General features: G+C 35.5%; 1 protein-coding gene across 1 annotated transcript; it reads right to left on the bottom strand.

The window, feature by feature from the left end:
- Positions 1-14,242: 14,242 nt before the first annotated feature.
- Positions 14,243-19,787, bottom strand: LOC149194561 (putative serine carboxypeptidase-like 23). The gene is made up of 10 exons (XM_089407716.1): positions 19,403-19,787; positions 19,203-19,310; positions 17,815-17,910; positions 16,312-16,404; positions 15,919-16,004; positions 15,455-15,698; positions 15,073-15,202; positions 14,870-14,959; positions 14,555-14,660; positions 14,243-14,455 (listed from the first exon to the last, which is right to left on the bottom strand). The coding sequence occupies exons 1-10, from the start codon at positions 19,785-19,787 to the stop codon at positions 14,243-14,245; spliced, it is 1,551 nt and encodes a 516-aa protein (XP_089263842.1).
- Positions 19,788-72,089: the final 52,302 nt, after the last annotated feature.

Consider the following 72,089-nt stretch of genomic DNA (forward strand, 5'->3'; position numbering starts at 1 on the left):
TCTTGTCTTCTAGAACAGAAAACTTCTTCTTCCTTCATTTGACTGCTCAACTGAGTCAAATGTTCTGCAACAATACCTACATTCACAAAACACTTGTTAGAATAAAAATCAGAAGGCATCAGTGCCTTGTCCTCCTTTGCCAGCACTTCAATATGCTGTCCTGAATTTTCCATCTCAACCAGCACATCAGTACGCTGATTCTCTCTACTCAAAGAATCCTCTGAAGAATTCTCAAGACTGTCAACCAGTCTTCCTCTCACATCATCTGCTTCCATGATATCTTTTTGCACTCGTTCACTGTACTGAACTCTCTCTTCTACCATCTCCCTGTCATACTCCGAATTCTCCAACAAATATTCTAGCAATGCAATTTCTCTGTGACATTGCTGAAGCATAACGTCACCATCACTTACAGTCCCTGCATTCATACACAACTTGTCAGTTTGAAAACTAAAAGTCTCAACAGCTTTAATCGTCGGTTCATATACCAACTCTTCCAGCTGATCATCTTCTTTATTCACATGAACTTCCTCTTCAACAAAACCTGTAATCACATCACAATTGTCAGCTATAAAAACACAAGAGTTCACATTATCTAGCTAATGTGGATCTGCCCAATAGTTCAAGAAATCGTCAATGATCTCCTCCTCTATTTGATCAATCGAAACCTCCTCTTCCAACTCAGCTGCTATGAGTTGCGTACACTTCAACTGTACATCCATCATCTGCTCGAGTTTCTTGAGCTCTTCCATTAACTGCATGTTTAACTATCGATCTCTTTTCTGTTGTAGCTTCTGCCACTTCACTTTCTTTCCCTTTAGTGGAAAGATCCATCCTCTATTCTGGTTTTCCTGCTCTTGCAGCCATTCCTCTAGTACCTGCAATTGCACTTTCATTACTGCAATCTCTCTTTCTCTGACTTCTGCAGTCATCTCATCGTTGCGGCATTCCTCTGAACCTCTTCTTTGATCCTCCATGATCATCTTCTCCATGAGTTTCTCACTCCCCATGAGTTGTACTAGCCTTTACGACAGCAATCTCTTCTGCTGTCACTTACCTCACCAAGCTCTCCTCACTCAGTCTTTTGGTAAGTACTTGGTTCACTGCCTCTGGAACCTTTTGAGCACTTTCCTCTGCTCTCTTTCTGGGCTATCTCTTCAACTCACCTTCTTCTTCAGGACACTGCAATTGTCCTCCTTATTCAGCCTTTAGCTGAATGCCAGGTTCAATGCCATCGTCTTCTCTGCAACCATAAACCTCAATCATAAATTTCAAATCAGAAAATCATCTCACCTGCCTGATCTCATCCTTCATTCGCCTCTGTAATTTCCTTCACTGTAATCTTGTTCACTTGCAATTATGCATGCTGCATATCAGATTTAAAACTCTGATCTTCCTTTCATCATTCATCATACAGTCAAAAATACCCTTCAGTTCTCATTCAGAAAATAAATATTTCAACAGAGTATTCTGGCTCTGATACCAAAAATTGACGCAGGCAAGGCCTGCAAATACCAGGATCCTCCGACAACCATGCATATAAAACATACACCTCAATCATACGCCAGATGTTTACACTTAAACTTGCGGAAGCTTGTTTCATGATGTTGTTATCTTACGATTGGAATTAAACCCAATTCATATAAGGAATAATCTCAAATGTAATGCAAATTCGTAAGTTTTGGAGCTTTCCATTTTAAATCATTAGTTTAGATATGACTAGATTCAACCAAGAAAATGAACTTATGCCTTTCAACCTCAAGTGAACATGGCAAACAACACCCATATCATTCGAATGCACAAAGCTACATGTTTCAACTAATCAAAGCACCAAATATATGTGCGCCCTCTTCCCTTTCATCAGTGGTGTACCCAGCGGTCTCAGTTCAGTTTCAATATTTACAGTTGACTTACCAAGCAATTCAATTTGTCTCCATACAATCTTAATGTATTTATTTAATTCAGAGACCTGTTCATACCTGTACACGCTGTCTCATACCTGTACACGCTGTCTCATAACGTGATACTCTGTTGCTGACATCCATACAATTATTATTTACACCTTGAATTCAAATAAGATCATGGCACCAGCGCCCAAATATGACTTTAAATTGAATCTCTTTATTCAATTCTCATTCAATCAAAACACAACTTCCAATCAAACAATCGAACCTTTCGACTTATGGCAATAGCAATTTATATAAACTGAGAGTTGGCTAAAATCGAATGCCGATATCGCATACCTGTTCCTCATCAACGATGCTCAAACTGTAGCGATCCGCCTCTATAGATATCGGCGATCACTGATACAAATCTCCGCTGCTCCAATACTGATATTGATACAAATCACCATATTGATAGTACGGTGATACTGATCATCCGCGGGTAAGTAGAGAACGATTGATATTTGTTCCATCTCTGCGCGGAAACATCGGCAATAACCTTCAAATTTACAGTTACGGACCAGCAGAAAGAAACCTCGAATCTACAATTGCGATTACCCAGATGGCGCCTTCAATTTTGCGCTTAGGGATCAGCCGAAGAAAACCTTGACTCTACACTTGCGATTTACCAAATGGCACTTCTTAAGGCAAATTCTCGGATCTGTCACTTAAAGGAGGCGGCGGCAACCTTATTGTAAGCTTCTGAAATCATAGTTCTAATAAAATTAACTTTGTAGAATACGCACAGCTCTGTAAGCTTATAAAGAGGGATTCTCCAGCCATTGGAGAATCGGTCCAAAGCAATTCATAATATTGCGCTGGCCATACAAATTAATACACACAGTCCTGAAACTTAACAATACCACAATATATATATACAGGTGGCCGCTCAGCAAATTGAATACGTACAATAATTCTCAACGAACCAGAGTGTTTTCAATTAATGGATGGCGCATGCAACACTCATAGTCATAACCCAGCCTTCAAACATGTTTATGGTGCGCGCTCCATACACTTATACACAGGGTTAAGCCCACGTTTCAATGAATCCGCGGGTATTATCAATGCAATTCCACAGATACAGTTCCGCTGTCCATTCAATAAAAAAAACCCACAGCGATTCTACCAATTACAGTTGAACCACGATTAAATACAATCTGTATTGAATAAGAATTACATTAATTTTCCGCCCATACACAGAACAACAATCATCATTTTAAGGAACCTTTCTCAGTCGTGGAAAAGCGGATTAACAAAACAAGTTCAGTGATTATCCAATCTATATATATATGATTTAAAATAAAACAATCACTTACAGACTTGGCCAGATACTTTGAATAGATGGCCCTTTACAAACAGCCCGAAGGCATCCAATCAGAAAACTTTCTCACTCTCTCCTCTCCTTGACTCACAATCTCCATCCTATTTATACAATTTTAAAAGAAATCTAATTTAATGCTTTATCCCTTCAATTTCTCAACAAACCCTTAAATCTCTCAACATCCCTAAAAGATAGATTTTCATCCCTAAAACTTAGAAACTAATTCCACTTAGGCTCCCTCATTAAATCTCACATTTACAATTTCTCACAAATAATTAATGAATCACTCAAAATAATATTAATATTTACATGAAATTTTAATATTTCTTCAAAACATGAAACCCCTAAATTAGGTAAAATACAAGGTGTTTTTTTTCGGAGATGACGCTCCCGCATCACATACGCAAAGCATGGGCTCTGATACCACATATTTCACACTAGTATATGAAGAATTGGGCTTGGTGGATGTTTACATTCAAGATCATGCATTTTCTACCTCCTATGTGAAACTATGGCAAGCTCTTTTACTAGGCCTATGGCACTGGTGTTGGAAAATTCTTGGGATTCGATGGTAGTTCTGGGCTTCTTTGTCTCTTTCAACATTGGATTTTTGGCACCAGTGTTAGAGGTAAGTCTGGAACTGGAACAGGGCACCCGAAATTTCAATGGGTATTGTGGTTAACAAGCACAGTGAGCTTTATGATGCAGGTGCATTGGAGGCCATGGGAGTAAAAGTTATCACGGGTGTAATCACTCTTACAGAGGAGTGAAACCATCTTCTGGGTTGAAGGCAAGGCCGGCTGGCCTTAGCCTTGCCTTTCGAATGACACAAATAATGATCTGGATGGGCTTTGATTTGGTTTGCGAATGTGTCTGCAGCTCTTCGTCGAATGGCTCAGCTAACAGCATGGACTGTAACCGAGCATGTCCCACTGATGCAAATCATGGACCCAGGTCCTTTTAATCTTGTTTTTTTGAAAGACAATATGCTTAGTCGTTATGATATATGGTAAATGCTAGATAGTTTTTCTGATTTTGGCAAGCTGAAGCCAAGTAATGGGCCTCTCATGTACACATAGCAGAAATAGCCAAGGTTTTTTTTTATCAAACTATCTTATAAGGCATCAAACTTATAATTTCTATGTCTTAAGACATTAAAGACTATATTGTAGGTCTAGTTTCCCATGTATACCAGTATGGTCAAGCACAGCCTGTAAAATCTTTTTACAGTAATTGAATACCAAAACTTACGAAAGAAAGAAAGAAAAAAAAAAAAAAAACCATTATCTTCACAAATTTAATAGGTTAATTTTATATATATATATATATATATATATATAAATTTATATTAAATTTTTATCTATATATTTAAACTATATAAAATAAAATTATAAATTTATGTATTTATCAAAGGCTATAATAGAATTTATAAAATATAAAAATTAAATATTCATATCTCTATATATTTAAATTGTTTATTTAAACCATACACATTTAAATTATATATAAAAATATAATATTTTAAAAATACATAAATATTCATATCTCTATATATTTTAATTTTTTATTTAAATCATACGCATTTAAATTATATATAAAAAATATATTTTAAAAAAATACATAAAAGTTGCAAATATAATATTTTAAAAATACATAGAAGTTAAATATATAAAATTTTAAAGACTTATAAGAGGAATGTAATATCATAACAAAATATAAAAATAAAATTTAAAAACACAAGTAAATTTAAAAGATATTTTAATTTTTTTTAATTTTGTTGTGATTTATACATTTCAGGGATAGATCGATTGGGAACGGAGGAAGAGGAAGTCCGTTGACAATCCGGAAGAAAAAAAGTTCCGAAATGTGACGTATACAGAGTGAGGGCATTAAAAAATATGATTGCCACATTCTTTCTGGTTTTACCAGAAAGATTGAATATTAAATATATTTTAACAACGGAGTCGTTTACTGAGAGGAATTGCTTGGACGGCTAAAAGTGGTCGGAATCTGGGCAAAAAAATTACAAAAAATCTTGTAGAGACAGTGTTTGAATCGTGTCTGATGATGGAAACTGATTCAGCACCATCAAAAATGTCTAGGACATCTAAAATTTTAAAGTTTAATAACTATAACTTGAATTTATAAAAATCCTTGCTAGTTAAAAGACGGCTTTAACAACGTTTTAACAACATGGTAGAAGTGGCGCTATTTACAAGAAAGATTGAATATTAATTACTTTTTAACATCATGGTAGAAGTGGCGATATTTACCAATCATGATATTGGCAAATGCCAGGTTGACATGGAAACATCGTAGTATTCTAATGCGCTGACTCTTTGGTTTTTGGGGATTTTATTTTAAGTAAGAAATTAAGTAAATTATAGTTTTAAATAAAATATTAGATTTAAATTATTTTTCTATTTAAAAAATAAACTCCAAATTACAGCGGAAAATAAATCAAATTAATGTGGGAAACGCCTTTGATTTCTCTGGTTCAACTTATGGACGCTTTCACTCCGTTTCAGAAACAATATTGAAATGACTGTAGAGCAGTGAAAAAGGAAGGGGTTTTCACGTACACGTATTTTGATAGGTTCATACAATAATTAATGCAATCAAATAATGGTAAGTATTAATTTATAATATGTATGAAATCATTTATTTCAATCAATATTTTAATGGGTGAAAATTAAAAAATCAAATCATAACAGAAATATGAGAATTTTTTAAATCGTTATATATCTTTTAATATTAAATTTATATATTTATAAATTGTTATATATCTAGAAGGGTATTAAAGAAATATTTTTATTTGTAAATTTTGCCGTCATTTATTGTTTTTAATATATATATATTAACTTTTTATTATATCTTATATACTTAAATTATAAAGTTATATATTTATAAATAGTTAAAATAGAAGTATAATGTTTCTTTGGCATATTTAACTAATGACTTGAATAACTTTGTGATATAGGTATATTTCAATTTTCAAGTTACTTTAGAAAAATGAAGTTTTTAGAAGGCAAAGTTCCAAATAGGGAGTTTTGACATTTGATAAGGAATCCCTAATTTCTTATTGTAAATCATTTTAGTTTCTATATTTATTATAAAAAGTATGAGTCGCCTTTCTAAAAGAACAATGGATAGGGATGAGATGTTGGGATAGGAGAGATCTTAGATATCTTAGAAATTGATGGAGTGATTTTAGAATCTAGAAAAATATGCTTTGTTTCTAAATTATGGTTATCATTGTAAACCTATGGATATTAGAATTGAAAAAAAATGTGAAATCATGTCGTAGAGAGGAATGAAAGGTTCTGAGTATATGTATGTACATTTTTGTTAATCAATGAAATTTTTATTATGTAATTGTCTATGTGATGAGTTGTGTGACTCAAATCTGAATATGCCAATTTAGAATAAATGATAGTGTTGGTATTGTTGTGTTGGCATTTGACATTGTTTTGTTGGAATTAATGTCAACCTTTGTGCAATGATTTCAAACTCAGTGATTGGGTGAGATGATTGTGTCAAGGGAAGTGTTGGCATGGTTATGTGGCATTTATTAATTACGTTGGCTTCTTTGGTTGAGTGATGAAGTGTGTTTTCTATCCAATTGGAGTTGGAGCATTAGTCAAAGCATTGAAGGGAGGTTATATATTTGATGCAATTTCTACCTTAGGATATTATCTCAAATATTTGTGTTTAAAATGACACAATTAGATATGTCTTGGAAAGTCGTTTCTAATGGTATATGGCAACTATGAAATCTCCCAAGGGATTAAATGTTATGGCCAGATGAATTTTAAACATGGTTTCGGGCGGCAAGGTTCCACATGACCCTATGTTAAAAAAAAAATCCAAACCTTAGGAGGGTTAGCACAAAACACAATGTAAAACGTAAAATTCCGACACCTTGGCCCTTTTCTAATATTTGTGGTCCCAAGGTTCCGAGTTGAATAAAACCCAAGAGAAAACCTCCTTCCACTTATTTTTTGTGAACATTTCACATCTTTCCTTATCCCTTTTCCTATTGGAACGACAAGTCCCATGGCCCTTAGGTCTTGAAGTTAACAATCCTGAGAGTCACACTTTTCCCAGCAATGCTGATGAGAATTCACGTCTCACCTTGGGACGAGTGGAGTTAAGTGTGCCAAGGGTACCGAGGTCTTGAGATCAAGAGATGGAGGGCAAGATATAACTATTTCAAGGATAATTTCATGAAGAGTGGCACTTAACATATAAATATCACATCAAGCCATTTTTAACACAAGATTTGGTCATAAATCTCAAGCCCTTCTCAAGCCCTGAGACATTTTTTTCTTTTGTATAGATGACATGTGGCATGCTGCCATTAGTATGATGTTATAAAATGTCTTGGAAATTCATTTGAAGGACACATGGCATGCAGATTTGGAGTTTTCAGGTCGCTAAGTGGGCCATTTCTAGTTGACACATGTCACCACCTAGGAGGCACCACGTGGTTAACATGACATTAGCATGACATAATCTCATGAGGTGGTACTATTTGGGACTCAATCCAAGGGGTTTCATTTTCTTAGGTTTTCCTTTGTTAAAGTTTTTAGACTATCCCCGCTATTTGGGAAGAAAATAGAAGGGTGCGACAAAAATGGCCCAAACCCCCAAACTAGTGTGGGACCCAGTTTAGGCATCCAACTATTTGGGAATAAAATAGAAGAATGAAATAGAAATTCCCTAAACTCCCAAACCATCAAACTCGTTTTGGACCCATTTGAAGCCCATCTCGCTACTCGGGCCATTCGGGAAGATAGATGGTATGTGGTGACTAGCTGATAAGGATGGCATGTGTCACCACTTGGAGACAACCATCTGGCACCACTTGGAGACAACCAATTAAATTATAATTTGAAGGAAAACTAATAACTTATAAGGGGATACTTCTAATCCATGTATTATGATTTCTATACAGTCCCCATACACAAACCATTATCCTATTGTAGTGTAAGGACCTAGTTGCAAGATTTGTTTGATAGGTGGGAAAATCCTTGGTGGGCGCTCATAAAAAATCATTGAAAAGGATATATACATAAAGTGATTAAGATATTATGAAAACTCCATATTTTTACTCCTTTTTTTCATGATACTGGTCTGATAAATCACTGATTGTTGTTCCTTTAGAACTCTAAACTTGCAATTCCAAATTTGCAATCTTGGTTACCCATGAGAATAGTATGAGATACACTAAAAAGGACGGGTACCTAAAATATCTTGTTTCTCTAAAATTGGACAATTGGAAGTTAATAATATGAAAGATATACAATTGGGGAAAAACTCACTTTCATTTTTTTATAGCATAAATGGTAATGAAAAACCCTAAAACACTTCCATTAATAACATATGCATCATCAACCCCCAAGAGACATACAATAACAAACAAGGATCCTTGAATGGCCTCAGAAAATATGTTTAAAGGGAAAATTAAATCCAATTCAGGAACAATGGTACCACGAGGAAGCATAGACTCAAGCCTGACCTTCTTTTAATTCTCTAGTAGCTTTGTATCATTTAATTACATTTTATTCAAAAAGATTTTAAGTTTTTTCAGTAGATGGTAAACACAACATGTTATGAATAGACTCCAATGAAATTTTGGTAATGGCATTACCCTCTCTAGATATAACATCCTAGCTACTTGACACATATAACATTTCACGTTAGGCAATAAAATCACAGAAGTGATATATATGGGGAATGGTAGTAAACCCAAAAACAAACTCCCATATTTCTAATGAATCAATAAGGTGGACGATTTTACCAAAGGTCTCTTCTCTAACTTGGAATAAGTAAAATTTACAACATCATATATATTAGGTTTCCTATCCACTAATGTTATATTATTAAAAATCACATAATCATGCGGTGTAGGGTTCGAGCTCCTAGGCTTGGTCATTGCTTTAAAAGGAATGAGAAATGTGAAAGAGGCTATTGCGGATTTTATTTTAGAGGCTTATTGACATGGAAATGGATCTACTGTGAGAGGGACATCATGCTAGATGAGATGATGGTTTAGGATGCTAGCTATTCTATATACTTCGTTTATAGTAAAATGATTGCCTTTCTCCCTCATTTTCCTTATCAAGGCTACCTTATTTTTGTTGGGAACAAATTTCAAACATCTTACTAAGGTCAGTGATGATGTCATCATGATTTCACTCTAACCTGGAATGCCACAATCTCTATACCTTAAACGCCATGTCAATGTGCTTACTTCTTCCATGCACATGTGTTTGCATTATGGATTTATTGTGGCTACTTATCTGTCTTTGTAATTCCTTTGTATATTATGTCGTCTAGTAAAAAAACAAAACCACCTATGGTAATCCAATGGTATTGTGCTCCCCCACCCGCACCACAACCCCTCGACAATTTTGGACTTCAAGGAAGTGGGGCCCCAAAATTGATCTGAACTATTGATCTCTAAGGAGAGTGTTGGCACCACTATTATGCACACTCTGACCCTTCTAGTAATGTTTACCTGGGGGTGTCCACACTCACTCTACATCATTAGATTGGGTCACTTGAATACTGACCTTATAAATAAAGGAGTATTAGGGAAATTGCTTCATTTAAGTAATAATTGGTGTGTGTTAGTTTCCACCTAAACATTTCTAAGATGGGAAGTTGGACTCTCACAAATCTAAGGTAGCACCGGAATTCAAGCTTTACTCTCTGATCCTTCATTAAATGTATTTAACATTTCTAATGTTAAATCATCAATCAATTATAATATGGCCTCATACCCATGAACTTTTAATATTAAAAACATACACATATATTATTTCTTATTTCTTATTTTCCATATTTATTTAAAGAAACTAAAAATTCTCCTACTACTAGTCATATATATTTTTGACTTACCTTTATAATCCATATGAGAAATATACATATTTTGTTCCTTGAGGGACTATTCATTTTCAACAAAATGGCTGAAATCCATTACAATAAATCTCATCATGTCAATTATGAGAATTTAGTTTGAGCAGAGATCATGCCAATAATTCCACCTAAGCGATACACCCAAATAACTCTAATTTATTAAAAATATTTCAATTTTATGAATATTAAAATTACTTTAATGGTTAGATATATATATATATATATATATATATATATATATATATATATATATATATATATATATATATATATAGCTAATTTCTACTCTCAAAATTATATTTTTATTAAACTAATTTATTAACATAATTTTATTGTTTTAATGAAGAAAACACTTCATGATAATTATTGATCATTTTTCTTTACACTATAATTATTACTTTTTAAAGCTAGTCCATGGGATTTTATATTAAATAGAGAAAAATTATAAATAGACTCAATTGTATGTTTGTCACTTGAGAAACAAGATGAGTAGAAGAAAATAATGTCTTAGTTTTGATATTTTAAATAATGCTCTAGTCCATATGTTAAACCTAAAAATACTATGTTAATGACACAATCCTCCTAGGGATGACTTCCCAGCAAAGATAAGGCAATAGAACTACTAGCACTAAGGTGAGAAAACAAAAAAGACTATTGACCATAACATATTGAAATTCAAATAGGAAAGATAGTAACAAAATCATTAGAGAGATACTTATTGATGGTAATCCATGTGCTCCTACAATGCAAACCAATAGTATTTTTAGTGAACAATGAGGCTTTGCGATTGACCTCTTTATCCTAAAGTTGTATGGCATCTAGATGAATTAGGATATCATGGTATGCTTAATTTCTTTCACCAAAACAGTACCTACTATGTTATTTTTATTTTCCACGAGAGATCCATTATTATGTTGTACTTCACATATCTGCTTTTGTAGATATCAATATTAGGGAACCATGGGACATTTGTTGCATATACTTAAGCATGAATGAGAAACCCTCAATCTAGTTGTGCCTCCATCTATAGATCCATCTAAACCCAAATCCATACCTTCAATAGCTCCATCTGAATCCAAACTTTAGGTGGAATTTGAGTCCAAAAGACCTCCACAAACTCCTTAGTACCATCCTAAGCTCGAATGATAGGTTAACTCCTTCTGCCCTTATTTCCTTTACAATTGATGTACCTCTAGCCATACTCACAAGTTTTAGTAGTAACAAATTCTAAGGGAACCTAATGCAACTAGAGACACATAGACCAATCATCCTCACCAATAACAAACCCATTCACTGGAAATAGAAAAGCATCTTAGGGAGTCTAATTGACCGACAAAGCATCTTAGGGAGTCTAATTGACCGACAAATCTATAGAATTGGGCATGTGACCATGACAAAAACATGAATATACTAGAATACCAATAACCAACCTAAAAGAAAAAATAAAATAAAAAATTCCTAATATTTACCTTGTTGTCTCTATGAAAATATTCATTCACCCAATAAAAGCCTACAATGGCTTTATAGATAAAAAATAATATATTGTCTTTGTAGACCACTAAATCCTAGCATAGTCATAGTAAAGAGTTAAGTCCCAAGAAATTTTGAGTTGAAACCTAATGAGTCAGCAAACAACAAATATATTAAAAATTCATCAAAAAACATTGACCTGGTGATTAAACTAACTTGTGATGTGTATCTTAATAAAACTAAAGTTTCCCGTGACACTGACCCATTGAGCCATCTTATTATAACTCTATTATTTCTAACCCCTGTAATTACTAATGCTTTGAACCATCCTATTATAACTCTATTATTTCTAGCCACCTGTAATGGCTAATACCGTTTACTTTTTCTAGAAATTAAAAAAACAACAAAAAAAAATTAATTTATTTTGAGTGTTGGTCTCTTTACCTATTTTTAAATATGGGTCTAGCCATTAACACCATTTATTTTTTCTAGAAATTAAAAAAAGCCAAAAAAAAAACTAATTTATTTTGAGGGTTGGTTTTTTCGTTTATTTTTAAATATGGGTGTAATCTTATTTATAGACGAAATAAATTTTTTCAACAAAGAATGTGATTTTTTTATGTTTAAAATGCATTTTTGAATGTATTGATAAATAGATTTATTGTGAGTGTTGGTTCCATTAAGTATTCTTAAATATGGGCATAGTCGAGGTGAAATAGACTTTTTCATGAAAGAACGTGTTTTTTTTATGTTTGGAATGCATTTTTGAAAAACATTTATGACACTTGAATTCTTCAGATTAAATACTGGATTTTGGTTAAAATTAACTAGAAAATTTATCATGAAAAAATCATTTCATCTATAAATTAGACTAATGTGTATTACATTTTTTAATAATTAGTAATAAAAAAGATAAAAATAAATATTAATTTTAGTAAATTTTAAAGATATTTTAAAAACAATATATAATAAAAAACTTAAAATATGATTTATGTATTGTTTTTTTTTAATAATTAAAAATAAAAACAATAAAAGAGAAATAATAACTTTAGTGAATTTTAAAGAAATTTTAAAGACTACGTGTAATAATAAAAATTGATTTATGCACGGAGTCAATACTTTAGGTTGTACATTAATATTTCTCACATGTAAAATTAATTTTTGATTTGATCTAAAGGTATATTTTTTGATTTGATCTAAAGGTATTAATTTTATAGAAACGTTAAAAATTAAAAAGTTTTATTAGATATTAATTTTATAGAAACGTTAAAAAGTTTTATTATTATTATAATAAGAAATAAAAATATATGATTTGTGAAGATGGTTATTTGTGTGGGTGATTTTTATATTTTTATTAATTTTATGATTTTTTTTATAAAAATTAGTTTAAATTATATGTATAATTTAAATATTATAAAGAATTTTTAGAATATTAAATTTATTTATAAATATAAATATATTTTAAATAAGGAAAAATTATGATTTCAAAAAAGAATATTATTCAAATTTAATTAAAAACATGAACAATTAAAAATCTTTATAAATATATGACAAACTGCATTTTCACCTATATAATTTAATTTAAAAGCAAATAGATGCAATTGCTAAGGTAAAGTTAATTAAAAATCTTGAGACCATGTGGTTTGGTATCAGTCTAGGCAACTAAATCATATTGGAACTGACCAAAAGCATCTCATTCGACGAACTTGTTATAAGAAAATATATGAAAGTGCTCCTTCATATGATTAAATTAATTAAAAATCTTGAAACCATGTGGGTAGATGTCAAATGCCCGTGCCCACAGTTGCGGCTCTGGCTTTCATGTCACAACTCCAACTAAACAAATCAAAACTACAAAGGCAACCAAGACGAAGGAAGACGAAAGCACCTCATGTGAAGTACAACAATGTGTCTTATAACTAGAAAAAATTAACGCACTAATAATATATCTATGTGAAGTACAACAATGTGTTTTATAACTAGAAAGAATTAGCACACTAATAATATAACTATGTGAACTACAACATAGAAAAAATTAACACACTAATAATATAACTATGTGACTACAACAATGTGTCTTATAACTCGGAAAAAATTAACACACACTAATAATATATAATTTTATTAAATATTTGATATATACTTTAAGTCTTTTTGAGAATTATTCATATTCTTGATAATAAATTAAAAGGATCATATTTACCCATAATAATCATTAATTATTTAAAAAATTAATAATATAGAATAATCATTTTTCCCAAATTAATATGACTATTTTTTTCTTGAAAATATGTTAGTAAAGCCCATAAATAAAAATATGCATTTTACTCCATGTTAATTATATACATAAATCCATAATCCCAGCCATCATAGTATTACAATTATAGAAATGGCATTCCAATAAATCTCAAAATCACTTCCCCTGACATTTAAACCTAGGTGAAAACTAAACTCTACCCAAACCATTTACTATGATAAGTGAAAATATTAAAATCATTAACGAAGTGTCCCAGCGATTATGTTGCCCGCAGGCTCAACTGCAATCAATTTCATTAAAATCTGTTTATTTCGGTAAAGCCTCCCCCTAATTTGATGCAATTTCGATAAAGTCTGGCGACGCCTTTCCCTTTCTGATAACCATTTCAATCAAATTTGATCTTTTTGGTAAGGCTTCTTCTTTCACAAAATATGTGAACAAGGTTAAACCCCTGGATGGTTGAAATTCCGGAACTTCATGCCCCGCCCCCCTAACGGTGGCAAATGTCAAACCCTTGTAAATTACAGCATATCCACCGACCTGCACCATCCACGAAAACGCATGCACTCAATGACATAAAATCAATGTTAACATCTGGATTTTATCTGTGAAATCAATGAAACTGATTTCATTACGCACCTCGTCGTCATTAACCCAGGCGTACCATGGAGTCTCAATTGGAAGCTTCAGCTCATTGATGGCGAGTCTCGTCGCGGTCACAGGAACTCTGGCATCCGTGTCTCCGCTGAAAACCAGATAAGAAAAAACAATTGATAAATACTTCATTGATCAGAGTATTTGGTTATGGCATAGGAATTAATTGAAGTAGTTGTTCGGAAATTAATGTAATTCAAATTTTCATTAAAAATCAGCCAGGTGCCAACTAATTTTATTTTCAGACAACACAATTTAATAATACACTCCACCTGACACTGAAATTGTTTTATATTATACCTGAAAACAAGTATTCGCAACCCACTTCCAATTAATTGATGATAAATGGGTAAGACAGTTGAAACAGAATCCGCCCAAGACAGAACATCACTGGTACGGAGTCACGTAAAACCATATTTTAGCACACCAAGTCGTGAGTATGAGAAGATTGGAAAAATAAATTATCACAAAAAAAATGATATTAGCAACCCAAAGAATGATACCTGCAGTGGCTCCAGCTATAAGTTATGTTTGTTACATTTGCATGTATGGCTTTCTGAACTTCCGGCCTATTAAAATACGCTTCTACATAGTTATCGATGCAAGGATCATATCCTCGCATTTCTGCTTGTTCTTGCTATTTACACAACAATCATAAGTGCAGTCAATCTTTAGCAAAATGATTTCATGCATATAATATATGGTTTAGAGGGAACTTGAAACTTTGAAAGTGGAGTTGTGACGAATAGCTAGGTACTTGTAATGGTTCAGGGTTCGCTGATTATGTAGCTAGCTACATCCATAACTACTACAATTCTATAGATAACTATAGAAAAAGGAATATATATATATATATATATATATATATATAAAAAAGTGTTTCACTTACCCTCGCCGTTCGGGATGAATTCTCTATACATGTGGGAGAATAGATACTGTAAATATCGATATCTCCCATTTCTGCATAAGCTTTCTCTTCCAATTCATTGCACAACGCCACATCGAATTTTGAAGCATTGCAGCTGCCAATTACTTGCTCGTAAAGTTGATCCGATATTAATGCATGATTCCATGCGTACTGAAATGTACCAATAAAATCTGTATCACTATTCATTACCCCATTTCCCACCTGCAGAAATTGAATGTTCGCGCTTCAGATTGATTGTGTACATAAGTTTCCGCATTTCAGAATTTAGCACGATGGCTTTATATAGTGTTTGCAACTTTTATACCCGAAATCTTCACATAGATGTTGATAAAAAAAATATTCTTATATAGGTTTCTCTATATGCATTTGAATTTGAGACCAATGAAGTTTTATATAAATCGCAAACGTGAGTTCAACTCACCATTATTCCTCTGAAATTAATAAACGACGCCTGCGACAATTTTTTTTGCTGTAAAATTTTTGAAGCCAACTCGGGAATGTAATATCCTACAATCAACAATCATCGTTAACACCTTCACTGAAAAATAAACATTTCCGTCTAGATCAAATCAGCTCTGGAATTATTTCTTGTAGCGCTGAAATAGTTCGTCTTACAATCACAAGAGTAACAAAGTTATTAACCAGTTTCAGTACACTTTCTGTCAAAAGCATCGTATCTCTAAAAGATGAGACTCATGCATTATTTTTAGTGTAGCAGCATCGTATTTCAATGACTCTCATCAAAGTTTTAATCATAACTAAATTGAAAATAACAAAACGGTAGATGCACTACAGGGACTGCAAACAGTATTACCTGCATAACTTTCCCCTGCAATGTGCAACCTTCGGAATTTAAATTGTGGAAACCTGTTGAACCAGTTTAATAGGAATGCATACGATTGTTCGGCTGGAATAAAACAAAAAGGCCATTAAAAACTTCAGATTTCCTAGCATCGCTTAAACCCTCTATCCTCTCGAGAACCGAACAAATCCACTGTTGGATATTTTTGCAATAGGAAAATATCAAAACCAAACAAACAAACACCACAGAGCCAATGCTCTGTTTCCACTGTTCCAGGATCTTTTGTGCACAGGGAAGCATTAAAAACAAAATGACTCAACAGTCTATTACACAGCCATAAAAATATTTCTATTGATTTAAATACATGCCTGATACATATGTCTTCCTCTTTGCTGAGAGGGATTCACCAAAATTACTTTCACCCATCAAAAAAAACTCTGTCTTTTCTCTCCACCTGAGAGGAGTTCACTGTGCTGGGTTTACTGCTGTAAAACCCATTTTTACATTTGCTGGTGTAAAATTATTTTTACACATACTGCTGTAAAAATATTTTACACATACAGTAAACTTTTCATTACATTCACAATCTCAAAAAATACCTGAGCGCTCTTTTCTCCTGCATTTCAATGCATACCCAATACATTAAAAAAAGATCTATGCACTGCTGTGCAATATCTTCCCCTGCTTCACATGCTGGTCTTCATTCTGAGCACTCCCTGCTCTTTCGCTGCTGCGCGTTACACCACTCTCATGTGCAACAATAACTTTACGCTATTTCCCTCATGCACTGCTGTGCACTCTCTCTTTTTTTTTAAAACGCTCCCCCCAGCTCTCATAAAAAAAAATGCTCAACACAAATTACAACCCACGAGCACTATTTTAATCATTCCATGTGTTAATAAAAAAAACACAACCACACACCCTTTTTCATTCGATATGTTTTGTTATTTCATAATGGTCAACGCTTCTTTAAGAAATATGACACATATGATATGTGTCCGAAATATGACACATATGATATGTGTCCCCATACCATCGTGCATATATATATAAAAATCATTAACGTGCCCATAACCATTTAAAAGGGCCTCCACCAAACAATACGAACAACATTAAAAACCATAAGTTCATCCATCCGGCGGTCAACACAAAAGTCGTTTACTCCACGCAAAATTAAATTGACGCAGGCCCGTGCACCTTCAAGGATCGACGGCTGACAACACGCAACCAGATCGGACGATGGAGATTGATATCGGAAGGCAGTTTAATGCTGAGCTTTACCTCCCGATATGTCAGAGATGCTGATGTCAGGTGAGAGCCACGCGTCTTCACCAAATCGCATCGGAGCCAAACATACGGAAACCGCTTTTCCCTGGATGGCGGTGCGATATGGTCTGGGCAGTTTTGTGGTTTCAATGCCGTGGTTTTGGGGTTATATACGGCTGCTGAGTCGGCTGCCATCGCTGACCCTGTCCGCCTGCAGTTGGAATTAACATTCCAACATCCACAAGTTACCGGTAAGTTTATCGCCAGTTTGCGTATAATCAGAGGTTGTGTTCGTGTAGGAGAATCCGACGCCTGCCGGAGACTCCAAAAACAGTACGTTCGCCGCTGTGGGAAGCATGGACCCTTTAGTAATTTAGCCTACAACTCGTTAAAAATGTAATTTATCCTAAGATCATTATCGAGAAAGAGTTTGTAGTAATATCGAGTTTGTAGTATTTCAGTACAGGTTATCTGTATTTATTGTTGGTTGAGTATATCTATTTTATTTAAAAAAAAAAATAGAAACCAGAGACCAGAGCTTCTCTGAGAAAAAGGAGAGAAAGTTGACGAAGGGGCAGTTAGAGAAGTGGGATATTTTTTTGTTGAATCCTAGGAAATTGGGTGAACTAACAGATTACTTCCCTCAAACCCTTTCCCTTACCCAATGAAAATGCTCTCATAGAACATTCGGGGCTTGAATAGTAAATGCAAGCTCTGCTCTCCAAATATTGTATTATTGCAAGAGACAAAGATGGTAGCAGAGAAATTCCAGGAGGTGAGCCAAATGGTATCTCGCTAAGGAAATAATAAAAAAATATGTATCAATTGAAAATATAATTGTTCATTGAAAATATAATTGTTCCATATTATGTAAAACATGAGATTCAAATCCAGTGAGTGAAACCAAAAAAACAAAAAGATTGAAATCATAATTAAAAATGAAAATTATATAAACTACATAAAATTTAACAATTTTTTATATATTTATATTAAATAATATAAAATAATTCAATATCATGTTTCATTATAATTCAATATCATGTTTCATTTGGGGTGCTTTGGTACTATTATTTATTTGAGTATGTTGATTATGTAATTCTTTTTTGATTCTAGGAATAAAAGGAAAGAAAAAGTAATACTTACAATAAAACAAAAATAAATCATTGTTATTAATTGGTGTTGCCATGAGTGATTACACAGAATGGTTATTATTTTCCCCACCCAAATTTAATTTATGATTGATAAGAAATATTGTATAATTGTCTTAACCTTCACTTTTCCATTTCTTTAAAAAAAAAATCAATATAATATTTAAAAATTAACCATATTATTTTTACCTTTTTAATAGGACTTAGTATCAATATACAAGGATATTGTTTTCTCAATTTAATGTATTTCAATCCTTATCTAAATTGAAATGTAAAAGAAAGAAGCTTTCTAGTAAATGTAAGCTAATACCATCTTAATTCCTATCATGAAAGCTATTTCAGATCGGTAAGGTTAGACCTATTCCAGATGGAATTTATTTACGTTGCAAAAATGTTAACCTAATCCATTAGAGCAATCTACAGATGTGAAAGAATAAACATGTATGTATATCTCTACAATTTCCGGATATAAACGAGGACAGTACTGGCCTTGGTTCCATGCGTACGGGTTGTCCCTCAGTGTTCTCCCATCTGGGTTAACGCGGAAAGGCCCTAGTTCCGCCATTGCTCCAAATCCTAACGAAGAACATCCAGGCCCTGCGACAACATTCTTTTGTGAGAACCAGGAGAACTGAGAGATACAATTATTCTAGGAAACCTGTGAAAAGCGAATATTCAAGAGAATTTACCGCCGTTAAGCCAGAGGACCAGCGGCTTATTGGAGGAATTTTGAGTGGCCTCGGCGAAATAGTAGAATAGCGCTCTGCCTGCCTCGGCATCGATTGTTACATAACCAGAGTGCTGCCGGAATTTGAAACTAGCCGGTTGCCCGGGGAGGCCTTGTGGCAGATAATCGGCTTCTTGCGAGGGCCCCTCTGTCAAATATTCCGAATCATTCTTGAAGCTGGTCGTCGCGCTCTCATTCTCCCAGTTGGTAATTTTTATGGTACGGCTTCTGCTTCTTATAGCTCTGCGCCATGACTGCAGTTTGTCACCTTGAGAGGTTAGCTGATGAGTCTGAGCAACTGCTGCGACCAAAAGGATTGACAGAAGAAAAAACTGTATTCTCTGCATCTTGACAACCAACAAACGAAGGAAATCCGAGGTTGTCTTCTTGATTAGGGTTACAAATTACGGACTAATCTTGATAATCAACCAACGAAGGAGAATCCCAGGACGTAGTGTCGATTAGCGTTATCGATTAGATGACTAACGATTAATCTAAATAGAGGTCTCGATGGTCACCAAAATAGCTCAGGACCATGAGTAAAGTTAAATATATTTGATTTCACTTCTCTGTTAAACTGTTGAAATATTCCAAAATTCACAAAAGATAAGCCACCTTCGTTAAATTGTTGAAATATTTGATAATTTACCCCCAAAACTAAGGATAAACGGAGAAAGGCCGGGTACATTACTTACAGCTGGTGAAACAGGTTACATCTTGGACAGTGGTGGATTGGAAACAAAGGGAGAGGAAGTCCGTTGACAATCAGGAAACAAATGGTGTTCCAACATGTCACGTATACCAAGTCAAGGCATCAACAAATATAATTAGGATTCCGTTTTGTTTTTAATAAACATCAAACAATTCATTTCATTATATATTTTAACAATAAGTTTAAGAAATTATAAAAAAATAATTAAATTATAATTTTATTTAAAATAATAATAATTAATATAATTAAATAATAAATTTAAAAATTAATTAGGAAAATCATAATTTTATTTAAAATTATTATTATTATTATTATTATTATTTCTGAACAAGGCTACTTCCATATTAATACAAAAATATTTTACACGAGGCCATGACCTCGTAGAGCTAGCCCAAAATTGTGGCATGATTACAGGCAGAGTGAATCTGTGTGCCAAAATCCAGTAGAGTATTGCCCTCCAGTGCTGAAGAGAACCTGTTCCTGAGTAAAGCAAAAATACAGATAGCCCCATAGTTGTACTTGGAATTGAGAGTTGAACCTGAGCTATACGACAACCAAAACTTGGAATTAGGAATTAAACCGGATCTATACGACAACCCAGAAATAAGGCTAGACTAGGTAGCTGTGACCAGCAACACGACAACCCATAGCTGAAAATAGAGGTAACTGTGACTGCGACCAAAACTGGAATCTGGAGGTTGACAGAGTACCCTTTGCATATAAAAAACTGGCAGTATGAGCTAATGCGTTTGTAATCATAATTAGGACAGAGATAAGTGAACCTTCTCAAGCTGTCAGAAATCCAACAGAACCAAAAAGAACCAACCTGCTTAAGCATCAGGAGAGGGATTAGGTGGCTCCTCGGTGATGCAGCATCCATATTTGTAATCATCTTTGTCATCAGAGGAGCTCGCTGGATTCTCCATGCTCTGTGAAGCCTTGCCTTTACTAGAGCCTGAAGCTTTGCTCTGATCGAGGTTTGCCTAGATGGGACATGGATTTTCTACCACCGGCCTGTTCGAAGTCGCCCTGAGGGTGCCAGCTCCATGACTCGAATTGAGCTCGCTAAGCTCAATGGTGACCGTGGCCATGAAGGTGGAAGAGCCATGACTGCAGGGGAAACGTAACCGAGTGGCATTGGTCATTGAATGGAAGGAGCTTGGTACTGGTATCTGTAAACCTCTGCCCCTACCCCGTCCACTCCGAGTGGTAGGATATCTATCCGAGCGCAGGTCCGGACCAGAAGTTGAAGAGTCTGTCATGGAGGAGGTGGCCTGGCGCCCAGTTTGCCCGCGAGAGCTGCCTCTTCTGCAGCTCATCCACTTTCACAATTTCGGCGTGGCTGGAGGGGCGGGATGAACGTGGCTTCTTGGAGGACGAAGGAAGCTGTGAAAGGAGAAAACTAACTTGGTTACAGAGCTCAGGCCAGCAAGTGGGTGCTGAGCATAAGAGCAGGGGGAACAGAGGATGGTTTGAAGGCAGAGCCAGAAGCTCCTCCAGCCATCCAAAGCCTGGTTTGCTCCTGAGAGAGGTCGAAGACAAGCCGCTGCAATTGCAATGGAGGAGGAGCCAGAGCGGAGAGGATAAACGCGATTATGGCGGGTTAGTAGCGCCATGATCAAGAAATTAGCTGGAGTAAATGGCTGTCCTAGCGTCATTAAAGACGCATTAAGTTGGAGCAGATGGGGAGTGATGACCAGAGCCTCGAGAGGATATGTGGCTATACAGAGTAACCACGCGCCCATCCATACCACTGGCCATGCGCCTTTAGTGCCGTCAGACACCCGGATCCGGGATTTATTATAATTATGATGATGGTGGTGGTTATAAATTAACTTTTAATTTCTTTAATATTATTATTATTATTATTATTATAAATTAAATTAATATATAAGTTAAAGATATATTTAAGATTATTAGCCATATATATTATTTTTCTTGACAAGTAAGAGACGAACCTTCTATTAATCTGAATAAATTACATAATTTACATAGAGCCCCAGACAGAAGGGGCGACACAGTCAATAAAAATGGCTAATAGCTGTCAGACAAGTCAAGACCATAAACTGACCCTCCTGCAACAAAAGTAGATCCTAAACAAAATGGGGACAAAGCCCTTAGATAACCGGCAAGAACCACATAGCGTCGATTAGTACAAGCCTCGACCTATTCGCCAATAAGCAATAAGGCCGATCAATCCGAGTTGTTGAAATTAGAGTCCCGATTTGACAACCATTCTGGATATCGCGCGGACAAGAAGCAAAGGAGTTAATTGCGCGATGAGAGCGGTTTTCCACCACCTCTCCTTGCCACTTGTTGCCTTTTGTATGGAATCGCGTGTAATTGCTCCAAAACCTGATACCACTTGTGCCCCTCGTGAAAAACCACTTGTGGTTTTTGGGTTTTGTGGAACCCACCTTGGTGTTGCTCAGAAACCCATTAGGCATATATGATCTGTGAACATGGTCTTGTGGTGTGCCGAGCCCCCAGATGGTCCCACCAAGGGCCATGTGGCTCCTGGTGGACCTGCCCATAATCTTATCAAGATGGGGTCCACCTAAATAAGTCGGGTCCTGAACCTTTAAGTGAATAGCATGATTGATCTCAATCGTTGAAAGAAATGCCCCTATCCAACTCCCCACAGAGATATCGTGCAACCGAGATGCACAGAGGTTAACCACACGATGAGAGTGGTTTCCTCTCTCATCTCTGCGCCACGCATCATCTCTTGAATGGAATCGCACTATTCTTCCACTAAGCCGAAAACCAGCCAAAGCCTGCGCGATATACCACTTATGGTTTTACATCCGTGGTATCGCTGGGTGGAGACCGTCCATCTGATCCTGCCAATCTGTCTGCCTCCCTCTTTTTCGAGCTAGCCCTCAGGAGTTGCCAACAAAAACCCGCTGAGCCAAGAGAGTCTTAGCCATCCAGTCTGTGTTATCGCTCACCTTGAAACCTTCCTCTATCATTCTAATGTCCACGAAAAAGAGACAAGAGTTTATGAACAGAGACCGATGAAAAATTGGGCACTGTCCTACCCATCTCTGTTTCTAGTATCAGCACTGTTCAACCATGAATCCTATTCTACATTTGCTAGAGTGGAACAGTCCTCCTGTAGCTGCCCAGAAAGAAGAAACTCCCATGGATGCCAAGAATCTCTATCCTTGTTGACCACCTCTTCATTAGCCAGCCTGTCTGCAAGCATGTTTGCCTTTCTTCTAGCGTGCACAAATCTTATTGTTTTAAGGATTTGTAAGTGTAATTGGACACGGTGAAACACCTGTAGCAGCCTCTAGTGCTTTGACACTTTGTCTGGCGAGGTTCCATTTTGAATCTTCTTGGTAGCTTTGATGACCAATTACAAGTCAGCTTCGATTATGACATTCTGTAAGTTTGCCTTGGCTAGGATCTCCATACATTGATCTAATGCCAGAAGTTCTGCCATGTTGTTGGTGCCCTTTTCCAGGTGTCCATGGAAGATGTAATTTATATGTCCCTTAGGATCCCTGATGGCTCCACCAAAGCCAACTTCCCTGGGATTTCCCTTGGAGGCTCCATCAATATTGAATTTGAAAAAGCCCTGAGGAGGGGACTGCCAACCCCTCTCCCCTGTGTTTAAGGTTCTCAGATCCTTCTTCACACCTTGAGGGTTGATGGCTTGAAGATCCAGATTGATAAGAATTTGTAGCTCCTGAGGTAGAGGAAGATTCGTCGGTTTCATTCTTAGAATGCTTCTCAATGTTTCCTTGAGCTGTTTCAAAATCTGATGGATGATAAGCTAGGGTTCTCTAGCTTTGTTTTTGAAGATTCTTCTATTTCTTTCTTTCCAAATATTCCAGATGACAAAGCCTGGAGTTAGCATCCAGGATTTGTTGATGATTTCATTTTCTAAGAAGTTTTTCCTCCATTTTGATAATGTATTGGATATGCTAAGCCTGTCCCTATCAATCTGGCTAAAGATTGAGGCCACCCAATCCCAAATTTTGGCAGAAAAGGAACACAGATTAAGCAAGTGTTCAATCGTTTCCTCCTGCAAGCCGCAAAGCTGACATTTAGAGGGGCCAATGAAACCTTTCTTCATAAGGTTTTCCCAAGTTAGGATTTTCCTTTGATGAACAAGCCAGATAAATAATTTTATTTTCATCCATTGAGAGGTCTGCCATAGCTCCTGCCAGACTTTCTCAGCTTTTACCAAGTTAAATCCAATGATTGCCTATTTAGCCTCTTTGAGATTGTAGTTACCTTCATTGTTCTTGCCCCATCTTAATTGGTCAGGAGAAGAGGAGACCAGAATCCTTCTTTGCTCTACATCCTTAGCAAGAGCCTTTGCCATGCCCTTCAAAGGGATTTCTTCATTGTAACTTAGATTCTTCCATTTCCTCCATTTATCCTTGTTCCTCCCTTGATCCCAAAAGTCTTTTACTAATAAGAGACCTTAGTTGTTTGTGTCCCTTTTGAGGTCTACCAGTTCATTCCTATACAGGATGGTTTCTTATTACCAATTGTCCTCCCAGAAGCGAGCTCAGTCCCCAGCTCTAATTTCCCAAAAATAGTGCTTCTAGACAATGCTTTTGTTCTCCCATGTAATGTTCCAGATGTATGAGCCCCTGATTTGTCCTATCATTCTAATATGATCCTGTTCCTGCCAGTGCTTAGCATACTTTTGAGTCCAACGCTTGGCCCATGGTGCTCTCGACTTCTTGATCCATCACCACCACATCTTGGCTCCCGAACCCTAACTCAACATCTCCAGATCTTCCAGACCCAAACCACCATGGCTTTTGGGTTTGTAGAGCTTGTCCCAGGCAATGAGAGCCCACTTATTTTTCCTTTCCCCTCTGTCCCACAGAATATTGCTTTGAATGTTTCTTATTTGTTGCTTTATTCCCTAAGGAGCTAGTATAGCTACAAACATAAAAATGGGAATGGGGTGCAATACCACCTTGGTGAGCACCAGACGCCCTACAAAGTTTAAAGATTTGTATGTCCAATTGTTGATTTTGTCCTGAAGCCTGTTTGAAATTGGTTCCCATATATGTTTACATAGGGGTTTGTCAGCAAGAGGAACGCCTATATATTTGGAAGGTAAATGTTTCCTTTGAAAACCCAGAATCCTGGTGATATTTCTCTGTATTATAATATTAGTGTTAAAGAAAAAAACCTTGGACTTGCTTTGGCTTACCTCTGTGCCTATTGCCATAGTGAAATCATTTAAGATATCTTTGATTGCTTTTTCCTCCCTAACTCTAGGTACACCCTGTAGCATCGTGTCATCTACAAATTGTTGATGAGTGTTGGCCTCTCCATCTGGGGTGAGATTGATTCCCTGAATTCTACCTTCAGCATTTGCCATTTTGATTGCTCTACCAAGACCTTCCATCATGAGTACAAAGAGGAAGGGAGAGAGCAAATCACCTTGTCTAAGTCCCCTGGAAGGTGTAAAAGTATTGGAGCGAGCTCCATTAAGCAGAATAGAGAAACAGGTCGAGGTGACTAAAGCCACAACCCATCTTATCCAGTCTTGGTTAAAGCCATAAGCTTTAAGAATGGCTCTAATGTAAGACTAGCTGAGTTTGTCATAGGCCTTCACTAGGTCTAAACGGATGATCATACCTGCTTTCTTTCTGTGTTTGAGAGAGTGTACCACCTCATGGGCTTGGATAATGCTGTTAAGAATCTGCCTTCCCTCCACATAGCTTGTTTTCTCCTTAGATATGAGCAAAGGTAGCAGTGGCTTGAGTCTGTTGGCTATCACTTTGGAGATGATTTTATAAACCACATTACATAAGTCTATGGGTCTAAACCCATCCGGGTGATAGCGTTTTCCTTTTTGGGGATTAAAGCTATAAAGGTTGTGTTTAGTGCTTTTAGAACCTTTTTGTGTTAGCTTGAGTCTTCAACTACCTCTAGTATGTCCTGTTTGACTGTATCCCAACAGGCTTTGAAGAAATCGACATTGAATCCATTTGGTCCTGGTGCTTTTCCATTTTGCATTTCCTTGATCACCTCACTAACCTCTTCTTCCAAGACTGGCCTATTGAGATTGTGGTTGTTCTCATTGGTGACCAACCTGGGAATGTACTGAGTGATCTTCGCAATGAACATGGATTTGTCTTCCATTGGCTCCTTTGCAATGTCTGAGAAGTGTTGTACTAGGGTCGACTCCATGTCCTTGTGAGTGACAAGTTCAGAACCTTGAGAGTCCTTTAGATTGTTGATTATGTTATGTGCCCTGTGAGCCATAGTAGATTTGTGAAAGAACTTAGTGTTCCTTTCTCCCTCTTTGATCCACTAGATACGAGATTTCTATCCCCAAAAGTTTTCCTCTTGTAGACATCGTTTCTCCGATTCTTCCTACAGAGAATCAATCAGTTTCTGTCTTTCCTCATTGAAGCCGTCTGTGATATTGATCATATTGACATCTTGGAGCTTCTATTCTGTACTCATTATGGTCTTGATGATATCACCAAATCCTTTTTTTTTCCAATCCTTGAGTTTGGATTTAATGTATTTTAGTCACTACTAGAGCATGTACATCTTAGTACCCTGGATGTTCAAATCCTCCTTCCACCAATTGGCAATGTTTCTGGTGAAGTTGGGGTTAGAGAGCCAAGCATTTTCGAATCTAAAAGGCCATTCCTCAGTGTGCCCATAAAGGAAGCTTCTAGTTATACAGGCCAATGATTCGAGCCACCAAAGGGCAAAATGGACACTGATATGGCTGCTCCTATGAGGATGAGATCCTAAGAGATGATAAACCTATCCAGTTTTGATTCCACTTGGGAAACTCCACCTCTTTTGTTATTCCAAGTGAATGTCCCATTTCTAGTTTTGGTGTCCGCTAGTCCCATGTTCATGAGGAAATCTTAAAAGGCTTCAAGGTCTCCACCGCTATAGGCTGGCACACCAGAGAAACATAGTTCCTGGATGCTTCAACATCCAGTATTCCTAGCTTCCATGGATCCCATTGCGTGGGAATCCCTCCTTCAGAGTTAATGGCTTTCACCTCTAAATAATCATAATTAATTAACCATTTATTATGGATTTCTCTTATTTTTTCCATTAAGAATTTTGTTTCATGAATAAAGACCATGTCTGGCTTTTCCTCTTTTAATCTATTGCTAAGATTTCTTTGTTTTCTTCTACTCCCTAACCCTCTAATATTCCAAGTTGTGATGTTATGAAACCAGCTCAAGAAAAGATAGAAAAGAAAGATCAACGCCTTAGAATTCAGCCTCTTCGAGGGGGCAACCTCCTTTACATTACATAAATGAACAATTCTTTGATGATACAAATGACAAAACCTCCTTTCTATATATAGGAGTCTAAAGAGTCACAATATAATCCAGCTGACCTAACAATAATAATATAAAGCCACAAAAATAACAATAGAGGGATTCTATGGGGCACAGAAATAACAATATGGGGGTAATAGGGGCACAACAATATAAATAAGGGGTATAACTACAATAGTAATGGGGTAATCACTAGTATTATAGGGACCCAACATGCCCCTCTCCTTCAAAAAAGTGTTGTCCTCAACGCTTGAGTAGTTCTGGATACTTCTGCATAAAATTCTCATCCTCCCATGTGGAATCTTCAGCGGATAAGTTCTTCCACTTGATAAGATACTCTGAAATTGATCGATTTCGTAGCTGTCGAGTTCTTGTTTCTGTGACTGCTTCCGGTTCCAATATAATTTTTCCTTCCTCGTCAAGTTCTGGCAATATTGTTTGAACTGGGAGCTTGTCGCCTATAACCTTCTTTAAACATGAAACATGGAAAACTGGGTGCAATCGAGAAGCTGCAGGAAGCTCCAATTTGTATGCCATAGTACCAATCTTTTGCAACACCTTGTACGGACCATAATACTTTGGTGATAATTTATTATCCTTCTTAGCTTGCTTTAGGGACATTTGCTTATATGGTTGTAGCCGTAGGAATACCCAATCACCTACATCAAAACTTCTTTCACTGCGATGTTGATCTGCCTGTTGTTTCATTCTATTTTGTGCCAACACGAGGTTATCCTTTAAGAGTTGGAGGACTTGTTGTTGATGTTCGATGTGATGTTCCACTGCCTGAACCTTAGAATTTTCTCTTAAATATGATGTGATGGATGGTGGTTGATACCCATAAAGTGCCATAAATGGGGTCATTTTTGTTGCTGTATGGAAGGAAGTGTTATACCACCATTCAGCCAGAGGCAACCATTTGACCCATTGTGTCTGTTTATCAGATACAAAGCAACGAAGATATCCTTCCAAACATTTGTTTACTATCTCAGTTTGCCCATCAGATTGAGGATGATAAGATGAGCTATGAGCTAACTGAGTACCAAGACAAGAAAATAATTCTGTCCAAAAATTTCCAGTGAAAATGGGATCTCTGTCACTTACAATAATCTTTGGGTTTCCATGTAGCTTTTGAACTGTTTCCATAAATGCAGTAGAAACTGTACTGGCTTTAAATGGATGTGATAATGCACAAAAGTGTGCATACTTGGTAAGTCTGTCAACTACCACCATGATGACACTCTTTCCCTCAGACTTGGGTAAACCTGTGATAAAATCCATTGAAACCTCCTCCCAACGTTGGCTTGGAATGGATAAAGGTTGTAATAGACCCGGTGTCTTAATTGTTTCAACTTTATTTTGTTGGCAAACCAAACATTCCGCCACAAACTTTTGAATATCTGATTTAAGGCCATCCCAAAAAAATTCCTTCTTAACCCTGTGGTAAGTTTTTAAAAATCCTGAGTGCCCTCCTAAGGGAGAAGTGTGCAATTCCATAAGAATCTTTTGTTTTAGCTGGGAATTCTTACAGAGGTATAAGCGATCTTTGTACCATAACGAATCATTTTGCCAGCTAAATGTATCAGAAGTACTGGAATCTTGTTGTAGCTTTCGAATAAGTGCCCACACTTCTTCGTCATTCTTCCATTCCTCCCTTGCTTCGTTTATCCAATCTGGTTGGATAATAGAAATGGCACACAACAATGCTTCCACATCCTCATCCTTTCTTGAGAGTGCATCTGCCACCACATTTTGCTTCCCTTTTTTGTAGATGATTTCAAAGTCATAACCCAACATCTTTGTGACCCACTTTTGTTGCTCTTCAGAGGATAATCTTTGTTCTAAAAAGTATTTAAGGCTATCATGATCCGTTTTTACCTTGAAGTGTCTTCCCATTAGGTAGGGTCGCCATTTCTTAAGTGCATGGAGTATTGCCAACATTTCCTTCTCATAAATAGCTTTGCTTAAAAACTTTCCCTTGATTGGACGACTTTCAAAAGCAATGGGTCTTTCATCTTGCATTAGAACAACACCAATTCCATTTCCTGAAGCATCACATTCCACAATAAAGGTTTTTGTGAAGTCCGGTGTAGCTAAGACCGGTGCTTGGCACATTGCCTCTTTAAGATGTTCAAAGGCCTTTGTTGCTTCCGGAGTCCATGAAAATGAATCTTTCTTCAATAATGTTGTTAGAGGTGCTGCTATTCTCCCATAATTCTTAACAAACTTGCGATAATACCCTGTCAACCCAAGAAATCCTCGCAGATGCTTTATGGATGTGGGGATTTTCCATTCCTTAATGGCTTTAATTTTGCTAGGGTCTACCTTAACTCCTTCATGAGATACAATATGACCCAAATATTCCACCTCCTGGACTCCAAAGAAACATTTGGATCTTTTTGCATATAATTGTTTCTCCTCCAATAGTTGTAGCACCCTGTCAACATGTTCAACATGATCCTTCCAAGACTTGCTGTAGATTAGTATATCATCAAAAAATACTAACACAAATTTTCTAAGGAATGGTTTGAAAATTGAATTCATCAAACCTTGAAATGTTGAAGGTGCATTGGTAAGGCCAAAAGGCATGACCAAAAATTCATAATGACCCTCATGAGTTCTAAATGTCGTTTTCGGAATGTCTTCAATCTTCATTCTGATTTGATGATATCCCGAACGAAGATCCAACTTGGTGAAGTAAATTGATCCATGCAATTCATCCAGTAATTCATCAATGACAGGAATGGGGAACTTATCTTTAATAGTGAGCTTGTTGAGCTCCCTATAATCTGGACACATGCGCCATGATCCATCCTTCTTGTGCACCAATACTACTGGAGCTGAGAAAGAACTTTGACTCGGTTGAATTATACCAGCCTCTAGCATTTCTGCAACCATACGTTCAATTTCACTTTTTTGGACATAGGGATATCTGTACGGCCTGATGTTTGGAGGAACACTTCCTGGAATCAGATGAATAGCATGATCATGATCACGCATAGGTGGGAGACCTTTGGGAGTCTCAAATACCTTGGAATGATTGTCCAGGACTTTTTGGAGATCTGGAGAAATAGATGATTCCAATGTGGAAACATCTAGCGAACATAATTGTGCAATTACACCTCTTTGCTCCTTTTTTAGAAGCTTTGTCATGCCATTAGAGCTGATTATCTTTCCTGGTTTCCCTGCAATACCCCTTAATTCAACTTCCTTTCCTTCCACAGAAAATTTCATGAAAAGTTCTTGAAAATTAAAAGCTATTGTACCCAAGGATTGTAGCCATTGGACTCCTAGTACAACATCAGCACCTCCCATTGGAATGGAAAGCATTGGGCTAGTCAATACATATTCTCCCATGGATAGCTTGATATTATGGCACTTTCCAGAGCAATTTATTGTTCCTCCATTTGCAATCATCACTTGACACTCTGGTGCTGGATATAGGAAGCAATTCAATTCTTTTGCTACCCTACAATGAATAAAATTGTGGGTGCTTCCTGAATCAATCAACACTATTACCTTTTTCTTCTTGATTTGTCCTTCTATCTTGATGGTTTGAGGAGTGGTAATTCCCGCCAATGCATTACAAGATATGGTCGGATTTATTTGTTCTTCATCTAGGCTTTGTTCCTGGAATATATCCTCTTCTTTTGACCTTTCTTGCTCCTTTTCTTCTTCCTCTTCACAATCTATGTAGAATAATTTCTTCTCAGCACACTTATGACCTTTTGTGTATTTGCTATCACAATTGTAACAAAGCCCTTTTGCTCTTTTTTCTTCCAATTGTTGTGGTGTCAACCTTGTAGGTTGTGGAAGACTATGGGCAACAACACTTCCGTCTTTATAGTTGTGAGTGGTATGCTTCCTGGTTGCCATAATTTTGCTTTCCATTTTTCTTGCTAACCTGAATGCCTTCTCTAATGAATCAGGTTCCCAAAGGCGAACATCATGTTGGATATTATCCTTTAAAGACCCTATGAACACATCAATCCTATGCTCCTCTGGAATATCTTTTACCCTTATGTTCAATTTTTGGAACTCCTCAATGTGCTCCATTATTGAACCCTTTTGTTTGAGACTTATCAATTGGCTAAAAAAAGTGTTGCTTTTTGTATCCTCATAATGTGCTATCAATTCTTCCGTAAAAATTGCCCAAGTGATAAATTGTTTACGAGAACAAAGCCATTGATACCATACAAACTGATTTGGTTCCAAATATAAAGTTGCCATACGTACCTTTTGTGTGTTTTGCACATTATTGAGATCGAAGAATTGCTCCATCTGTAATATCCATGTGGCGGGATCCTTGCCATCAAACTTCCTCATATCGATTTTTGGAATATGGTGATTCTTCGATCCAACATTAGAGTCTATGGAATCATGATTAACATTTCTTTTGTTCTCATCATGAGTTTCCTTTACTACCCTTTCACCATTAGTGACCATTTCTTGTAGCAACTTATTCATATTTATCTTCAATTCGTCCATGTCTGTCTTCAAATCTATTTTCAAATCATCCATCTTAGCTTCTACACCTTTCTTTAGACCATCCATCTTAGCTTCTACATCTTTCTTTAAACCATCCATCTTAGATTCTGTTCCTTTTTGTGCAAGGGACAGTTGTTGCACTTGGTCTTGTAATTTTGATATATCATGTTGCATTTCTTCCTCTTCTTCATGAGTCATGCTAGAGCTTTCAGGTTCCTTACTAGGTGTTTGCATTTTCTTTCCTCGGGGCATCAGTTACCAATAATAATGCTCTACTATGCCCTTTGAATTCCTTCAAAATAATTTTCAAACCAAGCTTAAGCAAAAATTTAAAAAATCTACACCTTTTTTCACTTTGTAGGAGCTCGATATTGCATCTGATGTATCTCTGTACTTTCCAGTCATCTGTTCTGAATTTCTGACCTGTAGTAGCCCTCTGTGTCCTCTTTCCAATGCCACAAGTCTGACCCAAATTGGATTCTCCAAGGAAGAGTTATGTGAAATCTCCCACAGTGACTTGCTTTTAGACTAGTTCAGTAGAGCGAACTTGTACGACGTGCCACGAGTCACTGTTTCAACCTTTGGATCTGAAACTCGCATACAAGAAACTACAGTCCGTCCTCTTTCTGTACCTTCTTACGAAATTTCAATCCGATCCCCAGAGAGAAAGTTATGACGATTTTCCCCAGGTCACCTGTTTTGAATGTAATTCAGGAGTCTGCAAAAAGACCAACTTCCTCAGATCATATCTCCGCAAATATAGCGCGAAAAGCTCTGAAATTTGGACCCAAGGTTCAGCGCGATTTCTTCTCAAATGGGTTTTTTTTGCGACTTCTGAAACATCACAGAAAAAAAGTTATAGCGAAAATTCCACGATGACCTGTTTGGAGCAGCGAAACCCTAGAATCCAAAGCTCTGATACCAAATGTTATGAAACCAGCTCAAGAAAAGATAGAAAAGATAGATCAACGCCTTAGAATTCAGCCTCTTCGAGGGGGAAACCTCCTTTACATTACATAAATGAACAATTCTTGGATGATACAAATGACAAAACCTCCTTTCTATATATAGGAGTCTAAGGAGTCACAATATAATCCAGCCGACCTAACAATAATAATATAAAGCCACAAAAATAACAATAGAGGGATTCTATGGGGCACAGAAATAACAATATGGGGGTAATAGGGGCACAACAATATAAATAAGGGGTATAACTACAATAGTAATGGGGTAATCACTAGTATTATAGGGACCCAACATGTGAGCTTCATTAAGAAAGGTTAGTAAAAGAGTAGTTGGCAAGATCTTTCATCTTACCTGAGTTAATCATCAGTTTCCCACATTTTGTTAGTAGCTCATTCTATCTTTTCCTTCCTTTTTTCCTTCCTGAATTTTTTGGAGATGATGTCTGGGGGTTCTCCATCACTTTGACCCCACTCTGTTCCTAGTTTTCGTGGTTTCTTTTGATTCTAGTTCCCTTTGATTGCGCCCTCCATAGATAGAGTTGTTGGACTCGATCATAATCTTCTTTAGGTAGTGTGTCCACACCTTTGTTCTTCCCCTGTTCCAAAAATTGCTCTAGATCTAGATTTTCTCTGTCTAGTAACTCCTGTAATTCATGATCCTTCATACCTGCCTCACTTGGGGTCATTTCTTGGTCGTTGCTAATCTCCATGCAGCTTTGTAGTCCCTCTATTTGCTGATCGTTTACTGAGATATCCTCCATTTTAGCTTCCATGTCCCGCTCCTTAAGGATGTTATCCTTGGCTGGGTCTGTTTTCATGTTCATCTCCACTTATTCGAGGATTTTGAAGCTATTGTGTCTTGTCTGTTTGTCTTCGCTTGTCTTCTTATGTGATATTTTCCCCCCTTTCCCTTTGCCTCCAACCTTGGTAAAAACCTCATGATCTTTGTCCATAGGGGTCTTCCCACTATTTTCCATATAGTTTGTGGGGCAATGTCTGAATAGATGGCCATGTTCATGACATTTCCGGCATCTAAAAGGTATGTGCTCATAGTCTACCATTTGCATCCATTCCTAATCATATACCTCTAAGATTATTGCATCTGGGAGGGCTCCAGATATATCCAATATTCTAGTGAAGGAGGTATATTTACCTTTAAGAGTTGCTTCTAATATTTTTACAAAATGCCCCAGCTTGTTGCCTATGGTTTTCAGTGACTATGGTTGCCAGTAGTCCAGAGGTAGTGAGTATAGTTTGATCCAAACCGATACAGATGTGAATGTTTCCCGTTCCGAGACAAAGTTCATTGTCCATGGCTACATGTAAAGTCCTGCTGCAGCATAGAAGTATGGTCCCCATTCAAACACTCTATCCTTGTCCTCCAGGCTCGCAAACCCTACCGTGAAGAAGCCCTTTGAACCCAGATGCAAATGTATCTCTCCTTTGGGCTTCCAGTGGCTCCTAATCCAGATGTGTAAAGCTCTCTCCGTTGGCCATATTCCCATAAACTTGTAGATGATCGCATGTTCTCTCATATGGTCCCTATACGCTTGAATCGCTAGATCACTTAATATGACCTTGGGGACAATGCTCGATTTGGGCTTGCATGCTCCTGTAGTTTTCATTTGAGGCCTTTTCTTGCTACTGCCTCCCTTCTCCCTTTCTAGACTTGAGTCTTGTTGCGCTTCTTCCTAATTCAAGATCTCATTACGTCCCTACCTCCCTATGTGACGACTTGACTGTAGGAGGGAGCAGCGCTCCCTCCTGCGCGACCCGCCATGAAACCCTAAAACCAAAACTGGTGCCAACTTCGAATTTTTCTCAAGTTGCAAAGCGTTGATCCCTTTCTTCCGAAAAAGGTCACGTGCACACTTCGGAATTTTAGTTAAACAGAATCCAACAGTCCAATTTTATTAAGTTTAGTCCCATTAGCCATATATATTCATTTTAACTTATATCATGGAGATTTTAAATTTTGTAAATAAATTTCATTAAAATACTATATCCAATATTATTAATCATCAATACCACATTTCAAAAAATTGTAACTCATTTCATAGGAAACTTGATCATATCGCAATTTTTTTAATTAATGAGTTTAATTGAAATGGAGAAAAAGGCATAACTACTTTGGAATGAAATTTACACCTATGGATTGCCTATACTACTAAGAATATTTTAGAATATCATATGGATATTAAATCCCTACTATCCACCTAATAATTTTTTATAATTGAGTTAAAATTTTGGAAGCTCTATTCCAAAATAGACATGTACATTGTCATGACTAGCTCAACCTTATAAATTAGTGTAGCCTTGTGAATAAAATAATTAGTAAATATAGATAAGCATCAATCAATAATAAGTTTTAAAGAACTTACTTCACCATACATCTGGAGTTGCTCAAATTGACAAAAATTAATGAGAATTAACTAAATTTTAAGCTAAGTTACTCGGTTTGGTGAACAAAATTGATTAAATTCGAAGTTGGCCAAATTTTATTCCCAAGAAACTTTATTTTATTTAACGTTCCCAAATCTCAATCCGAACACAAACACTAATAAGTTCAGGAAATTCATCTAACATTTTACTGAAATATGTTTCAAGTTCATGATGAAATCACAAAAAGTTTAAAAAGTTAAGTTATCTTTGGAAGTATGATAGGAACCATTTTGTTAATTTACATAGAATAATTTTTTCTTAATAATATTTTTCATTTCTATTTTAATAATATACATAGAATACAATTTTTTAATAATATTTTTCATTTTTATTTTAATAATATTTCTCATTTCTTTTTATTTATCTTTATTTTCAAAATTTTGATATGTTAATTTTTATTTATCCAATGTACACTTAAATTATATAAATTAATAAAAGTGTAATATTTTAATAGAATATAAAAACTAGATATTAAAAAAATTCATATAAATTAAAAAATATGTTTATCTTTTTAAAAAAAATCCACATATATATAATTACAATATTTCAATAAAATATATAAAATAAATATACATATAAAAAAAATGTAAATTTTTTATTTATACTATACACAATTTAAATTATATATATTTTTAAAGAAATATAATATTTCAAGAAAATATAAAAGTTAAATATATTAAATAAATTTATGTTCATTATATATATATATATATATATATATATATATATATATATATATATAAATTTTGTTGTTATTTTTTGTATGTCATTTTGTAAAGTCAAGGTATCAACAATATGATTACCATAGTTTTTTTGGTTTTACAAAGAAGCTTGAAAAAGTATCAAATTATTTATTTCATTATACATTTCAATTTATTAAAATTATAAAAATTAACTAAATTATAACTTTATATATATATATATATATATAACTATAGAGATTCATCTCCACAATATTATGGATATTCTTAATTTATAAATAGACTTCATTACAGTGGCATGGGTCAGTGCCTATCACTTATAAATACCACATGCCCAAAATAGCATGCTCATGTAAGACACTAGTTCATATCACAAATTTTTTTAATTAATGAAATTAATTAGAATGACAAAAAAGATAATTAATTTGGAAGTAAATCTAAATATTTGGTTTGTATATGTCACTCAGAATATTCTAGAATATCATACGGATATTGAATCTCTAGTATCCACCTATTTATTAATAATTAAATAAAAATTATAGAATCATTATTCCAAAATAGGCATTCCCATTGGCATAACTTGCTATACCATATAAACTAGCGCAACCATATAAATTAGATGGTTGGTAAATGTGAATAGGTATCAATTCATAATAAGCATCAAAGCACACACTTCATCATACATCTCAAGTTGTTAAAATTGAGAAAAAAAACATAATAATTAGCTAAATTATAACCAAAGTCACTGCCAAAATTGATTAAATTTGATGTTGACCAAATTCCATTACTAGACAAATTCATTAACAAGGTTCAGAAATCTGAAGCCAAACACAAACATGAATAATTTCTAGAAATTCATCTAAAAATCTATAGAAATTAATTTCAAATTCATTATGAAATTACTTGAAATTTAAAAAAAGGGTAAATAAATAAATTAATTAATTAATTAAATTAGTCTTGAGAGTATATTGGGAGCCATATTGTTAATTTACATGATTTTTTAAATAATATTTTTCATTTCTATTTTAATGTTTCTCATTTCTATTAGTTTATCTTTAACTTCACACAATTTCAATATCTAACTTTTTATTTATACCATATACATTTAAATTTAAATTATATAAATTTATGTATTTATAAACCATTATAATAAAAATATAATACTTTTATAAAATATAAAAGTTAAATATATATATATATATATATATATATATATATTTCAATAAAATATAAAAATTAAATATATAAAAGAAACATATCTATATATATATAAAGAGTTCTTTATTTATAAAGAGTTATAATAGAAATGTAATATTTCAAAAATTAATATAAAAATTCAATATATAAAATAAACTTATGCATATTAAAAAAATATTGTAATCTTTAAATGATGTGTAAGTGTTAGATATTAGAAGTTATATATAAACTTTAAAATTCAATTTTTTGGTAATTTGGTTTTTATTAATAAATTATAAACAATTTTTTAAATGAAGATAAAACATAACACCCATATCACATTAAATTATATAAGATATAAATAATGATTTTATAATAATATTTAAATTTATGGATAAGCACATAAAAATTTGATACTTAACTATGAACCATGAATATTCACCTTATTTTACCATGGATATTATTAACTTCTAAATAGTTTGTGTCACAATATTATGGCTTACTATACCACATGACCAAAAACCATAACTCATTTCAAAATTTAAATGTATTATAAATATTTTAATTTTATTTAATTTTATAACATTTTTAAAATTAAAACTTAATACTTACAATATAATAATATTCTTACTCATGTATATTCACCCCCATTTTTCCATGGATCTTTCTAATCAATTTCAAAATCAAAATATTTTATTTTAATTTTATTTTATAACATCTTTTAAGTTGCATCTATAAGCAAAAATGTATGGGGATATGTTGTAGTTAAAATTAAAAAATAAAATAATTAATAATCATAATTATCATTAAAAATATTTTGACTTGAACAAATTACATAAAACTAAAAAAAAACAATTATAATTATAATTATAATTAACAATACAACTACACTCTCAATTCTTACTAGCACAAATGGTTGAGGATGGGTCTCCTTAGCAAGGTGACCTAGGATCAAACTTCACAGGGGGTGGTTGTGCCCTTTGCTAAAGAGAGGAGACATACTAAAAAATATAGTCAGCTTAGGGTTTTTGTGCCGAGGCAGTGACTTTGACAAATTAGATCCCTGTCGGTGGCTAGTGTGCCCAAGCAACGTGAGACTTTGACCCCTCCTCATGCCATTGTTCAAGCCCGAAGGATCATAGACAACTTGACAAACAAATAAAATAATAATGAAAGTATTCTATATCCATGTTAAATATGAATCTTTGAGAGGGTCAAATCTCTTGATGCAAATCTCTTTTAGAGTGAAAAGGGATTTAATTCCTCTTGGTCGGAGTTAAGATGGATTTAGGTTGGTCTATGCATCTTGAAAAGAGGTGGATTGGAAACAAAGGGAGAGAAGGTTTGTTAACAATAGATGCCAAAGAAAATTTTGTTCCAACATGTCACATATACAATGAGCATCAACAAATATGATGACCACAACTTTCTTTGCTTTTACAAGCAAGCTTGAATAAGCATCGAACCACTTATTTTATTATACACTTCAATGTATTAAAATTTAAAAATCATAAGAATTAACTAAATTATTATTATTATTATAAAAAGGAATTTATATATGAATTAAATATATATACTTTCAAAAAATTATGTACTAAGATTCTTAAACATGGAGATTCACCTCAACAATATCATGGATATTCTTAATTTGTAAATAGGATTCATTACAATGCCATGACAAATACCATGACTTATCATGCCCAAAAAACCATAACTCATTTCAAATGACACTTGTTCATATCTTAATTTTTTAGTTAATAAATTTAATTGAAATGACAAAAGAGACATAATTGCTTTGAAATTAAATCTAAATCTTTGGCTTGCTTATCCCACTAAGAATATTCTAGAATATTCTATGGATATTAAATCCTTGTTATGCACCTAATAATTATTAATAATTAAATTATTCTAAAATAAACATGTCTATGGACATAACTAGCCCAACCATATAACCTAGAGCAGTGATAAAAATTAACTAGATGTTAAATGTTGATATGCATCAATCCGTAATAAGAATCAAAGCACGCACTTCACCACACATTTTGAGTTGTTGAAATTGAAAAAAATCATAAAAATTAACTAAATTATAACCTATGTCACAAGGTTCCCTCAAAACAATTGATTATGTTTGAAGTTGATTGAATTTCATTCATGAGCAAGTTTATTCAATGAGGTTAGCAAATCTCAATAATTTCACCAAATTCGTCTAAAATTATATTAAAACTTTATTTCAAGTTCATTATTAAATCAGATGAAATAGAAAAATTTTAATTTAGCTTTAAAATTATGCTGAGAGTTATATTGTTAATTTACATGAAATACTTTTTTTTTATAAAAATAATATTTTTAACTTTTTTTAATACTATTTTTCATTTCTATTTGTTCAACTTTATCTTCCCAAATTTCCCCACAGTGGGCAGAGATATGAGCTCCTCGCGGATGCTTGGAGTTGATCGCATCGATGGGACGACAGTTGGAATCATCATGCGTAGATGGTTGATGAGTAGTACGGGCCACCTCCACTAGTGCCTTTAATCTTCTTTTTAAGACAATATGCTTAGTCTTTATTATATATGGTTCATGCTAGATAGTTTTTCTGATTTTGGCAACTTGAAGGCAAGCCATGGGCCTCTGATGTGCCTTTAATCTTCTTTTTAAGACAATATGCTTAGTCTTTATTATATATGGTTCATGCTAGATAGTTTTTCTGATTTTGGCAACTTGAAGGCAAGCCATGGGCCTCTGATGTACATAGCAGTCATAGGAGAGGTTTTTTTGTCCATTAAAGTAACTTATAAGCATCAAACTTGTAATCTTGAGACATTAAGACTATATTGTAGGTCTAGTTTCCTCATGGGCATACCAGTATGGTCGAGCACAATTTGTAAAATCTTTTTGTAGTAATTGAATACCAAAATTTACATTTACACCAGGAAAAAACTTTTTCAAAAATTTGATAGGTTAATTTTTTATATATACCATATACACTTAAACTATGTAAAATTATAAATATTTATAAAAAGTTATAATAGAAGTCTGATATTATAATAAAATATAAATATGGAATATTCAAAAAAACATATTTGAATTATATATATATATATTTAAAAAATATATAAACCTATATAAATATTTAAAGAGTTATAATAGGAATGTAATATCATAATAAAATATAAAAATTTAAAGACATACGTAAATTTAAAAGATATTTTAATTTTTTTGAATTTTGTTGTGATTTATACATTTCGGGAATAGATCGATTGGCTGCAAAGTGACACGTATAGAGAGTGAGGGCATTAACAAATATGATTGCCACAGCTTTTTTGGTTTTACAAGAAATATTGAAGATTAAATACTTTTTAACAACATTGTTGAAGTGGCGGTATTTACAAGAAAGATTAAATAATAAATACTTTTTAACATCATGGTAGAAGTGGCGGTATTTACCAACATCGTAGTATTCTAATGGGGCGACTCTTTGGTTTTTGCGGATTTTATTTCAAGTAAGAAATTAAGGAAACTATAGTTTTAAATAAAATATTAGATTTATATTATTTTATTTGTAAATTTAAATATTTTAATATATTTTTAAATTTATTTTTATTTAAAAATTAAACTACAAAATACAACAGAAAATAAATCAAATTAATGTGGTAAATATATTTTTGGAGTCATTTCTAAAATAAACATACCTATAAGCATCACTAAATCAACCATATAAACTAGCACAATCATATAAATTAAATTGTTGGTAAATGTTGATAATTATCAATATATATAAAACATCTTACTTCGTCGTACATCTCAAGATGTTGAAATTGAGAAAAAATAATAAGAATCAACTAAATTCTAACCTAATTCAATTTATTATAAACTATAGTCGAATTTCATTCAATAAGGTTCACAAATCAAGCCAAACATGAACACTAATAAATTCACGAAATTCATCTAAATTTCTATTGAAATTCATATCAAGTTTATCATGAAATCACATGAAATTTAAATAGGTTGGTAATAAGAAAAAATAGAAAGAAAAAAACCAATAAAGCCTCGAGGGATAAACCCTACTTGCTTTTAAAAAAAATAAATAGAATCTAGGTTACCTGCACTATTTGAATGTTGTCTTTGAGTATCAATTTTGACAATGAGGGAGAGAACAATATGGGTTAGAATGTTGTCTTTGAATATCAAAGTTGATAATGAGGGAGAAAAAAATATGGGTTAAGTTAGCTTTGGGAGTATGATAAGAGTCATGTTAATGTATATACATATTTTTTTAATAATATATTTCACTTCAATTTTTATAATATTTTTGATTTTTATTTGTTATTTTTTTATTTATGTAATACACACTTAAATTATATTAATTTATATGTTTATAAAGAGTTCTAATAGAAGACTAATATTTCAATAAAATATAAATTATAAATATTTCAAAGAAACACATGTAAATTAAAAAAATATTTTAAATATTCTCATTTTTTATATATAATGATGATGATTAACCACCACTAAAAATAATATAGTCCATTTGACCTTAAGAAAATGATATAATCTATATATATATATATATATATACTAAGATTTATATATTTATAAATCATTATAAGAGAAGTATAATAATAAAACATATTACTTTAATAAAATATAAAAATTAAATATATGGAAAAAAATAATCTTTAAATTTTTCATTTATTGTTGTTTTTTAAAATATATATGTTAATTTTTTATTTACACAGTAAACACTTAAATTATATAAATTTATAAAAAGTTGTAATAAAATTATAATAAAAAGTGTAATACTTTAATAAAATATAAAAAATAATATAAAAAAATAAAAAAATAAAAAATAAATATATATTTAGAAAAACAATTTTAAAATTTAATTGTCATATATATATATAATCATAATTTTAATAAACTATAAAATTTCATGTATATATATATATATATATATATATATATATATATATATATATATATATATATATATATATATATATATAATTAGTTATATATATATATATATATATATTTTTTTTTTAATATATAAGTATTAATTTTTTATTTATAATATATGTATTTAAATGGTATAAGTTTATATATTTATAAATTGTTATATATTTCAACCGATATTAAAGAAATATTTTAATTTGTAAATTTTATTTTCATTTATTATTTTTTAATATATATGTTAATTTTTATTATATCCTATATATTTAAATCATATAAAGTTATATATTTATAAATAGTTAAAATAGAAGTATAATATTTCTTTGGCATACTTAACTAATGACTTGAATAGCCTTGTGATATAGGAATATCTCAACTTCCAAGTCATTTAAGACAAATCAATCTTTTAGAACTCAAAGCTCGGAATAGGGGGTTTTGAAATTTGATAAGGAATCTTTAATTCCTTAATGTAAATAATTTTAGTTTTTATATTTATTATAAAAAGTAGGAGTCATATTTCTAAAAGAACAATGGATAGGGATGAGATGTTAGGATAGGAAAGATCTTAGATATCTTAGAAATTAATGGAGTGATTTTAGAATCTAGAAAGATATGCTTTGTTTCTAAATTATGGTTATCATTGTAAGCCTAAGGATATTAGAATAGAAAAAAATGTGAAATCAAGACGTAGAGAGGAATGAAAGGTTCTAAGCATATGTATGTACATTTTTGTTAATGAATGAAAATTTTATTATATAATTGTCTATGTGATGAGTTGTGCAACTCAAATCTAAATATGCCAATTTCGAATAAATGATAGTGTTGGTATTGTTGTGTCGGAATTAATGTCAAACTTTGTGCAATGATTTCGAACTCAGCGTATGGGTGAGATGATTGTGTCAAGGGAAGTGTTGGCATGGTTAGGTGACATTTATTAATTATGTTGGCTTATGCAGTTGAGTGATGAAGTGTGTTTCCTATCTAGTTGGAGTTGGTGCCTTGGTCAAAGCATTGAAGGGAGGTTATAGATTTGAAGCAATTTCTACCTTAGGATATTATCTCAAATGTTTGTGTTTAAAATGACACAATTGGATATGTCTTGGAAAGACCTTTCTAATGGTATATGGAAACTATGAAATCTCCTAAGGGATTAAAAGTTATGTCCATATGAAGTTTAAACATGGGTTCGGACCTCAAGGTTCCACATGACCCTATGTTAAAAAAAATTCCAAACCTCAGGAGGGATAGCACAAAACACAATGTATAATGTAAAATTCACATGCCTTGGCCCTTTTCTAATATTTTTGGTCCCATGGTTCCAATTTGAATAAAACCCAAGATAAAACCTCCTTCCACTCATTTTTTGTGAACATTTCACATCTTTCCTTATCCTGTTTCCTATTGGAAGGACAATTCCCATGGCCCTGAGTTCTCGAGGGTAACAATCCTAAGAGACAACCTTTTCCCACCATATGATGATGAGAATTCATGTCTTGCCCTGGGATAATTGGAGTGAAGTGTGACAAGGGTACCAAGGTCCTGATATCGAGAGATGGAGAGTGAGATACAATCATTTCATGAAGAGTGGCACTTAACATACAAATCTCACATCAAGCCATTTTTAACACAAAATTTGGTCACAAATATCAAGCCTTGGGTCCCTTTTTTCTTCTGTAAAAATTGCATGTGGCATGTTGACATTAGTATGATGTTAGAAAATGTCTTGGAAATTCATTTGGAGGACACATGGCATGCAGATTTGGAGTTTTCAGGTGGCCAAGTGGGCCACTTCGAGTTGACACGTGGCACCCCCTAGGAGGCACCATGTGGTTAAGATGACATTAGCATGACATAATCTAATGAGGTGGCACTATTTGGGATTCGATTTAGGGGTTTTCATTTTTTAAGGTTTTCATGTGTTAAAGTTTTCATACTATTCAAGCTCTTTGGGAAAAAAATAGAAGAGTGCAACAAAAATGGCCCAAACCCCCAAACTAGTGTGGGACCCAGTTTAGGCATCCAACTATTTGGGAATGAAATAGAAGAATGCAATAGAAATTCCCTAAACTCCCAAACCATAAAACTAGTTTTGGACCCATTTGAAGCCCATTTGGATACTTACCTCATTTGGGAAGATAGATGGTATGTGGTGACTAGCTCATAAGGATGGCATGTGTCACCAACTAGAGACAGCATTGTGGCACCACTTGGAGACAACTAATTAAATTCTAATTTGAATGAAAACTAGTAACTTATAAGTGGGTCATTTATCCATATATTTTTATTTCTATAAAGTCCTTATACAAAAACCATTATCCTATTGTAGTGTAAGGACCTAGTTACAAGATTTGTTTTATTGTTGGGAAAATCCTTGGTGGGCACTCATAAAAAATTATTGAAAAGGATATACACATAAAGTGAATTAGATACTATGAAAACCCCTTATTGTTACTAATCCAGGTGGATATTGGTGGCCACCCACCCATTCCACTTGGACCCCCATGATTGTCTCTTTCAATTTTTCATTTTCCTAAATTGTGGCACAATTTTTTATTTTTAGCAGTTTTTCGGGTCATGAACTTTTGGAGCTATTTTGAGGCTCTAAATGACATTTTTTTGGGAAAATCACGACCAAGAAAGATTATACATTAGTTTTGTCCAGTCGGAAGTTGTAGTCCTTGGATAGATCTTTCTAATGAGGTATTCTACATGTCAAACAGAGATCGTATGCCAAAGTTACCACCCTGGGAAATTGATATACCAATTTACCCAAACAGAGCCCATAGTTTTGGCACTTCATCTCCTAGGGTTAGGGATTTTCCTTGTTTCTCAATAATAAATAGGCCTCCGAGCCTCATTGTAACACAGTATAGAGGCATGTAGTCGCCACATCTCTTTTTAGAGATAAACTACATTTCCCAAGTTTGTCTTATTTCCATTCTGTTTCTAAGCATATTTCAGTATTTGATATTAATAAAATGAAGTGTTAGTTATGTTGCATCTTTGTATTATGGCTATATCTATAATTTGTTGCATTCATGTTTAAATTCGAATCAGTTACTCTTCTTTTTCATGACAATGGTCTGATAAATCTCTGATTGTTGTTCCTTCGGAACTCTAAACTTGAAATTCCAAATTTGAAACTTTGGTGACCCATGAGAATAGTATGATATACACTAAAAAGGGTAGGTACCTAAAATATCTTGTTTCTCTGAAATTGGACAATTGGAAGTTAATAATATGAAAGATATACAACTCGGGAAAAAATCACTTTCATTTTTCTTATAGTAGAAATGGTAATGAAAAACCCTACAAAACTTCCATCAATAACATTTTCATCATCAACCCCCAAAAGACAAACAATAAGAAACAACATTCCTTGGATGACCTCAGAAAATAGGTTTAAAGGGAAAATTATAGCCAATTCAGGAACAATGATACCACGGGGAAACATAGACTCAAGCATGACCTTGTTTTCATTCTCTCATAATTGTGTATCATTTAATTACAATATATTCAAAAAAAATTTGACGTTTTTCAATAGATGGTATACAGAACATGTTACGAATAGACTCGGTTGAAATTTTGATAATGGCATGACCCGCTTTAGATATAACATCCTAGCTACTTGACACATATAACATTCCACACTAGGCGATAAACTCAAGGAAGTGATATATATGGCAAATGGTAACAAACCCAAAAACAAACTCCCATATTCGCAATGAATCAATAGGGTGGACGATTTTACCAAAGGTCTCTTCTCTAACTTGGAATAATTAAAATTTACAACATCATATATATCAGGTTCCCTATCCACTAATGTCATATGATTAGAATTCACAAGATCATGTGGTGTAGGGTTCGAGCTCCTAGAGTTAGTCATTGCTTCAAAAGTAGTGAGAAATGTGCAAGAGGCTATTGGGGATTTTATTTTAGAGGCTTATTGACGTGGAAATGGATCTACTATTGTTATAGACATATTTGGGCACATCAACCCGAAACTTATATGTCGATAAACTAGGGCTCATCAACCCATAAAAGAGTTGTTTCATACCCTAAAGAAACATAGTCATCTGAATACATCATTCCCCAAAAGTTCCAACTAATAAACCATCCAGAAGTGGCCTAAATTAAACCATACTGACTGCTCCATTGGCAAAGTGTGATGCATACTAAGTTGTACACTGCCGGGGTGCGATGCATATTGAGTGGTACACTGCCGGGGTGTGATGCATACTGATTAGGCCTTCTATAGGGTGCGATGGGCGAGGATGGACAAATGTCCGAGACAGTTTTCTAGGTGTTGCTCATGGAATCTTCTAGAAAATTCTTGTGTGCCACTTGCCTCTCTGAATTCGCCCAAGGATCAATAAGGGATCTAAGAAATCTCCAAATGGAACCAATTGTAACAAGTGGAATGACACTAATCAAACCCCACAGATGACTCACACCCTTGCACACATCTATAAATGGATCTCCAATTCAAGAGATCAAGAGGCTGGAATATTGTGAATTGCAAGGAAGTGTTGATAGTTTGTGATTGAGGAAAGAGCATTGTATTGTTGGTGTGATCTTGCTATTTCATGAGGTGAAGAAGGATTAAAGCTGGATCAGACAACTGGGTTATAATTCTCCCTTTTATAAATAAAGTTCTTCAAGTTTTCTTCCATATGATTGTGTAATTATGAATGTTATCATTTGTGAATGCTATCATTTGTTCATTATATATTTGATTCTATATTGTTTATGTTGTAATAGATTATGATGCTTTGACGGTTCTTTGTTGCTGTACTTGTGCAGGTACTCTCCAAGCGTGTTAAGTATGGGGAGGAGATGCAGGCTCTGTCAAAGGGGAGAGAGAGCAAGCAAGGGATTAAGCGAAAGTTCTAGGTTGGTTCCATTATCTTTCTCTTATCTGTTACACATAGAAGAAATCGTTGAATTGCTTTAAACTGTTGTTTCTAAGGTAGTTGCCAAACCTAGAGGGTTAGCATTCTTTATGAATACTAGTTTCCCATAAACAAATTGGTGACTCCACTGGGAGAATAGAGTTTTGTTTGTTGTTACTGTTTGTTTTATAAACTATAGACAGAGTCTGAAGTCAACGAGGTAGCCTTCGAACTGCTCTTGCTCTACAATTGCATAGTAGATGAATGCTTCTTCAGTCAATCTCTAGTTTAGTTTATGAATTAAACATTTGACTTACAAGCACATATAGATGCCCTTTTGGTAGCTCAGTAACCTCTCAAGACATTCCTCTATACTTTTCTCTTTACTATTCATCGAAACTTAGCTTAACTCATTGAGAACAGCTGCACATCTAAGCCAAAACCCATTTCAGTTGCACTATCTATACCATCGCACTGTCTTCCACTGTAACTCATTATGCATCGCACCTCTTGAGTGTAATAATTTTGATTCATTTCTATTTCTATGAAGCCTAGGTGCGATGACTGACTGAACTCTTTTTCCATTCTAGAAATTGAGGGTTTTTTGACCTTGTTTTCAGTTTTGTTTAATTGTTTTGTTGCACATGAACAGTGCCTCCTTACTGAAGCCTACTTGCATCACATAGATCAGCCTCAATTACATTAGGATTAGTGAATTTTTTTTGTGTGTTTGTTCATCATTTACAATCCTTTGTCGAAAAATTGTTTAAATCGATTTGTCGCTTTGATACAAAAGTGTCGTAATTGTTGTTTTGTGTCAAAAAGAGAAGTGTCGTGAATTCTTCCTTCCCTTGATAATTGATTGAACTTTTCTTCATGTATTTGGTTTGATTTGTTTGTATTCGAAGTGTCAAAAGCATTTTTTATTCAAAATTGAAAAGTGTTGTTGAGTCTTCCTTTCTCTTTTGAAGAAGAAAATGTCAAAAATGTCATTTTGAATGAAACATTTCAAATATTTGCTGCATTTAGTTTTCCTTTTTGGCATTTTTCACATTAAGGAGAATGAAAAAAATACATGCATTTGCATTTAGCAGTTGTAGATTTGTGTGTGAAAATATGATTTAGGGAAATGCACTAGGGTGTGCTCTTTGCTCCTTGCTCTTTGCACTATTATTTTCTTTCCCTAGAAGCTAGGATTTTCATTGCTCAAAATAAACAAAAATTATTTATCATTGTAGATTGCATTTTAGGAATTTCAAATCTTCATCACATGGTGAACCATTGAAAGGCAAACTCTACACAAGATCAACTTTAAAATAAATTTCAATGAACCTAACAACACTTTGGAACTTAACACAACGTATCTAGAGGTCTAGGCTAGAGACGTGTTCCAGCGTCGTTAAAACTAGTGGCTATCTTTTTCATTGAAGGTTGGTTGATTCCTCCTCCTTGATACGAAAAGTGCTAGCACAGACTTGAGCTCCCCGTACCATCGCGTATATATTGAGAGACCACAATAGGCTTAAATCCTTTATCCATAGGAAGCCGAGTCTGTCGCCTTATTGGTCACAATGCACTGAACACAACATTCAGGAAGATTGACTGCTGTACATAAGTCCTTGGTAATTTCTTTTTAATTTATCACCAAGGTGATATTGTAGTTTTGTGATTGGTTTGGTAATCCCTCTGTCAAGATTTTCTAGAGTAGTCTCTTTTGTTCCTTTTCGACTCTTTAAAAGAAAATGTCCATCTAAGCACTTGTCCTTTCAAGCTCATTAAAAATAGAATGAGACTAGAGTCATCTTTAGCTTTTTCTCGACTCTTAAAAACTGAAAAAGCAAAGTTGTATCAAAGCATCATTAAAATTAATTGAATTTGGAATAACATCCCTATTCCTTAGTTGATCTTATGTTGAGATATATGGAGACAAATCTAGAGTCCACCAATCAAGGAATCCCTTTTGAAGGGAATCCTAGTCCTTTTCCTTCCTTCAGAAATATTGGTGCTCCTTATATGGCTACATTATCCCTTCCGAGACTTACCATTGGCCTGCCAGTATGGTTGTTTTCAACCTCTTTGGTTCAAAATTGGGGTACACCTTCAGCTGAACAAAAGCAATCTCCAATTGATCCTGAAGTTGACCGTTCACCTTCCTCCTCATTTGTTTCTCCCTCCCCTTCTTCCTCTTCGCTTGGTGAAAGTACTTAGTGATACTAGTAACCAGGTGGCTGAGAAGAAGAAGAAAGGGAAGGAGAAGAAGAAGAAGCCAATTCAGCAAAGGGGCAACTAAGCATCCATTGCTTTGAATGCATCATCTGACGAAAATCTACCCGTTAAACTTCCCAAATCCAAATATCCATTCATACTTTGTACGGGATACCATTTTCATCGAGATTGTCCTTACTTCCCTTGGATCTTGAAAGAATGGTCTTCCCGTTCACACCATCTGGTGTCATCAACCTCTAGATATCATGTTGGTAACACACCATCAACAAGTGATAGTAAAGTTCGTGGACAAAAGGGAAAGGTCAGGATTCCATGTAGGTTATGTGAAGGTAATCATTCCCTTCACCTTTGTCCCTTTTTGGATGAAGCCAAAAGAGTTTTGGATAACTATCCTACTTCACCGCAATGACTTCCATCTGGTTACAGGAAACTCTCCCTAAGTCCTTCACTAGTTGAAAAACCAACTGACTTAAATCAACCTTCGGTCGAAACCACTCTCTCTGAAAGTGAATCTTATGAGTCTATACTTGACCAAAGTGAACAGGTCAAGGTAACAGTTGACCCAATTTCACCTTCATCTAATTGTACCTTTCTTGAAGAGAGTGAAAATGATACCATTCAATTTTTTTTCATTACTTCGGATTCTAATGACCTTGGGGGAAATATTCCTGTTCCATTAAGACAGGAGGCAAACCCTCCAGTTCTCATAACTCAAGGGGTCAATTCTCTCATTTCTTTGGTACCCCCTCTAAGTAGTCTAGTCACTTCCTTTGATTGGAATCGACTGGCAAGATCCCGCCTTCCTTCTTATGTACCTTTTTGAATCATAGTACAAGTTTGTAAAATGATCATGTCTGGCACTATTATAGATGAAGGTGCATCAGTGAATATCCTTTCCTCAACTGCTTGGAAAGCGCTTGGTTCACCATCGATTATGCCTATTACACAGAATCTGTTAAGATTTAACAAAGGAGCAAGTTGGCCATTAGGGACCCTTCCTAAGTTACCTATTACTTTGGGAGGGAAAACCATTCATCTGAACGTGATGGTAGTCCTAGGGCCGTTAGATTACAATTTAATTCTTGGGCATGACTATGTTTATAACATGGAAGCTATTGTTTCAACACTCTTCTGAGTGATGCATTTCCCACATGAAGGTAAGATTGTCACCATTGACCAGCTTTCATTTCCCGGTCCAAACATAGCTCCAATTCAATCATCATCCCTAAATAGCCCATTTACTTCAACGGTATCACTTGAACCTTAATTCCATCCACCTGATAACCATGAGTAGTCTGGTGAGTGTAATGAAGCTTGGGGGGCATGCACCTAGTTGTAAGGATAAGTTTCCTTGTAGGTTATGTGATTGGTCTATCACACCATTCACCTTTGTCTATCTGAACGAAGCCAAATGGGTGTTGGATAACCATCTTGCTTCACTGCAGTTACTTCCATCTGGTTACAAGAGTCTCATCCTTTCATCATGCTGGGGGCATGCAAACCCATCCAAGCATAGTTTCCCATGGTTCAGGCTTTTCTAAAGCTTTTTGTGTGAAAATGAAACTGAATCCAAGCATAGTTCACCATGGTTCAAGCTTGTCAAAAAATGAACCCATTTACAAGTAATTAACCTTTGTGATTTCTATTCTATCAACCTTTTGAACCTTGGTTGTGCACATCCCATCACCGCCATCCCTTTGGCAGATCATATGCTTCCACTTGCTTGTTTTACCCCTTTTTGAGGAACAGTCGCAATGAGTGGTCTTATTAGCCAACCTCTTCACAGAAATCAACATGTTTTGAGAAGTTCCAAAATCACTGGAACCAGTTGCTACCCTAGACAACACTCGTTCCTCAAAATCAAGTCCTCTTTAAACCCGTTTCAAACTTGTTAAATATGAAAATATTGTCGAGCACTTGGCCTTTCCAACTCCTTAAAGTGATTGGAAATGTCACCCCTCCTATATTATTTTATCCTTTTTCGGACCTGAGGGATTACTTTACGAAAAAGAACTTATGGAGTTTTCTTTTCATCCCTTTTCAAACTCTCTAAACATGAAAAGGACCGAGTTATCCTTGTCGTTAAACTCATTAAAACAATAGCGACAAAATTTTCCATCTAGATGAGATCAAGTTTCACTGGCGCTAGACTCGTTAAAACCTTAATAGCGACAAGTTTGCCCAAAGGGCGAATTATAGAATAAGCATATGTTATCCTCCTCAAGCTTGAAAAAAATAAAGAGGTACTGGTCAGTAATGATTGGGGAAAAAGGGGAAGAAAACTTGAAGAATTTATGGTAGCAGTTCGCTCTTGAACATGAAACTTTCACTTCATCACCATTATTGAGTTAGGTTGGGTTATTCCATTCACCAATCATCTCACCATTGGTCTTTCATACCATCCATATTTTGGGATTAACACTACTAATTCATCTCAGTGTCACCGACATGTTCAAGAGAAGTCATTCAGTTGAGAAACCACCATCCAGTTAATGTCTCATCCACTACAATACCTCCAACCTTCATTTTTTATGACCGCCATTCCTGAACCTTTTGTCATCAGTTCATTTTTCACCTCTAGAAAATCATTTGCTTCATTTCATGTCGTAGATGTGAGATACATCAAGGCCCTCCCACGATGAGTCGCTTCTTGTCAACATCAGTTCATTATCCAAGAAGTTAGAAACAACCCTTTCAGTGCTTTGGAGCTTGCATACATCAATGGCAAGTTTCTCACTTCCAGCGATAGGTTGACAGCAATGGCCTTCGACTGAAAGATTTTGCGTGGTGTTCAAGATTGGATCATGTATTCACACCATATGAATTATACTGTAGTAACTTGAGGGTCATTATCATTATCGGTGATTCCTCTCACGTCTATTAACAACTCACATAATTAGTTGGTAATCAGGCAATGTCTTTCCATGTTCGAATTCAGAACATCTCTTCACATGGATTGACTTGTACATCGAGTGAATATTGGATGAGTTTGAAGACCCTAGATCTAGTTTCATCCATCTGGGCTGCGATATATTCAGGAATATAAAAACATCAAATGTACAAAGGCTCTACACAGATGGTCATCCTAACCATGGACGATGACTCTATATCTAAAGATTCACCAGTCTGTATCTGCAAATGGCTATCTGATCTATCTACATGAAATAAATTTATAAAGCTGAGCATGGGAATGCCTCCCTCAGCTAGATCACGAAAATTATATTATGATGATGTATTGTATTGTATTGTAACTTATGCAGGTCACCTTCCAGTTCGAAACTTCGGATCCTCATGATAAAGAATTTCACCCAACATCAATATTTACGACTTCATGCTTTAGGGGGCAACTGTTATAGACATATTTGGGCACATCAAACCCAAACTTATATGTCGATAAACTAGGGCTCATCAACCCCTAAAAGAGTTGTTTCATACCCTAAAGAAACATAGTCATATGAATACATCATTCCCCAAATGTTCTGTTGGTACCATTTCATTGCCATCCTTTTCTTCTAGAAATCCATCATTTGTCTATCTTTTTCTCCCATAAACCCCTCATAGTCCATTGAAATTGATTAATCAAAGCATTATAGTTGTTAATTTACATTAAATTTAATTTGTGAATTTTTATGTTAAAAATTAGAAATTTTCAACAAAAATTACAGGATGTCATGACTTCCTGTAAATGGTTTATGATGTGACATGTGGCATGGCAAGAAAGTCAAAAGAAAGGAGAGGAACGTGATCTGGAATGTACATACATGGTGAAAGATCTATTCAACAGCGAATATAAAGCTCCTAGATACATGGTCAACACTGGTCAAACCCAGCCTTTTTAGTCACAAAAGCAGCAAAAAGCCAGAGTTTCCCAAACTGATTTCATTTTGCTTTCGAAATCAGTTAAGATTAGAAAATAAAAAAATCACTCTTTTGTAAAAGCAGAAACATCTGCATAATGTATGTACATTCTATTTAGAGGAAAATCTAGTGAACATAGGATACGAGACAAGTAGACAAAAGACTACGTATTGTATTGTCCAGAACGATTATTATCCTTGTGTATTGTTTCCAGAACATTGTTCTTGCATGTGATTTCGACTTCCAGAACTTAATTACAGTCATCATTTTACCCTTACAGTGTTTATGCATTAATATTCTCATCGCTTGAAGTTTCTTAAGTGTGCCAGTGAAGCGTGGACGGGCCCTATGTGGAATTGGTATACTTTTATTTTCATTTTCATAACGTTTTCGAATCTGAATAGTGTGAATAGCGTTTAATGTTATTTTCTTACCTGTGAGTTTATTGATTTGATTTAGAAGTTCTTGCAAATAATATTCATGGTGATAGCTTGAGAATTCGATTGCTAGATCATTGAACAATATCTTGTAAAATATTTGATCGATCATTAGATTTCAAAGCATCTCTGTGTACTCTGTTTTCATGCATTTAAAATTTCAGTGTGCTTAAAAGAGCTTTTGATTTTCATGAATTCTTAGTGTGTTAGCTCGAAAGAGCTTTTGTGGATAATATCCTTGTAAGAGGGTTGAAAACTCAGCCTAGAAACACGTTGTTTCTTTAGAACAGTTAGATAAATTAGATGATCTAAGTGCTAAAGTGTGAGAGGAAACATATTTCAACCTCCTGTAAAGGAGTGCTGTAGCCTATCACAGTAAACACTTAGTTAGGTAGATGAGATCATTGTAGGTCTATAGACTTTAGACATGTGCCTCTAAGTTTACCTACCTTGGTTGATATTAAATCTAGTCTAATCTAGCACCCTAGATTGGCCACTACATTTTGGCGTCGTTGCCAGGGAGCCATAGCTAGAGGATTTCTAAAAACAAAAAAAAATAAAAATAAAAAAATAAAAAAATAAACAAAAACAAGCAAAAACATAGATTTAATTTTAATTCATCATTTTAGAAGTCATGTTTATTTATGCCTAGATCTAGAGATATTAAAGGTAGATTCATAAAAACCCCCCATCCAAAAACTAACCTACCATCAGGAGCAGACCCTTTAGGTAAAGTTGAACACAAAACATCAGCTCAGGAAGTCACCATACAAAAATTAGAGGATAAACAGAAATCAGGGCAAAGACTCACACTCATTGAGAGGGAAATTCTATTAGCACATGAATCACAGAAGAAACATTTCCCTGAATCCTCTATAAAAAGAGAAAGCAACACAGTAACTCAACAATCTTTCCTTGAACTTCTCTTTGGAACAAGTGACATTGAACAAGAAATTAAATCAACAAAGGAACCTATCAAAATGGTTGAAGAAGGACATGGATCAAAAAGAGGACCACCAAATCAAGGTTAAGAGGAAGAGTCAACCTTTAAATTTCCTATTCAAGAACCAGAAGAGGATGACGAAATAAAAATGAAAAACATAGGTCTCCATCTGTGCTACAAAACTTTTATGGCATGGCTTTAGAAGACCCAGATCCATTCTTGTTTGAGTTTGACATTGTATGTCGAACATATGGTTACACAGATGATGCCCATAGGCTTAGACTCCTCCCAGAAACATTAAAAGCATCAGCGTCAAGATTGTTCATGGGGCTTGGTGAACATGCAATAACTAATTGGGATGGCATGAGAAGAATATTCCTAAAGAAATACCAACCTTATTGTAGATTGAAAGATTCCAAAGATGATATCTTTAGGATGAACCAACAAGAGAATGAAAATTTAGAGGAGTACTTAGAGTGGTTTGTTTACAACTTACAAAAATCAAAACACAGAACCATGCCTCTTGATCTGATTCGAACAATATTTTTGAAGGGCATTCGAGAGGAATACTTAGATGATCTTAATTTGATGGGAAAAGTTGATATTTCCACTTTACCTTTTGAATAAATTGCTGAGTTATGTGAAAAGTATTCTAGGAGCAAAGCTAAAATTGGAAAAAGAACCATATCATCCAAAGCCACAAAATCTGCTTCAACAAGTGTAACAAGAGCTGAAATAGGAAATTTGCTAGAGGAATTCAAAACAGATCTATTGAGTACCTTAGGAACTCAAATTGACACTCTCAAAGCTAAGAAAATACAATAAGAGGAAGATCAAATGATGGCTGTCTTTTGTCCAAAATGCCGGAAGAAACATGCCTTAAAAGACTGCCCATTAGAAAATATTCAAGTTTGTGCCTTTTGTACTGAAAATTATGATATATTTCATTGCTCTAGAGTCAAGGTTTTGTAGAATTGTAATGTGGCAGCTAACACAGATATGGAGAATGTGTATTTCATGGGCACAAAGAGACCATGGCAACCAAAACGTCCACCTCAAGGTATGTTCCAAACCAGAATTTGCAATTTCCTGCACATGATCAGATGTATGCTCAGAATTCGTGGAATGTACCCATGCCATGGCAACACCAAAATTACTCACAACAATAATGGAGACCATCTCAGCAATACTCTCCACAACATCAACCATATCCTCAACCATACCAACCATATTCGCAGCCATATCAACAATATCATCAGCCATATTCGCCATATCCTCAACCATATCAACAATATCCTCAGCAGCAAGTTGTTTACCCACATCAACCCCAACCCACTCAACAAGCATTACCTGCTCCTCCACCAATAAATCCACCACAATTACAACTTCCATCTAACCAACAACCTCCTAGACCTACTCAAATCCTTGCTCAACCTGTACCCAATCCAAATAACAGATCAAAGAGACCAGCTTATAATGTAGATGAGGGACCATCATATCCCACATTACCCTTGCCAAATATCAATTTGATGTCTGGTAAGATACTTCACAAAGAATCTCCAATAGCTGATAAACAAGAAGAAAATGAAGAAAATGAAAATGAAACTCCAATTCAAAGGAAACAAAATGATGACATCAAAAATAAACAAATGCAACTGTTGCAGCCACCACCTTTTCCAGACAGATTGGTCCAAACAAAACTTCCCATGTCTATACCATAGTTTTATGTTTTAGATGAGCTAAAGAATGTCTATATAAAAATTCCACTACTACAAGCCATAAAAGACATTCCCATATATACTAAAGCCATCAAAGAACTGTGCCTTAAAAAGCCTACTAGGAAAAGAGTCAATCCACAAACTATTCATGTTATTGGACATTTAGCTGGCCTTATGACAAACACCATTTCAATGGAAAAGTATGTTGATCCTGGTATTCCCAGAGTCACTACAATCATTAACAACATACATATTCCAAACACCTTAATTGACCTTGGGGCTGCAATAAATGTGATGACTCTTGAAACAATGAAAACACTCCAACTCACAAACTTGCAGCACACAACAATTGTTCTAGAACTCGTTGATATGTCTAAAGTGATTCCTGAAGGGATTTTTGAGGACATAATTGTTTCACTAGACTCTTGGGAGTATCCAGTGGACTTTTTAGTTCTTCAGCCAAAATCCAATTTAGGAGGACACCCTATCATCCTTGGTAGACCATGGTTAGCAATTGCTGATGCATTCATAGGTTGTCGATCGGGTAATATGATCATTTCATGAGGAACTAAAAGAAAACAACTCACTCTTTACCCATCAGCACAATCACCAACAGTAGCAAAAAATTTATGGCTTAGCGATAAATACAATGACAAGGAAGAAGTTCAATCTGTTTTTAGCATCAACCAAATCTATGATTTTCAAGAACATAATAATGATGATTTGGTAGAATTGTTCCTTTCTCAACCTGATGTTTCCGAAGAATTGAGAAATGACCAATATCATGCTGTAGATGAACTTTTGGCACAAAATTTTCAGGAAACATGCACCATTCATTCCTTGCAAACAACATTTCAGAACATTTTTCCTATCCAATCTATCACAAACACACAGAGGAAGACCATAGAGATTAGTCCAGGAAAAACTTTGAATATTGGCACTCACCTAGACTCATCTCAGGAGGAAAAATTGATTCAATTATTGAGAAAATACCAGAAAGAATTTGCTTGGGACTACATCGATATGCACGGAATTCACCCTGAAACATGCACTCACCATATTTATACAGATAGTAATATCAAACCAGTGAGGCAACCGCTTAAAGATATTGTTAGAGAGGAATTACAGAAACTGTTGAAAGTCAATTTTATCTATCCTATCTCTAACAGTCAGTGTGTATCCCCATTGGTAGTAGCGCCAAAGAAAAATGGTAAGTGGCGGATTTTTGTTGATTACAGACAATTGAACAAAGAAACCCTCAAAGGTTATTTCCCACTACCATTTATTGACCAAGTGCTAGACACATTAGCTGGGAAATCATCATTCTCTTTTCTTGATGGTTTCAGTGGCTACAACTAGATTAGGATAGCCTTAGAGGACCAGGACAAAACCACTTTTACCTGTCCTTCGGGCACTTATGCTTATAATGTTTTACTATTTGGACTTTGCAATGCTCCAGCTACATTTCAGAGAGCTGTATTAGCTATTTTTGTTGATTTAGTTCATGATTGTGTTGAAGTTTACATGGATGATTTTTCAATGTATGGTAATTCGTTTGAGCATGCATTAGAGAATCTTGAAAAAGTTTTGAAGAGATGTATTGAAGCTAATCTATCCCTGAGCAATGAAAAGTTCTTTATGATGTTAAATGAAGGGATAGTATTAGGCCACTATATTTATTTTCAAGGCATTAAAGTTGATCCATCAAAAATCCAGATCATTGTCTATTTGCCAATTCCGAAGACTCAAAAGGAGGTAAGAAGTTTCCTTGGGTATGCAAGCTATTACAGAAGGTTTATTGAACATTTTAGTAAAATAGCTTCACCTCTGTTTAAACTTCTAGCAAAAGATACACCTTTCAACTGGAATGAGAATTGTCGGCAAGCATTTGAAACACTCAAAGAAAATTTATCAACCACACCAGTCTTAAAAGGACCTAACTGGAACCTACCATTTCACATCTTTATAGATGCATATGATACTGCAGTAGGTGCCTCATTAGGCCAAAAAGATGAGTCTTTTCGTTATGCCATCTATTTCATTAGTAAAAATCTAACACCTGCAGAACTAAACTACACAGTCACTGAAAAAGAAATGCTTGCAATCATACATGCTGTGAATAAGTTCTGACATTATATAACTGGTTATGAGGTTTTTGTACATACTAACCATTCTGCCATTAAGTATTTAATGAATAAACCCGTAACTAATGGCAGAGTTACCAGATGGATGTTATTATTACAGGAATTTATTATCACAGTGTTAGATAGACCAGGTAAAGAGAATCAGGTGGCAGATTTTCTTTCTAGACTGCAAAATCTAGGTGAGGTTGTTCCTGTTGAAGATTCTTTTCCAGATGAAAACTTATTTGCAATTTCAATAGTGAATCCTTGGTATGCTGACTTGGCCAACTATTTGTCCACAGGAAGAACACCTCCATATTTACTCCAAAGGAAAAGAAGAGGCTAATCAAACAAAGTGCTCGATACTCATGGGTTAATGGGGATTTATTTTACACTGGTTATGATATGATTATTAGAAATGTGTAAGAAATGATGAAATAATTGATATTTTAAAATCTTGCCATGATGAACCATGTGGTGGGCATTTTGCAACTAAAAGAACAGCATTCAAGATTCTTAGTCTTGGATACTACTGGCTGTTATCACTCAGGTTGTTCCCTGCCTCCTAAAGGGAATACGGCCGAGGTAACCACTAACCAATCTTTTAGCTACAGGTCCTAGCCTACTTGCAACCAGAGAAGGCTCTCTCTTTGTAATTTAGCTTTGTTTAGAAATATTTTAGGCTAGTTATGATGCACAGGGTTTTGTTTTAAGTTTGTTGGATGGTGATTTCAGGCAGAGCTGGGATGCAAGTCCAAAACAGTCTATACTATTGGGCAATGGAGTCAATGATGGTGTATTGTTGAAAGTGTTTCTTGGGTAAATGGTAATGCTACAGAGCAAGATAGGCGGTCTAGGAACAATTTTCAAATCTGGAAATTGATGGAATGAAGTCAGAGAATGAAAGGCAATCAAGAATCTTTCATTATGCTGGCAGAGGGAAAGTGCATGAATATTATCAAGGAGCAATCAAGAATTCCTAGGTAATATTCAAAGTGAAAGAATCAGTGCAAAAATGAGCAATTAAGAATTCATATTCATAACTAATTCTGAAGAAAACATAATTAATAGCAGAGATTGAACACAGGGTGCATTTAAACAAATACTGGGCTATTCTTTCTTCTCTGTTACCAAGATTATGGAACATACATGAAATTTTCAAACACAGACGACATAAAACATAGTTTAGAATAACTTATTGTTCCATAGAATGACACAGGAATTCTGTAGTAGGTCCCAGAACGTCAAATCCACATCCAGACGGTCATCATCAGTGAACTTCAATAGCTTTTGTATTAAAATAGTCTCAGAATTTACAGCGTAGTTCAGAGAGAAAATCACCAACCCCAAATACATATTATGGGGAGGTATTTATACAGAAAAGGGAGATACAAAATATCATGAAGATAAGTCCTGAACTCATAACTTCCTTCACTAACTCTTAAGAAGCAATAAAGGAGGGAATAAATGCTGTAGTAAATATGAATGTGCTAGCTGTCCAATTTGTCAGAGGTATTTTGACTTTTTGGGCTGAGTGAGTCGACTGGTTGTTGTGCATTCAATCTGTGTTTGCTGTCTTGATGTTGCTATGTTGATGCCTTGCTGTCCTGGCCTCATCAACAGTGTTTAGTTTTCACTAACGAGCTGTAGTCACCATTTATTTTTCTGCTTTTTTGCTGTTCTTTACCCTTTGAAAGGTGGACTGTGCCTCTGTATTTGCTGACCTGTAGCTCATAAAAAGAAAAATAAACATAATTACCTGAGCAATGTCTCCAACATTCCTTTCCACCAATCCTCTGTAGGCAACTGATGTCTTTGTATCTTTATCAGTGTTTCATCAACTTTAGTGTATTTATAAAAGTTGGGCTGGACTTCAAAAAGATGGTTTATCTCATGTTTAATATAGAACAGATTTTCTAGTTTGTCATAAAGACTCTGTCCAGAGGGAGGCCCTGTTTCTTCTGAGGTGCTTGAGGATGTTGTGATTTGATTGGAGGCATAGTTGTTTACCCTGTTGGCATATTGCTCATGTGATAGCAGTCTCCCAGCACTGGTTAATAAACTGGGTAGCCCTCTGCTCTGTAATGCTGCAAACTTTATTCTAAAGTCATTTACCTCTGCCTACATTTCTTGGCATTTTCTTTCCAGAGTTTGCACAAAATTCCTTAGGGTCAGCACCCTTTTTACTAGTAAGATGGTATCTGTCCTGTTCCTGATACCTATTGCTGCCAATTGCTCTTTGGTATGAGTGTTTAGGAATTGAATCATTCTATTAGATTGCTCAGACATATTTCCTAAAGATGCTCTAGCCTCTTGATTTTCAAACTGAGCTAAGCCTATCAATTCCATTTGCTCATGTATAGTTTCAATGGATTGCCATTGGTCTGTAATGGATTGGCCAATTTTGGCCCACAAAATTTTCTTGACTTCAGCTAGAGTCTTATCAAGAGTAAGCTCCTTCTCTAGCTCCTTTATCCTTTTCTCTAGGGTTTTTACTTCCCTTGTCTTTTCTGCTACATCCATCTTTGATTTGTCATATATAACCTCAACCTTGGCCAACTTTTCTTTGGCCTCTTTCAATTCTGCCATCTGTACTTCCAGAGCCTTTATTTCTTTCATCATCTCCTCCATACTCAGGCTGGCCTCTTACTCTGTTGCTGCTGTAGTTGTTGTTGAAACTGCTGCTGAAGTTGAGGCTAAAGTTGAGGTACCTGGTATTGATGTTGGATCAGCAGGGGGGACTATTGTGGTGACCGTAGGAGGAAAAACTGTAAGAATGTGAGTTATTTGAGCTGGCTGAGAGGCCAACTCTCCCTGTCTTCCTTGTAGTGATGCTTCCAAGGCACTCTCTGTTTCTATCAATCTTTTATGCATCCTCATGAGCAAAGTAACCACATCCTCCTCTTCTTTTTGTTGTGCCACCTCTGTAGTTTGAGGATGTATTGTAGCTGGTAGCCTGAGTTGTCTTCTGAGGGTTGCTATGTCTTCCTCTTTCTTTTTGATCAAGGCCTGAATGCCCTTAGGATCCTTGGGATCATGTCCTAACTCTATAATAATCTCCTCCAAGGATTTGATTCTATTATCTTTAGCTGTTGAGGAGGACTTCTCTAATTCTAGTTGGGCAGAAGTATTGTGCAATGAGTTTTGCAATCTATGGGCCAACAATGTTTTGTCGGCCAAGGTAGAATATACCATTTCACTGGTTTGTTTGTGCAATTCAATATGGTCGATTGGATGGATGTCCTTAGAGATAACTTCCAGATTGGTTCTGATATAGTCAACAACTGATTGTGGTTGCTGCATTGTAGGTCTGAAATGACTGAGGGTCATTTTCCCTTCTTGGATGTCATAGGCTGCCATTAGCCTTTACTGATTAGTGGGAGCCATTCTTAGCAGTTGGTTGTAAAGCTGGAACCTCACTGGCTCATTTCTAGCCTTGATATCAATGAATTCCTTCTTGATATCAGAGCCCTGTCTGCTCTGTTGCCTGGTGGATGTAACCTCCACACCTTGTTGTCTTTCTTGCTCTGGCTGGAAGGAGCTGGCTGATGTCTCCATACTTGGGGGAACTTGCTATTCAGTTGGCCCCTCTGGCAATTCTTCTTCTGAATAAGGATTTAATCTTTGTCTCTTTTCTCCTTGCTGATCTGTAGATGTCCCTGTGGGTGTTTCTTCCTGTCTATCCCTTTTCTTGGCCCTTTCCTCATTAAGAGGAGTCTGTAACACAGGGATTTTAGTTGCCTTTGCTTGTGTTGAAGGGTCTTGCCCTTGACTTTGTTCATCTGTTGAAACCGGCTGGTCTGCCATTGTCTCTTGCTGCTCAGAATGGTGCACTTGTTGCTCTGAATGCTGCACCTCTTTTCCTTTAGATGTCTCTGTTGGTTGAGCACTTTCTTGGGCAGGTTGTTGGGAAACCATAGCAGATGAGGTGCCTTCTCCAAGGTGCCGAGGACCTGTGAAAAACACCTGTCTAAAAGATTCCAGGTCAACTGATTTTTCAAGGTTTTTGATTTCTTTTTCTGTTATCTCTTCTTCAGTAAGCTCTTCCACTAGTGTGCCCTCTACTGGTTCTTGTTGATTGGCATATTGTTCAATTTCATGGATTTTGTGGTGCAGATATCCTGTGAGCTTGTTCTTAACTCTTCTACAGCTTATGAAATGTTCAGGGTCATAAGGTGCCCAATGGAAACTTAGTTTGAGCTTAAGTTTCTCTCTCAGAATAGTGTCAGCATCCTTCCATGCTTCTTCCTTTTTATTAAAGATAAAGGGGCCCATTTGATGTCTTATTTTAAGCTGTGCCTTTTTCCTAGCACCATAGAAGTGAGTCAAGTCTACACTGTTGAATTGTCGATAGTACTCCAAGGCAAAGAGACTCATGGGGACATATTTTGGCAGTCTATAGGGGGCTAATTTACAGCCATAAATCCTTTTTACAATGTGGTTTTGGTAGAAGTACCAGTCACCAATGCTGTATCCTTTTGAGAGGTGGAGGATTCTCTACATTTCAGCAGTGAGCCTGAGAGGAGGATCTGATGACAACAAGCAAGTGGCTGGATAGATAAAAAGGTCAATGAACTCACAGTATGTGTATGGGGAGTAATTAACATGATGGAACACCGATGACCAAAATATCATAGACCTTCGCTCCCCCCTAGCATCTATTTTTTTAAGGAAGACCGGGAAACTATCAGACTGATAGTACAACAAAAAATGATATATATATGAAGTATATTTGAACACCCTTTCCCTCTCTAAGTTCATGAACTTCTCATGAATCTTGTTGGCTATGAAGGTGGCATAGTCATACTTAACTACAGGGGGCTGTCTTGGAGTAAACATGGACATCAAAGCGAAGACGGTCTCATCCACAATTTCACCTGTTCTGAATCCCAAGATGTAGGAAATCATATCTATGAGCATTTTTCCATCCTCAGTAAACCAAGCATGGTGATAGGGGATTGTGAATCTGGAGTAACACTCTGGTGGCATAAATAGCTTGGAAATTCGGTCAACTTCTGCAGGGGACAACTTTGAGGCTTGATCCAGCAACTGTTTCATGGAAAGGGGGACCAAAGGCTGAGTTGGCTTGAATTGCAACATCTCATTTATGGACTGAGGGGTAATGTAAAAGAGGACATTTCCAGCAGGGTCCATCACTGCCCTTTGAGAAGGCTCATAATTAGCACAAAATTGATGGATGAGGTCAGGGAAGACATTCACTGAGGGCAAGTAATATATAGGCATGTTAGATTCCCATATTCCAAACAGGTCAGCAGTGTTTCTGAAGTTATTCCTTAGTTCACAGAAAGCCTGAAGGTGAGGGTTGATTCCCTCCATGTCATCAATTTGATAGTCTCTGTCAGCAAGAGGTATCCACTCTAAATCGTTATGAGGTGCATTTAATGGTGCAATATTTAAGGCTACTTGAGCCTCCATGATTGACTGTGATTATAGTTGGATTTGGCCTATATTTCAATAGGAAATAGAGTCCTGACAATGGATTTTTTAACAAGGAATTTGCAGTTTGAGTTCTGTGCAAAGATGCCCTTGCTGAGTAGAGCTCAACGGGAATAAAGAGCATGCAGGGCTCTGCAACAAGGAAGCTTTAAAGGAGTGGAGATAGCAGGGATTTTGTAGGCTTTTTAGTGGTTTTCCAAGCGAACAGGAGCTAGATTTCAAGCTTCAATGGATAATTTATCAGGGAGTAACAGAAATTGGCAAGTTTTGTTCGTAAGTATGGTTAAATAGTGAGGCAGAGTGGAGGAGTTTGCGAGTGGTAATATCTTTGAATTTAATTTAAGTGTATTGGCGATCTTTTGCAGAGAAATTATGAAAAAACAGGGTTATGGGTGTTCCTGGGTAAATACCTGTTTGTTGGAGACTTTTGCTATGGAATGCAGTTGCAGGTAGAGCCGAGGAGGTCAGGTTGCAGGTTGAATACGCCCGGGTGGCAGACTGGGACGTCAATGGCAGATTGGACATATTTTTCATGCAGAGACTTTCGCTATTGGTCATATAAAAACAAACAAAAACATCACTTTCCTTGGTTTTTAACGAAAATTTGTGGCTTTTCAGACTTTTTGGCACTTTTTGTGCTGATGTCAGCATGATGTCACCTTGTCCTGTAGCAAGGTATGGTGGGTAATGTGGCACCTGACGTGGATGGGTGACGGGGCAGCCACGACGGACCGTATAGTAGCGAGGGCGCTAACGCAAAAGCCGACGTGGGGATGACGTGTGCGGCGGGGAGGATGAGCGGTAAGTGGTTTCCATCAGACCACTTTTGGTATGGGGATGGTTTCTGTCAGAGCGGGCCCGATGCAATCGAAATGGGCCATGCGTCCTTGCGTACGGTGACAAAACCGCTTTCTATCGGGAGCTAAACCTCGTACAGTGGGACGACTCCGATATCAGCGTGAGCCGTCGGATTTGCAAGGGTAGATCGGAGGGTTGACGGGATGCGTAGGTGTTGGTATGATACGACATGGGGACCCGCCCGTATATTTAATATTATAAAATGCCGCGGGGGTAAAAACTTTGGGTCAATGGGTTTTGTGGTTTATACGGGTAGGCATGGTTATTAATTCGACCAAATATCGAACTAACCCCAAGGTTTATATGCGCACGAAGGTTTGAATGCATGGTAAAGTGGGAGGGTTTAGAGCGGTTATTTATTTAACCTGAGGTTAAATAAATCCCGAGGCTTATGGACGCGGAAGGGGTTCTTATTAAAGTCCCAAATGGACTTAACAATTCCTGAAAACTATATTATATGGCTAAGATTGCCAAGGGTGTAGGGATATTTATATCTTTTGGGCTTTTATATAATTTTTGTAGAATAGGGGTAGGAAAAATGATTAAGGGAGCTAAAATAATAAAGTTAAATGTTAATATGACTTTATGGAATGAAATTGTAGAAACAAATGCTAAGTTTATAAAGTGCAAACTTAGGCATAAGAAAATGAGAGGAGTGTGGAATGATGATTTTTACACAAGAAATGTGGCCTCTTTTCACTAAGTAAACTTGGAATTTAACTTAGCATTTCTCATAGAAAGAAGTGAAACAGGACTATTGGGCAGATCCCAGGGTCCTTGAGAGGATGTTAGTAAAAGATTTATGGGAGAATGATGAGGGAATTAGTCATGCTTCCATTGCTATGCAACCAAAAAATTTCCATGGTCCTTGTATCATTGATTAGATGAGTCCTTTCTTGATAAGGCAAAAGATCACAACCTTGTTTCTGCAACCTCAAACTGCCTACCTAGTCTATACCTATCATTTTTTCTTCCTTTTGATTGGGTGCACTTGAACTAGCAAACCCTGAAGTTACTCTTTTCTTTTGACTGCCCTCCTATCTAGGTCTACCCTTATCTCTTTCAAGGGCCTAGATTAAGCAGTTGGGCTCCTTATTTTCTCTATCTATCTACTCATCTACCAAGCTTGAGCTGTTTGGACAGATATTCTTTCTCTATTCTACAACAACAAATTTAAACATGGAATGGTCCAGATTGAACTGTTGGGCCATCCATTAAGTGTGGTAGGAAACAATATTTGCACATTGTGATCTTGCAAACAAGACAACAGTGGCATTTTGACTTGCCACTCTCTTGGTCTTTTGGTTTGGGGTTCATTGTTATTATTTTCTCTGACCAATTCATTTTTCTTGCCCTTTGATTATTCTTTTAGGGCATACCCTCTTTTCGTTTTTTAATTTCCTTGCTTTGTTTAGAAAATATGGAACCTTTGCAGAATGCAAGGATGAACATATTTGGCACTTCCATAGTGAATCATGAAAAATGAAACCTATTGGTATAGGAACCTAACACTGGCCATCTATTTTTAAGGATTCCAAGAAGTATGTGAAGAGTTGTGATAGTTGCCAAAGAATGGGTAGGCCAACAGCTACAGTTGAAATGCCACTTCAGCCTTGAGTACACTTAGAGCCATTTGAAAAATGGGCTCTCGATTTCATAGGACCCATCAATCCAACTTCCAAAGGTAAAAAGTACATCCTAGTATGTACTGATTATGTAACAAAATGGGCTGAAGCCAAAGCACTAGTCCAAGCAACTGAACAAACTGTGGTAAACTTCCTTTTTGAAGAAATTTTTGTAAGGTATGGAGTACCAAGGGAGATAGTGACAGATCAAGGTACTCAGTTTACTTCAAAGCTAGTTAAAGACATCATAGAAAAATATCAAATCAAGCATAGAAAAAGTACACCTTACCATCCACAGGCCAATGGCCAGGTGGAATCCACAAAAAAAACATTGGAAGGAATTATCACTAAGATCGTAGCAATGAACAGAAATAATTGGGAAGAGAAGCTCAAAGATGCACTCTGGGCTTATAGAATCATGTGGAAGAACACTACAGGATTTACACCATATCAGTTGGTGTATGGTAAAGAGGTAATGCTTCCTATTGAATTTCAAATACACACTTATAAGATGGCTGCAGATTTAGGAATTGATCTCAATGAAGCCCAACGAGAGAGGATTCAACAATTGAATCAGCTAGATGAAATGAGGCAGCAAGCAGAGGATACAACACTCCTAATGCAAAAACAAAGGAAGAAGTGGCATGACGCACACATCAAGAAGAAACAATTCAAAGAAGGAGATTGGGCTTTACTCTTTAACTCTAAATTCAGAGATCATAAAGCCAAATTTACCACACATTGGATGGGCCCATACGAAATAGTTCAAGTTTATGAAAATGGATCAGTCAAGCTTATTCCATTGATGGAGAAGGCCACCCCTTTATTGTCAATGGCCATCAGTTGAAACTTTACCATAAGCCCATCAGCAAGGAGGATTTTCTTCAAACTTTATCTCAGCAAAGGGAGGTTGAGATATTGCAGCCTTCAACTGTGATATCTCTACCTTAGTTTATTTCATTTCAATATATATATATATTTTTAATAATGGTTTAGATGTGAAAACCAGACTCTGGCACACTCTAACCCGGAATTCTTACTTGAAAACCAATTCTTTGGCTGGTAAGAATTCCTTGTTCTATTTGCTTACTATTGGTTCATAGCTTCAATAATGACTTGAGGACAAGTCAAAGCTTTAGTGGGGGAGAAGCATCAACATTTTTGTTTTCCTTATCTCATCTCCTCATTGTAAATTTCCAAAGAGTTTGTTTCAGCACTTCAGTATTTCAATAAAGAAGTTGTTTTTGTCTTTGTTCTAATCAGAGGGACCTGTTCAAAGTGTAAATGCAGTGGGACCTGTTCAGAAGATTATGTTACCAGCACTAATATTAGAGGGACCTATTCAACAAACATTAAAGGGACCTGTTAAAGACTGCTATATCAGGCTACTTCAACAAAGTTTCAACAGAGTTTCAAAGGTTTCTTATCATCAAGGCTACATCAACACCAAAGATCAAGGAAGCTGCACACACATAGTTCTTCAGATTTCAAAGAAGTTGCACACACAACATTCTTCAGATCTCAGAGGGACCTGTTATATCCAATTTTATCTCAGAAGGGACCTGTTATGGACAGTGAAGATCAGTCCTACCTGTAGTAAAGATCAGTCCTACCTATGCATGCCAACTCAACTCTTGGTCAACCATCAAAGTGTAATGTATTGTTGTAATTTTTATTTTTAACATTTAAAATTCTTGAATTATTTTAGTGTTAAATATAATGATTATGATTGCTTATGATCAATTTCAAAAACACCCCTATACCCATCACCCTTGTAACATTCCTAACTACTATCATTTCCCAACACATTCTAGTCTATCGCCATATTCCTCCTACGATTTTTAAATCTTCTCCTACACCACCCTTCAAACCTTGTCATTGAATCGGCCATCAAACCTTATCATCGATCCATCATCTTCTTAATTGGCCAAGTACCAACAAGTAATGGACAAGTGGTGAATCATTGGAGAGCCAAGTGTTAAATGATTTCATTCATTTCTTTTGAATTGGCCAAGTTATAAAATGATCGTTTGACCCAAGTCGACTCATGCAACAACTATCCGTTATCATCACTCTAGCACTCCTTATATGTCTACGGCGTTCTCATGATTGTACCTATGCAAACCAGTACAGCTCCTCTGTCTTTGTGATATGAATGTGCTCTGCATTATCATTATAGTAAATTGGGTAAGGTCGGTTGTTAAGTTTCATTTCATTCTCAGTTCGTAAAAAGGGCGTTACCATACTAGTAATTCAAACTCTGTGATTTCAAAGAAGGTCGAGAACAGTAGGTGCTACAAAGGGAGAGCATAGTAATTGGGCTCACCACGAGTTTCTACCTCCGCCATAATCCGAGGACATTAATCTGGTTGCTGCCCAAGTCATTGAAGAAGGAGACCCTGAGAACAGAGGGTGCTACCAGGTCGGTTGAGTGGAGCGCAAAACAGAGGTAACAAATCAAGAGACCCTTGTTGAATTATTAAGCAAAAATAAAAAGGGTTAGAACAAGAGTTTCTTTGTCAAAATGACCAATAGAGCAGAGCCTACGACATTTGATAGCTCCCAATATCATGATGACTGTATTGCAATTCTAAGGGAAAAACAATGGTTATCCTTCCTAGAGAAGTTTAATGGGAACAATGAAGAAATAACCAAGCAGTTTGCATTTACATTTAATGGAAAGAAAGCATTGATAGGAAACATCTCTTTTAGGATTTTAGAGGATACCATAGCACAAACCCTAGGAATCAACCCAGAAGGAGAAAAATCATGGACTCAATTCATGTCTAGGTCAAAGGGTTTCCTCTGTCAACTGGAAAAAGGGTGTCCCTAAAAGCTGGCTGATGCACCCATGGGATGAAATGGTGTACATTATTCAGAAATTTATTACGTGTGAAGGTCGTTACAGCATAGTCTATCTATATCACATTAAACTCCTGTTGCACTTAAAAGGGCAATGCACCATCAGTTTACCTTACTTCCTCTTACAGAGTTTGACTAAGATGTCAAAAACTATTCAAAAGCAAAAGGGTAATGAAGATAAAAGTTTATGTCATTTTGGGTTGATCAAAATGCTAATTGAATTTGAGTTGCAGAGGAGGGGAAAAACATGGAAGGAATTTTTGGTTGCTAATCAAATCAAAGATGGAGAAGATGAACAGGAACAACAGCAAGAACGCACTGAGTATATGCTTGATATTGATGAGGAAATCCCTGTGCGCAAGTCAAGCAATGTTCCTCCACACAGCAGTAGTGTAAGAACAAGAAAGATGAGGCAAGAAGTTGCCCAGAAAATTGAGCAAGACAAAATTTTCACTACATATACAAGAAGATCAAGGAGAAGACAAAAGACCCAAACACAAGAAGATCAACCAAAGTCAAATGCACATGCACCGATGGACATTGAGAGTAGTGCTCATTCACAGCCAGGACCGGAAGCCGAAATGGAAGTCGAGAGTAACAATGGACAAGGGAAAGAGCCAGCACCTACAAACAAGAGACAAAGGAGGTTAGAAAAACAAATTGAAAAGCTAAAAGAAGAATTGATGGAGGCCAACATGCTAGAGAAGGTCATCAAGAAAGAGAATGAAATGTTGAGAGCTCAGAGCAAGGAGACTCAGCAGAAAAATGAGAAGCTGAAGGAGCAAATCAAAGAACTCGAGGCTGAAAAAACCGACATTTGCAAGTGGGCAACCAAATGGTATACTCAAAAGAAAGCTCTCAAAGAGAAATACAAGAATTTGAAACATAAGCTCCACGTTCAGAAGAATGCCCAAGCTCAGAAGAATATAGATGCATTGTTACAAGCGGCAGAGGCACAGGCAGGAACAGAGTATAAAGGGAGCACATCAGGATTAGCATGAGGACATGCTAAATCATTGAGCTTGGGGGAGATGTTGGTACCATTTCATTGCCATCCTTTTCTTCTAGAAATCCATCATTTGTCTATCTTTTTCTCCCATAAACCCCTCATATTCCATTGAAATTTATTAATCAAAGCATTATAGTTGTTAATTTACATTAAATTTAATTTGTAATTTTTTATGTTAAAAATTAGGAATTTTCAACAAAAATTACAGGATGTCATGACTTCCTGTAAATGGTTTATGATGTGACACGTGGCATGGCAGGAAAGTCAAAAGAAAGGATAGGAACGTGATCTGGAATGTACATACATGGTGAAAGATCTATTCAACAGTGAATCTAAAGCTCCTAGATACATGGTCAACGCTGGTCAAACCCAGCCTTTTTGGTCACAAAAGCAGCAAAAAGCCAGAGTTTCCCAAACTGATTACGTTTTTCTTTGGAAATCAGTTAAGATTAGAAAAGACAAAAATCACTCTTTTGTAAAAGCAGAAACATCTGCATAATGTATGTACATTCGATTTAGAGGAAAAGCTAGTGAACATAGGATAGGAGACAAGCAGATAAAAGACTGCGTATTGTATTGTCCAAAACGATTATTATCCCTGTGTATTGTTTCCAGAACATTGTTCTTGCATGTGATTTCGACTTCCAGAACTTAATTACAGTCATCATTTTACCCTTACAGTGTTTATGCGTTAATATTCTCATCGCTTGAAGTTTCTTAAGTGTGCCAGTGAAGCGTGGACGGGCCCTACGTGGAATTGGTATACTTTTTTTTTTCATTTCCATAGCATTTTCGAATCTGAATAGTGTGAATAGCATTTAATGTTATTTTCTTGCCTGTGAGTTTATTGATTTGATTTAGAAGTTCTTGCAAATAATGTTCATGGTGATATCTTGAGAATTCAATAGCTTGATCATTGAACAATATCTTGTAAAAGATTGATCGATCATTAGATTTCAAAGCATCTTTGTGTACTCTGTTTTCATGCATTTAAAATTTCAGTGTGCTTAAAAGAGCTTTTGATTTTCGTGAATGCTTAGTGTGTTAGCTGGAAAGAGATTCTGTGGATAATATCCTTGTAAGAGGGTTAAAAACTCAGCGTAGCAACACGCTATTTCTTTAGAACAGTTAGATAAATTAGATGATCTGAGTGCTAAAGTGTGAGAGGAAACATATTTCAACCTCCTGTAAAGGAGTGTTGTAGCCTGTCACAGTAAACACTTAGTTAGTTAGATGAGATCCTTGTAGGTCTATAGAATTTAGAAACGTGCCTCTAAGTTTACCTACCTTGGTTGATATTAAATCTAGTCTAATCTAGCACCCTAGATTGGCCACTACAAGTTCTAACTGAGAAACCATCTAGAAATGGCCTAAATTAAACCATACTAACTGCTCCACTCGCAAAGTGCAATGCATACTGAGTGGTACACTACTAGGGTGCAATGCATACTGATTAGGCCTTCTATAGGGTGCGATGGGCGAGGATGGACAAATGGCCGAGATAGTTTGCTAGGTGGTTGCTCATGGAATCTTCTAGAAACTTCTCCCGTGCCACTTGCCTCTCTGAATTCGCCCAAGGATCAATAAGGGATCTAAGAAATCTCCAAATGGAACCAATTGTAACAAGTGGTATGACACTAATCAAACCCCATGGATGACTCACAGTCTTGCACACATCTATTAATGGATCTCCAATTCAAGAGATCTAGAGGCTAGAATATTGTGAATTGCAAGGAAGTGTTGATAGTTTGTAATTGAGGAAAGAGCATTGTATTGTTGGAGTGATCTTGCTATTTCATGAGGTGAAAAAGGATTGAAGCTAGGAGAATGATGTTGGATCAGACAACTGGGTTGTAATTCTCCCTTATATTAATAAAGTTCTTTAAGTTTTCTTCCATATGATTGT

This window comes from Pinus tabuliformis, chromosome 2_2, assembly GCF_031772625.1.
Source record: "Pinus tabuliformis cultivar Carrire ecotype Pingquan chromosome 2_2, CPIR1, whole genome shotgun sequence".
Taxonomy (NCBI): domain Eukaryota; kingdom Viridiplantae; phylum Streptophyta; class Pinopsida; order Pinales; family Pinaceae; genus Pinus; species Pinus tabuliformis.

Excerpts from the sequence above, each read along its gene's own strand:
- LOC149194561 (XM_089407716.1), bottom strand. The coding sequence starts at position 19,787 with ATGCAGAGAATACAGTTTTTTCTTCTGTCAATCCTTTTGGTCGCAGCA. Across the intron at positions 19,311-19,402 it reads GGTCCTCTGGCTTAACGGCG|GGCCTGGATGTTCTTCGTTA; the intron begins GTAAATTCTCTT and ends ATGTTGTCGCAG. Across the intron at positions 16,405-17,814 it reads AACTGGCGATAAACTTACCG|CCGAACAATCGTATGCATTC; the intron begins GTAACTTGTGGA and ends GTTTTATTCCAG.